Below are 72,089 nucleotides of genomic sequence, written 5' to 3'. Positions count from 1 at the left end.
TTGCCTACACTCTTCAGCTCTCTGCTGTAGCATTGTTGTGAATGTCTGAGAATTCTTAGGTCTTTTAACTCTTATCACACTGCTGCTGCTGCTCTAAGTCGCTTCAGTCGTGTCCGACTCTGTGTGACCCCATAGACGGCAGCCCACCAGGCTCCCCCGTCCCTGGGATTCTCCAGGCAAGAACACTGGAGTGGGTTGCGGTTTCCTTCTCCAATGCATGAAAGTGAAAAGTGAAAGTGAAGTCACTCAGTCGTGTCCGACCCTCAGCGACCCTATGGATTGCAGCCTTCCAGGCTCCTCTGTCCATGGGATTTCCAGGCAAGAGTACTGGAGTGGAGTGTCATTGCCTTCTCCTCTTATCACACAGTTGGACACAAAAGAGTCTGACCACAATTTACAGAACAGCTCTGAGGAACAGCTTGGGGAATTCATTCGCTGGGTGAATTATACAACTACTGGGCTAAAATGATGAAATTTGAGGTTATCCAATGGCAAAATTTTAGCTTATTTTGGTTTTGGCAGATTGGTTTCTACTCTCTATTTGAAGAATTAAAAATAAGTAAACATAATTTCTGGACAAACAGAACTCATGGGGGTTTTACAGACAGTATATTTCCTTCCTTTATTGCATTATATGACTTACATTTGGGAAATTAACACACACATCTTGATATACTTTGATAGTCATGATGTATTGGTTTATTACTTTTTCTTCTCAAAACTTAGATAAGTACTATGAATTCCACAGTGGAAATCAAGGCCATATAGAAATTTAACCAAAGGTAACATCGGAGGTAAAGATTGTGGGTATGGAAATAAAAAGTTGTAGTTGCAAATAGTCTGATTCCTCTTAATTAATATTATAGTCAAAACTATCATGAAAAATAAGGAGGAGCAGAAGATAATGTTGACACAGTGGTTTTGAGAATGCGTAAGAGGGGACCATCATTATCCTCTTCTGCATCAAAAAAGAAGGTTGAAAACTATTTACAAATCATATGCCATAAAAACACAACAGATGAGTAGAGTAGTGAGGGCATTGACAATGCTGAGGGCACTGTTTCTAAGAGAATTGTGCATTCTGTACCCCTTGTAATAGTAAAATTGAGCTTTGACACGCTATAAATAGAAAGGTAGTAGTTAGAAAGAAATAGAAAGCACAGTTATTAAGAACACAAGACCACTGCAGCCAGATGGCCTGGGCAGAATTTGAGCTTCACCACCAAGCAGTTTTATGATTTTGAAGCAAGTTGGTAGATTTCCTTATACCTTAGTTCCCTCATCTATAAAGTGGAGATAAAAATAGAATAAATAAGAGATAAAAAACCTCAAAGGATTGATGATGTTAAAGTATTTAGAACAGAACCCGCCCAGTGTAAGCAGCATATAAGGGATTGTTTTGCTATTTTTTTATTTGATGAATACTGTGAAAAGTTCTGTACATTCTTCTTTAACTACCATAAGTCAGTAGTTATTTGGGTGGAATTAAATCTTACCGTTGAGGTTAAGATAGCTGCTAAGCTTGTTTTACATGTTTGTTGCAGGGAATTGTGTTATACTCATCTTAAATAGATAAATAATATTTGTTGCAATAAACTGAATTTACATGGTGTAAATTATAAAGTACACACTAGCATTACTGTGATTAATTTTCTGTCTGTGCCCTCTAAAACACTCATTTCTATTTGTCACAATATTTTTCTTGTTTGGCAGAAAGCATCACATTATTTTTTCTTCACAATCTTAGTTATATGTCCAGTGGAAAAATAAACTGATTGCAGCCTGCTGCTTCTGCTGCTGCTAAGTCACTTCAGTCATGTTCGACTCTGTGTGACCCCAGAGATGGCAGCCCACCAGGCTCCCCCGTCCCTGGGATGATTGCAGCCTGTTGAATCTTAAAAAAAAAAGAAGCATGTTTTTTCAACATGAAGAAATAAAGATGAATGTACCTAGATTTTTGCCACCAACAAATTTATCTTTAACCTAAGATTTAACCCCTATGACTACTTGTGTTTAGCCATGGCCTTAATAGCAATAAAGGGATCATATATCTCAATTTATACCTGTTTTTTCCAAGCATGATTAATATATTCTTTTCTGCATATTTCAATGGTTTTCAAATGGAAGAGACACCTAGAAGCTTGTATCAACTATAAGCATAAACATAAGCATAGACCACATCCTGTGACTACTTCTACAATGACAATTGTAGAAGTTTGAAAGTAGAAACCCCCAACAAACTGCTATGCTAGAAAAAAATTGCTATGAAGACATTACTAGAATGATTGTTGAAACTGGAATGTGAATTGAAAATTAGATAGAAGTGTATCGACGTTTAAATTTCTGAATTTAATAACTGTACTATGATCACGAGATTATCTTTGTTATTGCAAAATACACATTGAAGTACAGTGGGGTCATAGGGCAAGAGGACCACAACCTACTATCAAAATTTTAAAAATATTTGTATGTTGAGCATCTTTTCATGTGTTTGTTAGCCATCTGTATGTCTTATTTGGAGAAATGTCTATTTAGTTCTTTGGCCCATTTTTTGACTGGGTCATTTATTTTTCTGGAGTTGAGCTGTAGGAGTTGCTTGTATATTTTTGAGATTAGTTGTTTGTCAGTTGCTTCATTTGCTATTATTTTCTCCCATTCTGAAGGCTGTCTTTTCACCTTGCTAATAGTTTCCTTTAATGTGCAGAAGCTTTAAGGTTAATTAGGTCCCATTTGTTTATTTTTGCTTTTATGTCCAATATTCTGGGAGGTGGGTCATAGAGGATCCTGCTGTGATGTATGTCAGAGAGTGTTTTGCCTATGTTCTCCACTAGGAGTTTTATAGTTTCTGGTCTTATGTTTAGATCTTTAATCCATTTTGAGTTTATTTTTGTGTGTGGTGTTAGAAAGTGGTCTAGTTTCATTCTTTTACAAGTGGTTGACCAGATTTCCCAGCACCACTTGTTAAAGAGATTGTCTTTAATCCATTGTATATTCTTGCCTCCTTTGTCAAAGATAAGGTGTCCATATGTGCGTGGATTTATCTCTGGGCTTTCTATTTTGTTCCATTGATCTATATTTCTGTCTTTGTGCCAGTACCATACTGTCTTGATAACTGTGGCTTTGTAGTAGAGCCTGAAGTCAGGTAGGTTGATTCCTCCAGTTCCATTCTTCTTTCTCAAGATCACTTTGGCTATTCAAGGTTTTTTGTATTTCCATACAAATTGTGAAATTATTTGTTCTAGCTCTGTGAAGAATACTGTTGGTAGCTTGATAGGGATTGCATTGAATCTATAAATTGCTTTGGGTAGTATACTCATTTTCACTATATTGATTCTTCCAATCCATGAACATGGTATATTTCTCCATCTATTAGTGTCTTCTTTGATTTCTTTCACCAGTGTTTTATAGTTTTCTATATATAGGTCTTTAGTATCTTTAGGTAGATATATTCCTAAGTATTTTATTCTTTCTGTTGCAATGGTGAAGGGAATTGTTTCCTTAATTTGTCTTCCTGTTTTCTCATTATTAGTGTATAGGAATGCAAGGGATTTCTGTGTGTTGATTTTATATCCTGCAACTTTACTATAGTCATTGATTAGTTCTAGTAATTTTCTAGTGGAGTCTTTAGGGTTTTCTATGTAGAGGATCATGTCATCTGCAAATAGTGAGAGTTTTACTTCTTCTTTTCCAATTTGGATTCCTTTTATTTCTTTTTCTGCTCTGATTGCTGTGGCCAAAACTTCCAAAACTATGTTGAATAGTAATGGTGAAAGTGGGCACCCTTGTCTTGTTCCTGACTTTAGAGGAAATGCTTTCAATTTTTCACCATTGAGGATAATGTTTGCTGTGGGTTTGTCATATATAGCTTTTATTATGTAGAGGTATGTTCCTTCTATTCCTGCTTTCTGGAGAGTTTTTATCATAAATGGGTGTTGAATTTTGTCAAAGGCTTTCTCTGCATCTATTGAGATAATCATATGGTTTTTATTTTTCAATTTGAGAAATGCAAATCAAAACCACTATGAGGTACCATTTCACACCAGTCAGAATGGCTGCGATCCAAAAGTCTACAAATAATAAATGCTGGAGAGGGTGTGGAGAAAAGGGAACCCTCTTACACTGTTGGTGGGAATGCAAACTAGTACAGCCACTATGGAGAACAGTGTGGAGATTCCTTAAAAACTTGGAAATAGAACTGCCTTATGATCCAGCAATCCCACTGCTGGGCATACACACTGAGGAAACCAGAATTGAGAGACACGTGTACCCCAATGTTCATTGCAGCACTGTTTATAATAGCCAGGACATGGAAGCAACCTAGATGTCCATCAGCAGATGAATGGATAAGAAAGCTATGGTACATATACACAACGGAGTATTACTCAGCCATTAAAAAGAAAACATTTGAATCAGTTCTAATGAGGTGGATGAAACTGGAGCCTATTATAAAGAGTGAAGTAAGCCAGAAGGAAAAACACCAATACAGTATACTAACGCATATATATGGAATTTAGAAAGATGGTAACAATAACCCTGTGTACGGGACAGCAAAAGAGGTACTGATGTATAGAACAGTCTTATGGACTCTATGGGAGAGGGAGAGGGTGGGAAGATTTGGGAGAATGGCATTGAAACATGTAAAATATCATGTATGAAATGAGATGCCAGTCCAGGTTCGATGCATGATACTGGATGCTTGGGGCTAGTGCACTGGGATGACCCAGAGGGATGGTATGGGGAGGGAGGAGGGGGGAGGGTTCAGGATGGGGAACACATGTATACCTGAGGCGGATTCATTTTGATATTTGGCAAAACTAATACAATTATGTAAAGTTTAAAAATAAAATAAAATTAAAAAAAAAACAAAAATATTTGTATGTAGAGAGAAACGGAGAAGGCAGTGGCACCCCACTCCAGTACTCTTGCCTGGAAAATCCTATGGATGGAGGAGCCTGGGAGGCTGCAGTCCATGGGGTCGCTGAGGGTCAGACAGGACTGAGTGACTTCACTTTCACTTTTCACTTTCATGCATTGCAGAAGGTAATGGCAATCCACTTCAGTGTTCTTGCCTGGAGAATCCCAGGGACAGGGGAGCCTGGTGGGCTGCCGTCTACGGGTCACAGAGTCGGACACGACTGAAGTGACTTAGCAGCAGCAGAGAGAAAAACAAAGCAAATATGTCAAAATATTAAGAACTGACTGATTTATGTAAAAGGCATATAGGCATTCTTTGAATGACTCTTGCAATTTTTCTGTAAGTTTAAAGTTATATCAAAATACAAAATTAAAATAAAACCTCTGCAAAGGTTTATGTACATGAATATGTGTATATTTGATCTTCATTTATAACTTAGTGTGAACTCATTAGTTATTCTTGTGAATCTTAGCTTTCTATATATCACATGAGGACTGCATTTAATAAATAAACAGAAGATAGAGAAACAGTTCAATCATTTAACAGACAATTAAATTTGGGACAGCTGGATGTTGATCGTAAAGTGGAAATTGTCATTAAAAAGACTAACAGAAGGACTGAACACAGATGGAAGTTGTCAGAATGGGTACATGCTCTCTGTAAAGGTGGGCCAAAGATAAACTAGCAGACCCTGGGATGGAAACAAGGATTAACAGACTAAGTTGACAGCAGACTGTTGACTATACAGTTTTTAGTTAGGCACAGGTTTCAGAGAACATGATCAGAGACAACGACCCAGATATGCAGAATGGTGGTGTTGGAAAACCTAACGTGGGATATGGATAGTTTTCCAGACAGGTGGCAAAACATATGTATAGGGAGTCAGGAAACAGACAGCCTCGAAGGGATCCAGACTACGTTGTAAGTATCATACAAATTTGGAATAAATTAACAGACAGCCAATGGTAACGAAAGCTAAAACAAACAAATGAAACAAAACAAAAAAAGAAAAGGAAAAATAGCCTGCAGTCTTCATAAGTATTGGTTAGAAGAGAGAAGAGTGTTAGGATGTAAGTTAAGTTCAGCTGCTCAGTCATGTTCGACTCTTTGTGACACCATGGACTGCACAATGCCAGGCCTCCCTGTCCATCACTAACTCCCAGGGCTTACTCAAATTCATGTCCATCGAGTTGGTGATGCCATCCAACCATTTCATCCTCTGTTGTCCCCTTCTCCTCCCACCTTCAATCATTTCCAGCATCAGGGTCTTTTCAAATGAGTAAATTCTTTGCATCAGGTGACCAAAGTATTGGAGTTTCAGCTTCAACATCAGTCCTTCCAATGAATATTCAGGACTGATTTTCTTTAGGATGGACTGGTTGTATCTCCTTGCTGTACAGGGACTCTCAAGAGTATTCTCCAACACCACAGTTCAAAAGCATCAATTCATCGGCCCTCAGCTTTCTTTATAGTCCAACTCTCGCATCCATACAAGACTACTGAAAAAACCATGGCTTTGAGTAGATGAACATTTGTTGGCAAAGTAATGTCTCTGCTTTTTAATATGCTGTCTAGGATGGCCGTAACTTAACTAACTCCAAGGAGCAAGCATCTTTTAATTTTATGGCTGCAGTCACCATCAGCAGTGATATTATAGCCCAAAATTATAGTCTGTCACTGTGACCACTGTTTCCCCATCTATTTCCCATGAAGTGATGGACCGGATGCCATGATCTTAGTTTTCTGAATGTTGAGCTTTAAGCTAACATTTTCACTCTCCTCTTTCACTTTCATCAAGAAGCTCTTTAGTTCTTTGCTTTCTGCCATAAGGGTGGTGTCATCTGCCTATGTGAGGTTATTGATATTTCTCCCAGCAATCTTGATTCCAGCTTGTGCTTCATCCAGCCCAGCATTTCTCATGATGTACTCTGCATATAAGTTAAATAAGCAAGGTGACAATATACAGCCTTGACGTACTCCTTTTCCTATTGGGAACCAGTCTGCTGTTCCATGTCCAGTTCTAACTGTTGCTTCTTGACCTGCATACAGATTTCTCAGGAGGTAGGTCAGGTGGTCTGGTGCTCCCATCTCTTTCAGAATTTTCCACAGTTTGTTGTGATCCGCAGAGTCAAAGGTATTGCCATAGTTAATAAAGCAGAAGTAGATGTTTTTCTGAACTCTCTTGCTTTTTCAATGATCCAACAGATGTTTGGCAATTTGATCTCTGGTTCCTCTGCCTTTTCTAAATCCAGTTTGAACATCTGGAAGTTCACGGTTCATGTACTGTTGAAGCCTGGCTTGGAGAATTTTGAGCATTACTTGGCTAGCATATGAAATGAGTGCAATTGTGTGGTAGTTTGAGCATTTTCTGGCATTGCCATTCTTAGGGATTGGAATGAAAACTGACCCTTTCCAGTCCTGTGGCCACTGTTGAGTTCTCCAAATTTGCTGACATATTGAGTGCAACAGTTTCACAACATCATCTTTTACGATTTGAAATAGCTCAACTGGAATTCCATGACCTCCACTGGCTTTATTCATAGTGATACTTCCTAAGGCCCACTTGACTTCACATTCCAGGATGTCTGGCTCTAGGTGAGTGATCACACCATCATCATTTTCTGGGTTGTGAAGATCTTTTTTGTACAGTTCTTCTGTGTATTCTTCCCACCTCCTCTTAATATCTTCTGCGTCTGTTTGGTCCATAGCATTTCTGTCCTTTATTAAGCCCATCTTTGCATGAAATGTTCTCTTGGTATCTCTAATTTTTTTGAAGAGAACTCTAGGCTTTCCCATTCTATTGTTTTCCTCTATTTCTTTGCATTCATCACTCAGGAAGGCTTTCTTATCTCTCCTTACTATTCTTTGGAACTCTGCATTCAGGTGTGTATGTCTTTCCTTTTCTCCTTTGCCTTTCCCTTCTCTTCTTTTCTCGGCTATTTGTAAGGCCTGCTCACACAAACATTTTGCCTTTTTGCATCTCTTTTTCTTGGGTATGGTTTTGATCACTGCCTCCTGTACAATGTCATGAACCTCTGTCCATAGTTTTTCAGGCACTCTGTCTAATAGATCTAATCCCTTGAATCTCTTTGTCACTTCCACTGTATAATCTTAAGGGATTTGATTTAGGTCATACCTGAATGGCCTAGTGGTTTTCCACACTTTCTTCAATTTAAGTCTGAATTTGGCAATAAGGAGTTCATGATCTGAGCCACAGTCAGCTCCTGGTCTTGTTTTTGTTGACTGTATAGAGCATCTCCATCTTTTGCTGCAAAGAATATAATCAGTCTGATTTCGGTGTTGACCATCTGGTGATGTCCATGTGTAGAGTCTTCTCTTGTGTTGTTGGAAGAGGGTGTTTGCTATGACCGGTGCATTTTCTTGGCAAAACTCTATTAGTCTTTGCCCTGCTTCATTCTGTACTCCAAGGCCAAATTTGCCTGTTACTCCAGGTGTTTCTTGACTTCCTACTTTTGCATTCCAGTCCCCTATAATGAAAAAGACATCTTTTTTGGGTGTTAGTTCTAGAAGGTCTTGTAGGTCTTCATAGACCATTCAACTTCAGCTTCTTCAGCATTACAGGTCAGAGCATAGACTTGGATTACCGTGATATTGAATGGTTTGCCTTGGAAATGAACAGAGATCATTCTGTTGTTTTTGAGATTGCATCCGAGCACTGCATTTTGGACTCTTTTGCTGACTATGATGGCTACTCCATTTCTTGTAAGGGATTCCTGCCCACAGTAGTAGATATAATGGTCATCTGAGTTCAATTCACTCATTCCAGTCCATTTTGGAGAAGGCAATGGCAACCCACTCCAGTACTCTTGCCTGGAAAATCCCATGGATGGAGGAGCCTGGTAGGCTGCGGTCCATGGGGTCGCTAAGAGTTAGACACAACTGAGCGTCTTCACTTTCACTTTTCACTTTCATGCATTGGAGAAGGGAATTGCAACCCACTCCAGTGTTCTTGCCTGGAGAATCCCAGGGACGGGGGAGCTGGGATTGCCTTCTATGGGGTTGCACAGAGTCGGACAGGACTGAAGCGACTTAGCAGCAGCAGCAGCAGCAGCAGCAGCAGCAGCAGCCAGTCCATTTTAGTTCACTGTTTCCTAAAATGTTGATGTTCACTCTTGCCATCTCCTGTTTGGCCACTTCTAATTTGCCTTGATTCATGTACCTAACATTCCAGGTTCCTATGCAATATTGCTCTTTAGAGCATCAGACTTACTTCCATCACCAGTCACATCCACAAATGCGTGTTGTTTTTGCTTTGGCTCCGTCTCTTCATTCTTTCTGGAGTTATTTCTCCACTGATCTCTAGTAGCATACTGGGCATCTACCGACCTGGTGAGTTCATCTTTCAATGTCCTATCTTTTTGCTTTTGTATACTGTTCATGGGGTAAGGATACAGAAGTGGTTACCATTCCCTTCTCCAGTGGACCACGTTTTGCCAGAACTCTCCACCATGGCCCTACATGGCATGGCTCATAGTTTCATTGAGTTAAACAAGGCTGTGGTCCATGTGATCAGATTGGTTGGTTTTCTGTGATTGTGGTTTTCATTCATGCCCCTGGAGCGGAGGCTGCATGGCACTGGAGAGACTTTGAGCAGATACCCAACATCCAAAGGCAAAAGAAAAGCCCCAGGAAGATGGTAGGAGGGGCAAAATCACATTTAGCATCAAATCCCATACCTTCCAGAGACACTCAAAGGGTTCAAACAAACCTTGTGCACACCAGGACCCAGAGACCCCACAGAGACTGAGCCAGAACTGTGTTTTGGTGTCTCCTGAGGAGGTATGGGTCAGCAGTGGCCTGCCACAGGGGTAGGGGCTCTGGGTGCAGCAGGCCTGGGTATGGCATAAGCCCTCTTGGAGGAGGTTGCCATTTATCCCACCATAGAGCCATCAGAACTTACACAGGACTGGGAAACAGACTCTTGGAGGGCACAAACAGAGCCTTGTGCACCAGGACCCATGAGAAAGGAGCAGCAACCCCACAAGAGACTGACCCAGACTTGCTGTGAGTGTCCAGGAGTCTCTGGCGGAGGCATGGGTCAGCGGTGGCCTGCGTCAGGGCTGGGGGCACTGAGTATAGCAGTGACTGCATGGGACCTTCTGAAGGAGGTCACTATTGTCTTCATTACCTCCACTGTAGTTTGGCCTCAGGTCAAATAACGGAGAGGAATACATCCCATCCCATCAACAGAAAATTGGATTAAAGATTTACTGAGCATGGCCCTGTCCATCAGAACAAGACCCAGTTTTCCCCTCAGTCAGTGTCTCCCAGCAGGAACCTTCCATAAGCCTCTTATCCTTCTCCATTAGGACCTGGTGACCAATCAACGGGATAGATGGAAAGGAACTTAAGCAGCTCAGTAATTAAGTTTATTGAGATACAGAAACCCAGGAGAATTAATAATATGAAATCCTGAACAGCCAACTGTTGGCCTAGAGCTTTCTAAAAAGTGGTGCCAGGTGCTGAGAAGGGACAGAGCTTGCAGGTGGGAATTAAGTAGTCCCAGCTGCGAAAATTGGAGGGCTTCATGAAGAGAGTGCCAAGCAGTCAGTGCAATTACTTTTTCCAAATTTTTTTTCTGTGGCTGCCAAATTAAAGAGGTGCTAAAGAGGAATGTGGAAGAAACATGCATTTGGGATTCATGTAGATTTGCATTTAAAACGTGTCTCTCCCACTTACTGCTTATGTGTACTTTGATGTCATTGTTGCTAAGTCATATCTGTCTCTTTTGTGAACTCATGGACTGTAGCCTCCCAGGCTCCTCTGCCATGGAATTCTCCAGGCAAGAATACTGGAGTGGGTAGCCATTCCCTTCTCCAGGGGATCTTCCTGACCCAGGGATCAAGCCCACGTCTCCTGCATTGCAGGCGGATTCTTTGCCACTGAGCCACCAGGGGAATTATGTGAACTTTATCAAACCTCATAATAGTATCTAATGAAAAGGACTAATTTTAGAAATAAAATAAGGAAAGCAAATATGTAAGCTTTTGGTCCAATGCTTGAAACACAAATTGCAGTTAGTAAATGATAAATTTAATTATTATGGATGGAACAAGAGGTTGTATAGTATTCTCTCTCTTGCTACCAACTGGTGATAGAAGAGGAAGGTGTACTGATCCCTAGCTTCACTGGGCACAATTGGACAAACAAACACACAAAAACAGCAGGTGAAACAAAACTCTTCTTGTGATATAAAAACTGCTGGTGGTAGCCTGCTTCTGAAGTTTGTTTTCCAGTGAGAGATGGGTCCCATACCTAATGTTGAGTTATAAGATCTACCAGGTGGATTGAGAGTTCAAGTTAGCTGGTGTCCCAACTTTTGTGGGAAAAGTTAAATGCAAATGAGATCTTACATTCTGCAAATTTGAGGCCCACAAGCTACTAGGAGGAAAACATTAAGCTGTATGATAGTGAAACTGTGTTGACGCTTCCAATTTTAAATGCCAAAAAATGTCATTCACATTTACACTGGGCCGAGAATCTCACCCATCTGGGAATCTGACAGAAATAGGAATTATATATAATTGAAATATGTAAACTTTGGACTGAAAATAAGAGAGGAGCAAAATAATTACAAAATTAATTCCATCCCAATTATATCACCATGTAAACAAGGTTTTATTTTTTTTAAATATTAGCATTTTTTCCTTGATGTTCTTCAACTCTTTATTTCCATATTTGTATTTGTATTCAATATTGCATATTTGTATACCATGCATATTTGTAGTTATAAAAAAGGGAATCTATTAAAGCTGGAAAATATTTTTGTGTTGATAATTTACTTTTGTTCACCTTTTTTCATTTGACTTTTGCAGCAACTCTTTGAGTTTTGAAGGGCATATGATATTCCCATTTTATGCTAAAAACCTGAAGTTCAGAGAGTTCTTAAGAATTGTCCAAGTTCACACAGCAGGTAAGTCAAGATCTAGAACTGCAGTTTCTCACTCCAGAAGAAGCAGGGTTTCTGATCCATTATTCTAGCATAGTTTCTAACAGCTCAAGGCCACATCTCTAGAATGACCCTAGTCCCCCTTACAGTGCTTGCCTGAGAAAACTCAAAGCTGTTTGTTTCAGAGGACACTGAAGAAGATAAATCCCCTCTCCCAGTCTCTTTGGCAGAGTGGCAGTCTAACTTAGATAAATGCTATTTAGCACATAGGTTTCACAGGCTCCAACACGCCCTTCCTGCTTTTTGTAATTCTCACTTCCCTGACTTTACTGAAACTCCACTCACCCGCCTCCCCATTCCTTCATCCTTCTTTTACAATGCCCAGTCTTCTCTTTACAAGTTGAAGTTGAGTTCAGTTAACACTGGACAGTTTCTTCCCTGTTGCCATAGTATCTTGTTGATTAAAATCTGTTCTTATATATGCATATATATATATGCTGCTGCTAAGTCACTTCAGTCATGTCTGATTCTGTGCGACCCCACAGACGGCAGCCCACCAGGCTCCCCTGTCCCTGGGATTCTCCAGGCAAGAACACTGGAGTGGGTTGCCATTTCCTTCTCCAATGCATGAAAGTGAAAAGTGAAAGTGAAGTCACTCAGTCGTGTCCAACTCTGTGCGACCCCATGGACTGCAGCCTACCAGGCTCCTCTGTCCATGGGATTTTCCAGGAGAGTACTGGAGTGGGGTGCCATTGCCTTCTCCGGCATATATATATATATAAATATACATAAATCTGTCTCATCACTCTAACTAGTGTTCAATTTGGTTTACCTTTAACAATAACCACTAGTTTGAGAATAATTAAAGCTTTGAATATATAAGCCTACCTGGCTTTGTTGTGCTTGTCTTTATGAAGTTTCAGATACTGATTTTTTTTTTTTCTAACTGAAGGTTTATGACAATCCTGCATCAAACAAGTCTATTGTTGTTATTTTCCCAAGAGCATTTGCTTACTTTGTGTTTGTGTCATATTTGGATAATTCTTACTATATTTTAAATGTTTCATTAATATTATATTTATTATGGTGATCCATGATAAGTAATCTTTGATTTATTACCATGACTTGTTTAAGGTTCAGCAATTTCAGCAGTAAGGTACTTTTTACTTAAGGTAGAAACCAAAAAATTCAAGTGTCTTGTTTTATGGCAGTATTTACTTTATTGCTGTGGTTTGAAACCTGCTGAAATATCTTTCAGTAGGTATGCCTGTATTAGCTGTTGGTAAAGATAGGCACCAGAGAAAACTCTTGTACACTTCTGGCAAGACCATCATTCGTATTATAAATTGGACAGTTTACAACATGTAGTGAAGTTGAAAGTGTCCTTACCCTGCGGCTCAGCATTTCTTCTCTTGTTCTTTTTGGGCTTCCTTACCTGGATAATTACCTACAAAATCACAAACATGCGTCAGGATTCTACATGTGTCAAAAATCTAGTTGCAAGCTAGGTATATAAAGACAAGGGAAGGCACAAAACACCTGCGGTGCGTTCATAATGGTCAGATACACGCGTGCTTAGGCGTGTCTGACTCTTGTGACCCCAGTGATTGTCCCCTGCCACGCTTCTCTGTAAATGGAATTTTCCAGGCAAGAATACTGGAGTGGGTTGCCATTTCTTTCTCTAGGGGATCTTCCTATCCTAGTAATCAAACCCACGTCTCTTGCATCTCCTGCATTGGAAGGTGGATTCTTTATCATTGGGCCACCTGGAAAACCCATAATATTCACACAGTGGAAAGTTTTATAATAATACAGATGAATGAACCATAGCTGCATTTATCAATATTAGTGAATCTCACAAGCATAATATTGCTTTATTTATACAATTCATACAAAATACCATTGGTATAAATTTTAAATTGCTTGCCAAATAATAAAAATAACAATATAAAGTATATAAAGAAAATAGAGAAAGAACAAAAGGGGAAATGGAAAATAATTTTAGGATGCTGGTTCTCTTAGGTCATGAGGAGGAATCCAAGAAGGAAAATATCTTCACCTGGGTGATAGGTACAGCAATCTATTAGAACACTGTTTAAAATAAATTGTATAACTTATGTGTGCTAAAAGTGAAATTGAAGTCATATGTCATAAATTTGATTTTTGAAATTTTAACCTAATATTCAGAAATTATGAAAATTGGTTATTTCTTATACAGTTGAGTTTTTAAACTAAAGTGCATCCCCTTAACGTATCAGTTTTGAGCTCTCAGCAAGTTCACAAAATCTTTGTAGTAAGCAGATTCCTCTCCCTCCACCCACCCATCCTCACTGAAGAGAGAATGTTTATTCTCTGGATAAGTTACACAGGAAAGACTCTGGGCAGGGAGAGGGAATTGTGGTGAAAGCTTTAACAAAACTTAACAAAATGGATACATTCCACCATGGGACTCTAACTCAGAGAACAAGAATGGCTAGGAGTTCGCTGTCTTTCATCCCACCTCCTGACAGGCAGAACTGAAGTTTCATTTAAAGAAAAACTGAAAAGTATAAGAATACACCTTACTAACAAGACCTTTCAGTAAATAAAAAGATCACCAAATGACCCTACAAGAAAGACCACAGAATTTGCAATAGTGACTTACTCTTAAATATGAGGGAAGAGCCAAGTATTTTCAAACCATGGAGAAATTCTCTAACATTAATAAATGAGATTTTATAAAGAAAGAAACCCTAAGCTTCTTCTCATAACAGAAGTTAAGAGGTTGGGCAGAGGGAATGTTGAACTAAGCTTATTTTTTCATAAAATAAAAGAAATAAAAGATTGAACTCTTGCGAACATGTGTATATATATATATATATATATATTTGTTTCAATATTTCTATCTTTTACTCAGGGATTGAAAAATCAGAAGACTTTGACATTTAAAGAGTATTTTAAAAGTTTTATCATTATTTTAAATATATTTATCTTACTGATGAAATTAATTATGTGATTATGTTAGGAAATATTACTACCTTTATATAAAACCAAATTTAGATTTATTTTGGATTTTTTATACCTTAATATCTTTGTTATCCTCCTTGTCATCCAATTACTTTTCACATTTCAAATTTGTATTTGTCTATTACCCTTTAATGAATTTTGATTCCTAATTTGTAAAGGCTATGCCTTCTTGCTTCATAATGATTACTGTTTTGAGGCACATTTTCTTAAGTTTCTTAATAATTAGTAAATAATAAATTATTCACTAATAAATAATCAGTAAATATTTAGTAAATAAATTTCAGGGCTTTCATTTGCTCTGTGTCTCCAAGATGCTGTTTCTTTCTTTACCTTATAGTAATTCTTCCAAGGCCTGTGGTTTATTTTTGGCTCTGTATCTGTTCTTCACAGCCACAGTGAGACAGAGTGGCAGCTAAGCTTGGCATATTCTGTTATTCAGGTTGTTCAGATGAATTTTTGGTCAAGTATTTTTAAATTACTTTTCGCAGTAAGCTTGTTTCATTTCTGTGTAAGACTTGAAGCTGGACAGCATGTTGATACTCACGTGTGACCAAGTAGGACTTAATGTTCCTCTGAGGTTTGGCTAAACTTTAAACAACCTTCTTCCTGACTTGGCTCCTGACCTCCTTTACTTTAGAAAGCTTGTAATTTTAAATTCCCTCTGCCCCTTGGAGATATAATGTTTTAAAGGCCTCATGCCAATTTTACAGCTCACAAATGTATTTTTTAGTAACTTGGGAGCCATCTTTTGAAATGTAATCATCAAGAAAAATACTCAAGGTGCTTCTTGAGAAGTACCTTGTTCATTGTTGGAAAAGTATCTCCTGTCATAAAAACATGAGAGTTCACTTCTCCTTAAAAAGGGAAGTCTGACTCTTTGTGACCCCGTGGACTGTAGCCCACCTGGCTCCTCTGTCCATGGGATTCTCCAGGCAAGAATACTGGAGTGGGTTGCCATTTCCTTCTCCAGGGGAATCTTTCTGACCCAGGGATTGAACCAGATCTCCTGCATTGCAGGCAGACACTTTAACCTCTGAGCCACCAGTTCTCCTTAGGACAAGGCTAATAAGCAAACGTAGATGGCCTACAATTCCCCTGCCCCCACCCATCTAAAAATCACACCAGCCCTTGGTTACACTGGATTGAGCTCAGACCTCACTCCTTTATAGCAATAATTACTTTGGTGTAGTTTTCGCTTTGACAGGTGTTATGACTCACTTATGTGTAGAAAGATTATGCTGACTTCAGATGAGATGGTCACTTACTATTAATCTAACTATACTAGGTGGCACAGTGTTTAAAAAAAAAAAAAACCACCTGCTAATGCAGGAGACACAAGAGACATGGGTTTGATCCTTGGGTCAGGAAGATACCCTGGAGGAGGACATGGCAACCCACTCTAGCATTCTTGCCTGGGAAATGCCATAGACAGTGGAGTTTGGTGGGTTACGGCCCCTGAGATTGCAAAGAGCTGGACATGTGAGGACACACACAGAGCTACAAATCCAACTTGCTGCTGTTACTCAGTTACTGAGTTGCGTCCGAGTTTTTGTGACCCCCATGAACTGCAGCACACTGGGCCTCCTTGTCCTCTATCTCTTGGAGTTTGCTCAAACTCATGTCCAGTGAGTCTGTGATGTCATACAACCATCTTGTCCTCTGTCACCCTCTTCTCCTCCTGCCATTAATCTTTCCCAGCATCAGGGTCTTTTCCAATGAGGCAGTTCTTTGCATCAAGTGGCCAAAGTATTGTAGCTTCAACTTTAGCATCAGTCCTTCCAGTGAATATTCAGGGTTGATCTCCTTTAGGATGGACTTGTTGGATCTCCTTGCAGTCCAAGGGGCTCTCAAGAGTCTTCTATAGCATCACACTTTGAAAGCATCAATTCTTTGGTGCTCAGCCTACTTTATGGTCCAACTCTCACATCCATACATGACTACTAGAAAAACCATAGCTTCAACTATATAGACCTTTGTCAACAAAGTGATGTCTCGGCTTTTTAATTCGTTATCTAATTTGTCATAGCAAGAAGTATGTGAAAAAACTCCAGTAGACAGTGCCCTCAGGCTTTTATTTCTTGTCTCATTTTCCTCTCTTGTTTCTTTTAATTTTGGGCTGTTTATTCAGCCAAAATGTATAAATAAATGAAATACAGCACTCCATCCTTTTCTCCCTTGTTATATAATCTCTGAGTAGATGCAGAAGGAAGTATTAAATTCGGGGGAGAAAAATTCTGTAACTTCCTACTAAGCCTTTATCTATGTAGTAAAGGGACCAAAAAAAAATCTCAATTTTCTTTTCTTCCTTTTTCCTTTAAAAGTTTTTTATAAAGCATCCTTAAACAAAGGAAGAGTTTCATATGCTTAGTCTCTAGGATATTCAAACATGGAGATGAACACATAACAAGTTATTCTCTGTCCTTGTAAGCATGCAGGTCACTGCTTACAAATTATTAGAGCTGAAAATGCTCTTGAGAGGTCCAACCGACTTACACTTACATTTAAATCAAAGCGAACTGGAATATTTCAAAGAAGGAAGCAGTATAGTAGTGGTTTCTGAGTAGGATCAGGAGATCATTTCAGATACCATTATAATTATGTGGTGAGATAATAAAGGCTTTAACTAAAGACTGGAAACGTGGCTGAATAAAATAAGATAGACTCATGAGGCATTTGGAAGTAGATTTGGCATGAATCTGTGATTAAGTTTGGTAGATAAGAAAGGAGGAAGCAATAATTATGTCTAAAGTTTCTAGCTTGGGTCATGGTAGATAATCATGAGCAAAACAGAAGTCAGTATGTGGTATATTGGAAAGATAATTTGCTTCTGATCTTGGATCTGCCTCAACAAATCATATGACCTTATAAAAGTCTATTAAAAGCTAGAGTCTGAATCACTATGTCGTGTCCAACTCTTTGTGCCCCTACAGACTGTAGCCTGCCAGGCTCCTCTGTGCATGGGGTTTCCCAGGCAAGAATACTGGAGTGGGTTGTCATTTCCTCTTCCAAGGGATCTTCCTGACCCAGGGATCGAACCCACATCTCCTGCCTTGCAGGCAGTTTTTTCACCACTGAGCTACCTGGGAAGACCTCAAGAGGTTTTTATCAAGTACCTACTGTGATTGCTATAACTCTAAGAATTAAGTGAGACGCAGAGTACAGATGGTATGTGTTTAAAGGTGATGCAAGATGACTTGCACAATGCATTTATAAAATAATAAATCTATATTATTTAAATTGCAGTATTTGTTATAAGAAGGTCAATACTACGAAAGTAGTTCTTTATTAATTTTCACTGCAGAAAATTAATAAAGGACTAATCTTGTATATAAAAATTACCTCATAACACACAAAAAAACTGATTCATAGGTGCCCATTCCAAAGAGATTATTTAAGAACTGAGATATACAGAACAATCATAAGAAATTTTCTAAGTTTAGTGACTGCTACAGAGAAGACCGAGTTTTACTTCAGACATGTCTGGTTTCAAAACTCAGGCTCTTCAAACTGTATCCTTGCTAAACCTTAGCATTACCTAACCTACATCGAAGAGATTGTTGCTTTCTTACTTGAAGCATAAAAATACCTTGGCCTTAATATAAAAACAATGTTCAATTGCATGCAACAAATATTTCAGACTAACTAATATATTACCTCAAGATAGTGTCTTGTAATTAAAGTCTTTGAAATAAATACTAGAGAAGAAAAAAAGATGTATAAGAATTGAGTTATGCTGCCATCTAGTGGTCATATGGTTGCTGACATTCATCAAGTACCAAAAAAGTACTTGAAGGGAATTAATGATTTATGTATATACAGAAAGTAGTTAACAAAGATAATAAATAGGCTGCTGTGGATTTATGTGGTAAATTCCACATAAGTTGAGATTAGGGCAAAAATATAAAATAATAAAAAATACTAATGAAAAGTTTTAGTTTTATAAAATATTTTCTTCTTGAAGGCAGAATTATCATCAGTTTACATAGAAAATTAAGTCCCTTAGTAGAGCTTCCAGATCACTGCAGATGGTGAATGCAGCCATGAAATTAAAAGGCACTTGCTCTTTTGAAGAAAATCTATGACCAATGTAGCATATTAAAAAGCAGAGACATTATTTGCCAACTATATCCATCTAGTAAAAGCTATGGCTTTTTCCAGTATGTATGGATGTGAGAGTTGGACCATAAAGAAGGCTGAGCACCAAAGAATTGAGCTTTTGAACTGCGGAGTATGAGAAGACTCTTGAGAGTCCCTTGGACTGCAGGGAGATCAAACCAGTCCATCCTAAAGGAAATCAGTCCTGAATATTCATTGGAAAGACTGATGCTGAAGCTGAAGCTGAAACTCTATTACTCTGGCCACCTCGTGCGAAGAGTTGACTCATTGGAAAAGACCCCGATGCTGGGAAAGATTGAAGACAGGAGGAGAAGGGAACGACAGAGGATGAGATGGTTGGATGGCATCACCGACTCAATGGGCATGAGTTTGAGTAAGCTCCGGGAGTTGGTGATGAACAGGGAGGCCTGGTGTGCTGCAGTCCATGGGGTCACAAAGAGTCAGACACGACTGAGTGACTGAACTGAACTGTAGAGCTTCCACACATTTTTAGTTTCTAGATTATAGCTTTTTGTCTTATTATTTAAAATACATATTCTTCATAACTTACATGTTATATTTAGGGACTGACATATCTTTCCATCTAATCGGGAATAAGAGCTGAAGACAATTAAATGGAGAAAGGTGATCTCAGGAAGCTTATGGGAAGAAGCAGCAGCATAGAAAGTGGAAAACAGAAAAGATTTGTTCCTCATATCAGCTGAGCTCAGTATTTTTTGGAGTTCAATAATTGCTGAGGAAACGAACACATTCAGTGTTTACTAAGTAGCAGAGGTATCAAAGCATTGTCCATTTTTATTTTACACAAAATAAATGCACAGGGGTTTAACTCCAAGTAATCATATCTGAAAAAAATTTAGGCATATTATATATCGATTCTCATTTATATATGACTCCTACATAAAGGTTCAGAGGCCTAAAGGCTTCAGGGTGAAGAGTATTAACAACAGGAGAAAAAAAAGGTTTCTACAGTTCTAAAATTCATTCATTTTCTTGTTCAGAGAGTTGAAAATGGACTTAGGTAACCTATGAGATGCTAGACCATGCATTACATACTATTGTTTAGTCACTAATTTGTGTCTGACTCATTGCAACCCCATGGACTATATAGCCCGCCTCTGTCCATGGGATTTTTTCAGGCAAGAATACTGGAGTGGGTTGTCATTCCACTCTCCAGGAGTCTTCCTGACCCAGGCATTAAACCCAAGTCTCCTGCATTAGCAAGCAGATTCTTTACCACTGAGGCCAGGGAAGCCTTTGCTATGTACTGTTATATACTAGACTCTGTCCACCCTTAAAGAATGTATAGTTAAGTGGCAGAGATATACACTTATAAATGAGTGAACATGCTCGCCGTGGAGCGCATGAGTAGAGGACAACTCTACTGCATCTCTCTTCTCAATTCCTTAAGGACATTTTTGGCAAATCACGACTCTCTGGTAATATGGGGATATTAGAATAGCTTCATTGTTAGGTTTAAAATTTTACCTCAAGATATAAATTGATTGATGATTTAGTTGCTAAGTCATGTCCTACTTTTGCAAACCCATGAACTGTAGCCCACCCGGCTCCTCTGTCCGGGGGGTTCTCCAGGCAAGAATCCTGGGGTGGGTTGTCATTTTCTTCTCCAAAGGATCTTCATGACCCAGGGATCAAAGCCACATTTTCATTGTAGGCAGTCTCTGGCATTGCAAGAGGATTCTTTACTGCTGAGCCACCAGGGAAGTCCAAGATATAAGCTACTTGAGGTTAAAACCTTACTCTCTCACTTTGTTCAATGTTTCTTCCCTAAGATTAGCTCAGCCTCTAAGTGGCACTAGAGTCAACAGAGGGACAGAGGACAGAGCTTACAATTTTTTGGCTGACCTTACTTGATTTCCTTTCCTGTCATCTCTTCTCCTGCTGCTTTCTTCAGAAGAGCACCAGGAGAAGGGATAACAGAAGTTTAAGAGAAATGTCTCTTCAATTGACTTGTGCCGTGTGTTCTGTCTGTTGTGATAAACACTCAGAGACACCGCACGCCACATTCTGTGATGTGCAAGAGTGCCTTTTCCCTTTGTGACTTTAAGCATTTAATATCACTCACCCTGTTGGCTGTAAGTGTAGGGAATATGCTATGCACAGACCTGTACTATAATTAAGAGGGCCTCTTTGAAAAATAAAAATGACTTTCTCATTACCCCCTGGCGAAGGGCTGGGAGTAGTAAAAAGTACATCGTGGAAAGACATCTTGAAAACAAGATGTTGAAGTACTGATGTGACTGATGGAAAACCATCAGTGCCTGTTCCCATAACCAGAGCCTTGAAGGAGTTGCTGAGAAAGGGCATCATTAGCCGGAGGGACAAACAAAGTCATGAAAGGCCTGAAAGTTTGACAGTGAGGACTGTACATTGTATATCTTTATCCCAGATCTGAGATTGTAAAGAACAGATATTTCTAGAGCACGAATAAGGAAGTAGAAGTTAACAATAAAAGGCATGCAAGGATTAGGATCTGGGCTTTTGCTTGAGAATGAAATCAGCACCCCTCCCCCGACCCCCATCCCCACTTTATTTCTGAGTCTTATTTTTCCTTATTCTTCTGTGGCACCGCTCCCTTAGGTCAGTTCCTGGTTGGGGTGGTACCAACAATAAGCTCTTGGAGGGCAGAGATAGAACATTCTGTCATTGATAAATGTTGAGCATTAATGCTCATGTCTATGTTTGAACATTCTAAGAATCAGAGAATCATGCAACTTTGTACGACAAAAGGGTTCTTAAAGCAAAAAAAAAAAAAAAAAAACAACAATGAAAAATGGACTCTAATTGAGGTGTAAGCAAACTGGGCATGGTTTGACTAGAAAACGTGAAATACACGCTCATTTTCATCACACGCACGGTTACAGATTTATGCTTGTCTGTACCGACTTTGATATGCTAATTGGTCACGTCTGAGACCTGTCTCCATCTCTGGAGCTTCACCCGCAAAATGTTCCTGGAAGGTGAAAAAGTATCAGTTCAGTTCAGCCGCTCAGTCGTGTTCGACTTTTTGCGACCCCATGAATCGCAGCACGCCAGGCCTCCCTGTCCATCATCAACTCCTGGAGTTCACTCACACTCATGTCCATCGAGTCAGTGATGCCATCCAGCTATCTCATCCTCTGTTGTCCCCTTCTCCTCCTGCCCCCAATCCTACCCAGCATCACAGTCTTTTCCAATGAGTCATCTCTTTGCATGAGGTGGCTAAAGTACTGGAGTTTCAGCTTTAGCATCATTCCTTCCAAAGAAATCCCAGGGCTCATCTCCTTCAGAATGGACTGGTTGGATCTCCTTGCAGTGCAAGGGACTCTCAAGAGTCTTCTCCAACACCACAGTGCAAAAGCATCAATTCTTTGGCGCTCAGCCTTCTTCACAGTCCAACTCTCACATCCATACATGACCACAGGAAAAACCAAAGCCTTGATCAGACGGACCTTTGTTGGCAAAGTAATGTCTCTGCTTTTCAATATGCTATCTAGGTTGGACATAACTTTCCTTCCAAGGAGTAAGCGTCTTTTAATTTCATGGCTGCAGTCACCATCTGCAGTGATTTTGGAGCCCAGAAAAATAAAGTCTGAAATTGTTTCCACTGATTCCCCATCTTTTTCCCATGAAGTGATGGGACCAGATGCCATGATCTTCATTTTCTGAATGTTGAGCTTTAAGCCAACTTTTCCACTCTCCACTTTCACTTTCATCAAGAGGCTTTTGAGTTCCTGTACACTTTCTGCCATAAGGGTGGTGTCATCTGCATATCTGAGGTTATTGATATTTCTCTCAGCAATCTTGATTCCAGCTTGTGTTTCTTCCAGTCCAGCGTTTCTCATGATGTACTCTGCATATAAGTTAAATAAGCAAGGTGACAATATACAGCCTTGATGAACTCTTTTTTCCTATTTGGAACCAGTCTGTTGTTCCAAGTCCAGTTCTAACTGTTGCTTCCTGACCTGCATACAGATTTCTCAAGAGGCAGGTCAGGTGGTCTGGTATTCCCATCTCTTTCAGAATTTTCCACAGTTTATTTTGATCCACACAGTCAAAGGCTTTGGCATAGTCAATAAAGCAGAAATAGATGTTTTTCTGGAACTCTCTTGCTTTTTCCATGATCCAGTGGATATTGGCAATTTGATCTCTGGTTCCTCTACCTTTTCTAAATCAAGCTTGAACATCAGGAAGTTCACGGTTCACATATTGCTGAAGCCTGGCTTGGAGAATTTTGAGCATTACTTTACTAGCGTGTGAGATGAGTGCAATTGTGTGGTAGTTTGAGCATTCTTTGGCATTGCCTTTCTTTGGGATCAGAATGAAAACTGACCTTTTCCAGTCCTGTGGCCACTGCTGAGTTTTCCAAATGTGCTGGAATATTGAGTGCAGCACTTTAATGGCATCATCTTTCAGGATTTGGAATAACTGAACTGGAATTCCATCACCCCCACTAGCTTTGTTCGTAGTGATGCTTTCTAAGGCCCACTTCACTTCACATTCCAGGATGTCTGGCTCTAGGTGAGTGATCACACCATCGTGATTATCTGCGTCGTGAAGATCTTTTTTGTACAGTTCTTCTGTGTATTCTTGCCACCTCTTCTTAATATCTTCTGCTTCTGTTAGGTCCATACCATTTCTGTCCTTTATCGAGCCCAATCTTTGAATGAAATGTTCCCTTGGTATGTCTAATTTTCTTGAAGAGATCTCTAGTCTTTCCCATTCTGTTGTTTTCCTCTATTTCTTTCCATTGGTTGCTGAGGAAGGCTTTCGTATCTCTTCTTGCTATTCTTTGGAACTCTGCATTCAGATGTTTATATCTTTCCTTTTCTCCTTTGCTTTTCACTTCTCTTCTTTTCACAACTATTTGTAAGGCCTCCCCAGACAGCCATTTTGCTTTTTTGCATTTCTTTTCCATGGGAATGGTCTTGATCCCTGTCTCCTGTACAGTGTCACGAACCTCATTCCATAGTTCATCAGGCACTCTATCTATCAGATCTAGGCCCTTAAACCTATTTCTCACTTCCATTGTATAATCATAAGGGATTTGGTTTAGGTCATACCTGAATGGTCTAGTGATTTTCCCTACTTTCTTCAATTTAAGTCTGAATTTGGTAATAAGGAGTTCATGATCTGAGCCACAGTCAGCTCCTGGTCCTATTTTTATTGACTGTCTAGAGCTTCTCCATCTTTGGCTGCAAAGAATATAATAAATCTGATTTGATGTTGACCATCTGGTGACGTCCATGTGTAGACTCTTCTCTTGTGTTGTTGGAAGAGGGTGTTTGCTATGACCAGTACATTTTCTTGGCAAAACTCTATTAGTCTTTGCCCTGCTTCATTCTGTACTCCAAGGCCAAATTTGCCTGTTACTCCAGGTGTTTCTTGACTTCCTACTTTTGCATTCCAGTCCCCTATAATGAAAAGGACATCTTTTTTGGATGTTTGTTCTAAAAGGTCTTGTAGGTCTTCATAGAACCGTTCAACTTCAGCTTCTTCAGTGTTACTGGTTGGGGCATAATGGTTTGCCTTGGAAACGAACAGAGATCGTTCTGTCGTTTTTGAGATTGCATCCAAGTACTGCTTTTCGGACTCTTTTGTTGACCATGATGGCTACTCCATTTCTTCTGAGGGGTTCCTGCCCACAGTAGTAGATATAATGGTCATCTGAGTTAAATTCACCCATTCCAGTCCATTTTAGGTCACTGATTCCTAGAATGTCAACATTCACTCTTGCCATCTCTTGTTTGACCACTTCCAATTTGCCTTAATTCATGGACCTGACATACCAGGTTCCTATGCAATATTGCTCTTTACAGCATCAGACCTTGCTTCTATCACCAGTCACATCCACAGCTGGTTATTGTTTTTGCTTTCGCTCCATCCCTTCATTCTTTCTGAGTTTATTTCTCCACTGATCTCCAGTAGCATATCGGGCCCCTACTGACCTGGGGACTTCCTCTTTCATTATCCTATCATTTTGCCTTTTTATACTGTTCATGGGGTTCTCAAGGCAAGAATACTGAAGTGGTTTGTCATTCCCTTCTCCAGTGGACCACATTCTGTCAGATCTCTCCACCATGACCCGCCCGTCTTGGGTTGCCCCATGGGCATGGCTTAGTTTCATTGAGTTAGACAAGGCTGTGGTCCTAGTGTGATTAGATTGACTAGTTTTCTGTGAGTATGCTTTCCATGTGTCTGCCCTCTGATTCCCTCTTGCAACACCTACCATCTTACCTGGGTTTCCCTTACCTTGGGCATGGGGTATCTCTTCACGGCTGCTACAGCAAAGCACAGCTGTTGTTCCTTACCTTGGACGAGGGGTATCTCCTCACTGCCGCCCTTCCTGACCTTAATCGTGGGATAGCTTCTCTAGGCCCTCCTGAATGGCTTCCCATAAAAAAACAAGGTGATCTTCTACGGTGGCCCCAGGAAAAATAATCTCAAATCAAACTCAGGTTAGAATTCAGCTTGTCATTTAGAAACTCTTGGGAGGGACAGGAGGGCATTTGTTTGGTAAGGTCTCATTTTGACTCATTTTGTTCGGAACATTACATGAAATTATGGCATTTAAAAAAAATTAACCACTTCCAACTGATTTTACCTATAGGAATTGCAAGAAAATATATTCAAAAAGAGGAAATCTTTGGAGAAGAGAGATTGGCCTCTGCTCCACTGAACAGGTCTCTGAGGTCTAGTCCAGCAGCCAGAAGACCCAGGTGGCTGCTAAGCATTAGAATGTGGCTCCTCTGAACTGCCAAAAAACTAAGATCATGGCATACTGCCTCATCACTTCATGGCAAACAGATGGGGACACAAGGAAACAGTGACAGACTTTATTTTTGGAGGCTCCAAAGTCACTGCAGATGGTGAATGCAACCATGAGATTAAAAGAAGCTTGCTCCTTGGAAGAAAATCTATGATCAACCTAGACAGCATATTAAAAAGCAGGGACATTACTTTACCAACAAAGGTCCATCTAGTCAAACCTATGGTTTTTCCAGTAGTCATGTATGGATGTGAGAGCTGTACCATAAAGGAAACTGAGCACTGAAGAATTGATGCTTTCAAACTGTTCTGTTGGAGAAGACCCTTGAGAGTCCCTTGGATTGTAAGGAGATCAAACCAGTTCATCCTAAAGGAGATCAGTCCTGAATATTCATTAGAAGGACTGATGTTGAAGCTGAAACTCCAATACTTTGGCCATTGTGATGCAAAGAACTAACTCATTGGAAAAGACCCTGATGCTGGGAAAGACTGAAGCCAGGACGATAAGGGGATGACAGAGGATAAGGTGGTTGGATGGCATCACTGACTCAATGGACATGAGTTTGAGCAAGCTCCAGGAGTTGGTGATAGACAGGGACGCCTGGCGTGCTATAGTCCATGGGGTCGCAAAGAGTCAAATGCGACTGACTGAACTAAACAGATGAGTATAAAATACACATTGGATTTTGTACAAAAAGGAAAATATTTCTGCAACGTTATTTGTAAAGATTATAGATTGAAATAAGAGTATTATATATATAACATTCTCATTTCAAACTATATGTATCAGATCAGATCAGATCAGTCGCTCAGTTGTGTCCGACTTTTTGCAACCCCATGAATCGCAGCACACCAGGCCTCCCTGTCCATCTCCAACTCCCAGAGTTCACTCAGATTCACGTTCATCAAGTCAGTGATGCCATCCAACCATCTCATCCTCTGTCGTCCCCTTCTCCTCTTGCCCCCAATCCCTCCCAGCAGGGAGGGATATATATATATATATATATATATATATATATATATATATGTATATATATTTCCAGCAAATTTGGAAAATTCAGCAGTGGCCACAGGACTGGAAAAGGTCAGATTTCATTCCAGTTTTCAGTTCATTTCAATCCTTTCCATTGGATTTCATTCCAATCCCAAAGAAAGGCAATGCCAAAGAATGCTCAAACTACCGCACAATTGCACTCATCTCACATGCTAGTAAAGTAATGCTCAAAATTCTCCAAGCCAGGCTTCAGCAATATGTGAACCGTGAACTTCCTGATGTTCAAGCTGGTTTTAGAAAAGGCAGAGGAACCAGAGACCAAATTGCCAACATCCGCTGGATCATGGAAAAAGCAAGAGAGTTCCAGAAAAACATCTATTTCTGCTTTATTGACTATGCCAAAGCCTTTGACTGTGTGGATCACAATAAACTGTGGAAAATCCTGAAAGAGATGGGAATACCAGACCACCTGACCTGCCTCTTGAGAAATTTGTATGCAGGTCAGGAAGCAACAGTTAGAACTGGACTTGGAACAACAGACTGGTTCCAAATAGGAAAAAACAGTTTGTCGAGGCTGTATATTTTCACCCTGTTTATTTAACTTATATGCAGAGTACATCATGAGAAACGCTGGACTGGAAGAAACACAAGCTGGAATCAAGATTGCTGAGAGAAATATCAATAACCTCAGATATGCAGATGACACCACCCTTATGGCAGAAAGTGTACAGGAACTCAAAAGCCTCTTGATGAAAGTGAAAGTGGAGAGTGGAAAAGTTGGCTTAAAGCTCAACATTCAGAAAACGAAGATCATGGCATCTGGTCCCATCACTTCATGGGAAAAAGATGGGGAAACAGTGGAAACTGTGTCAGACTTTATTTTTCTGGGCTCCAAAATCACTGCAGATGGTGACTGCAGCCATGAAATTAAAAGACGCTTACTCCTTGGAAGGAAAGTTATGTCCAACCTAGATAGCATATTCAAAAGCAAAGACATTACTTTGCCAACAAAGGTACGTCTAGTCAAGGCTATGGTTTTTCCTGTGGTCATGTATGGATGTGAGAGTTGGACTGTGAAGAAGTCTGAGTGCCGAAGAATTTATGCTTTTGCACTGTGGTGTTGGAGAAGACTCTTGACAGTCCCTTGCACTGCAAGGAGATCCAACCAGTCCATTCTGAAGGAGATGAGCCCTGGGATTTCTTTGGAAGGAATGATGCTAAAGCTGAAACTCCAGTACTTTAGCCACCTCATGCGAAGAGTTGACTCATTGGAAAAGTCACTGATGCTGGGAGGGATTGGGAGTGAGAGGAGAAGGGGACGACAGAGGATGAGATGGCTGGATGGCATCACTGACCTGATGGACGTGAGTCTGAGTGAACTCCAGGAGTTGGTGATGGACAGGGAGGCCTGGCGTGCTGCGATTCATGGAGTTGCAAAGAGTCGGACACGACTGAGCGACTGATCTGACCTGATATAAAAATATATATTATATATAATATATCATATATTATATAACATATAGTATATAATATTTAATATATGATATATCTTAATATATATTATGTATATTAATATATTGTGTATCTTAACATATATATTATATTATATATTCTTATGAAATAAGAATATGTATAAGATTATTTCAAACAATAGTGTATAATATATATTATATCATATATATTATATGAAACAATATATGATGTGTATAACTATATATTAGATATAACTATATATAATATATATAACTCTATGTATATTATATATAACTATATATAATATACAACTATATATATAATATATATGTAATATATATTATAGACTATAATTTGAAATAAGAATATATAATATGATATATATAAGACATACAATATATTAATATATATAGAATATATATTAAGATATAATATATTAAATGTTATATAATATATATAATATGTATTATATATCATATTATGTATAATATATATTTGTAAATAAATACATGTATATTTATATTTAAATATTATTATTTACATAACATATATGACAATATTATGCATGATATAATAATAATATAATTTATTACATAATATAATAATATATTATAATATATAATAATGAAATATAATAAATTATAATACTATATAGTATTTTTATTATAAGATTAGCATTATATTATATATAATATGTATATTATTAAATATATATAATATATAATATAATACAATCAAACAATAATATAATAATATAATATTATATAATAATATTATGTAATATATATGATATATTATATAATATCTATTATATTACATTATATATTATATATCTTAATATGTATATTATATACTATTATAATATAATAAAATATATAACATATAAATACTATAATAATATTATTTTATATTAATATATTATAGTATATGTTTTATATATTATATTAATATCTTAATATATTATATATCTAAATATATATATTATATATCATAATATATTTTATGTCTTAATATATATATATTATATATATTCTAATTTCATAACAATTTATATAATATATATATTATATTATACTATATTATATATATTGTTTGAAATAAGTATATTATATATATTCTAATTTCATAAGAATATATATAATATACTTATTTCAAACTATAATCTATATTATATTATATATTTTATACATAGTTTCAAATGAGAATGTTATATATATCATATTTTTATTTCAGTCTATAATCTTTACAAATAACATTGCAGAAATATTTTACTTTTTTGTACAAAATCCAATGTGTATTTTATACTCATCAGTTTAGTTCAGTCAGTCGTATCTGACTCTTTGTGACCCCATGGACTATAGCTACATGGTATATATATAATATATAATATATATAAATGTATATATTATATATATAATTATATATATATACACCTCATCCAGGATAAGAAATATATATACATAATAATTATATATATATATTGTATGTATTATAAATCTATATTATACGTATAAATGTATATTATATATAATATATATTTATAAATACATGTATTTATATATAAAAATATTTCATATTTATAAGTAAAAATATATATTATATATAAATGTAAGTATTAAGTTTTATTGTATATAATTTATAATATGTATCATATTTAATGTAATATAAATTTTAATTTATTTAATATACATTGTTCATTATATATTTTGAATATTATTATAGTAATATATTTTATTTAATATATATATTATATTTAACATGCACATATTATATTATATTATATAAATTATAGTATATATATTAATTATATTTTTATATTTTATAATATAAATTATGTTATATATATTAAATATATATTATTTATATTACACAATATTATATAATATTAATATATTACATTATATTATATGTAATAATATATATATAATTTTAATGAGTTTCATCCTAATGATATATATTATATATTATATCAAATAATATATTATATATAATATAAATTATAAATATATTTCATCATATATATAATATAAATATATAAATCATATTTATATAAATTCATATATATATATAAATTTATATATAAAAATATTTTATATTTATAAGTATAAATATATATATATATGATTTATATATTTATATAAATAAATATGAGTATAAATATATATATTTGAATATATAAATTTATATATAAAAATATAATATATTCATAAATATAAATATATATTATATTTAATTAATTATACATAATATATAAATATAAGTATTAAGTTTTATTACATATAATTTATAATATATATCATATTTAATGTAATATAAATTTTAATTTATTCAATATATATTGCTAATTATACATTTTAATATTATTATAGTAATGTATTTTAATTTATTTTGTATATATTATATTTAATATACACATATTATATTATGTTATATAAATTATAGTATATATTATATATATTTTTATATTATATAATATTAATCATATATATATATTAAATATGTATTATTTATATTATATCATAGTATATAATATTATTATATTACATTACATTATATGTAATAATATATAGATCATTTTAATGAGTTCTAGCATAATGATATATATATTATATTATATCAAATAATATATAATATATATAATATATATTATATTTTAAATCAAATAATATATTATATATATAATATAAATTATAAATATATTTCATCATATATATAACATATATATAAATCATATTTATATAAATTTATATATAAATTTTTGTATAATTTATATGTAATGTATATAATATATATAATCATGTAAATTTATATATCATTTTACATGATTTTATAAATTTATATGTATTACATATATACATTATATTTATATACTTAAATATATATATTTATATATAAATTAATATATAAATTTATATATGTAAATATATATAATATGTACTTCAATCTATATAATTTATATACATAATATAATATAATATAATATGATATAAATTAATATATTAATTCAATATTAATATATTATATATATAATATAAATATATGCCATATAATATATCAATATTATATATTAATATCATAATTTATTATTTATATAACAATTTTATATAAATAATATATAATATAATATATTAATATATTATATATAATATAATATATGTAATATTCTTATTCAGACTATATATATATATATATATACAGTGAAAATATATTATTAAGTTAGTTTTACCTATCTCTTTTTGCTTTTATTTATGTGGCTACTTGAAAATATAAATCAACATGTATTATATTTTTATTGGGTAGTACTGGTCTATATAATTGTTTCCTGGCTTGAAAGAGCCAGCATTTCCGGCTTTTAGAGAAGAATTGTTTCCTGTCTTCTGGGGATTTCTCTGCTCTAGTGAAATACTGGTGGCTCTCTGTGTTTTCCCTCCCTTTCTTTAATTCCTCTGCTTTTTATCTCCCTCACATTCACTCTAAATAATTTCTCCTCAAGCCAGGCTGCATACAGTTATGTTTGGAATGTGTATTTTGACTTTAAACTATTAAAGAAGTGCTTCTAACATGTGGACATCTGTGTTTCTCAATGTTTTTAATTCCTGCCTCTGGAAAAGAGATTATAGGAGGTTCAGGGGAGTCTTCACATGTTAACCTTTTCCATTCTTGATGTTAATGGAACTTACACCTACCTGAGACCAATTGAATGGAGTTTAGCTTTTCAAGCATTACTTATAAGAATTCTGACCATTTGCTATACTTCCTATACTAGATATATTTTTATATCGCATTCCTTGGTAATGTTTTACTTGTAAATGATAGTAAAAGCTCTATCTAGTTGAAGTATAATATAAGTTATAAGGATGTTCAGATTCTATAGAACAACAAAGTTGTGTATAAGACAGGCATATAGCAAAACCTCAGGAAGAATTAGAAGACTTGAAAATTCACTAAGTCTCCTCAGTTTTAATATTTAATTCTCTCTCTCTTATCTGTTTTTCTCTCTCTCTTGACTGATTTTCTCTAAATGGCAGAAAACTTGACAGCTAAGTCTTATGGGGAAAATTTATTTTGGCTCAGTATTCTTGTATTATTCACCCAGTTTCAAAACGTCATATTTATCTCTAAATCATATAAGAGTGCCCAGAGATAAACCCATGTACGTATATATATATATACAATCTTTGACAGGCTAAGAATATACAATAAGGAACAGATAGTTCCTTCACTAAATGGCACTAGGAAAACTGGACATACATATACAAAAGAATAAAATTGGACTCTTATCTTAAAACATGCACAAAAATTACCTCAAAATATATTAAATATTTGAATTTAAGTTATGAAACCATGAAATTCAAGAAAAAAAAAAAACACTGGAGGAAAGCTTTTCGACATTCACCTTGGCAATGATTTCTTGGATTTGACACCAAAAGCTGAGACAACAAAAGCAAATATATACAAATGGAATGCTATCAAACAAAACAATCTTCTGCACAGCAAATAAAAAAAAAAAACAAAACAAAAACAAAAAGGTGACCTACAGAATAGAAGAAAATATTCATAAACTGTATATCTGATAAAAGACCAGTATTCAAAATATATAAGAAATTCTTGCAACTGAATAACAGAAAAATCTGATTTAAAAATGCACGATGCTGGATGCTTGGGGCTGGTGCACTGGGACGGCCCAGAGGGATGGTATGGGGAGGGAGAAGGGAGGAGGGTTCGGGATGGGGAACACATGTATACCTGTGGCGGATTCATTTTGATATTTGGCAAAACTTATACAATTATGTAAAGTTTAAAAATAAAATAAAATTAGAAAAAAAAATGGACAAGGAACTGAATAGAAATTTCTGAATAGAAAGAAGACATATAAATGTCCAGCAGATATATGAAAAAATACTCAACATTACTAATCACCAGAGAACTGCAAATCAAAATCACAATTATTACCTTGGGACTTCCCTGGTGGTCCGGTGGTTAAGACTCAGTGCTTCCAGCACAGAGGACCCTGGTTTGATCTCTGGTGAGGGAAATAAGATCCCGTGTGCACAGTAAGTTTAAAAAAATTTTAATTAAAAAAATGTTTAAAAAAGAACTATGACTCACACAATTAGCATATCACAAGCACACACATACCAGATAACACATGTTGTTAAGGTTGTAGAGAAAAGAGAACTCTTGTACACTACATGGGCGTGTAAAATGGTGTAGCTACTATTAAAAGCTGTAAAGAAGTTCTTCAAAAAATTCAATGTAGAACTACTATATGATCCATGGTGTAGCTACTATTAAAAGCTGTAAAGAAGTTCTTCAAAAAATTCAAAGTAGAACTACTATATGATCCAGCAATCAGAATGTAGGTATACATACATGCAATGTAACTGAGATCAGGACTTTGGAGAGATATCTGCACTCCCATGTCCATATTCTCAACAGCCGCATGGAAGCAACCTAAATGTCCATCAACAGGTAAATGGATAAAGAAAATGTGTTACATACACGCAGTGGAATAGCACTTAGCCTTTAAAAAAAAAAAAAAAAGATGTATGACAGTGTGAGGGAACCTAAAGAACTTTACACTGAGTAAAATAAGCCATGATTCTTCCTGCATGAATCCACTTTTTTGAGGTACCTAAAACAGTCAAATTCAGAAAGGCGGCTGCCAACAGCTGGTGAGAGGAGAAAACGGGCAGTTATACATCTACAGCTGGAAAATATCCCGGTCATGTGGGATGAATGAATCCTAGAGATCTCTGTACAGCATAGTGTTCATAATCAAAAACTGTTCTTGTTGTTTTTCAGTCACTAAGTCGTGTCCGACTTTTTGCAATCCCAAGGACTGTAGCACTCCAGGCCTTCCTGTCCCTCACCACCTCCCGAAGTTTGCCCAAGTTCATGTCCATTGCATCAGTGATGCCATCCAGCCATCTCATCCTCTGATGCCCTCTTGTAAATATGTGTTAAGAGTGTGGACCTATGTTAATAGTCTTATCACAAAATAAACTATAATAATACACAAATAAATATACAAATGTAATAATAATAGTAAGAGTAAAGATAGAGTGGGCAGACAGAAATTTGGAAAGGATAGATATGTGTTTTGCAAAGATAGTGGTGATGATTTCGTGAATGTATGGTGGTGGTGGTAGTTTAGTCACTAAATCGTGTCCAACTCTTGTGACCCCATGGACTATAACCTGCCAGGCTCCTCTGTCCATGGGAATCTCTAGGCAAGAATATTGGAGTGGGTTGCCATTTCCTTCTCCAGGGGATCTTCCCAACCCAGGAACCAAACCCGGGTTTCCTGCGTTGTAGGCAGATTCTTTACCAGTTGAGCTTTAAGGGAAGCCCCATGAATGTATAGTTATCTTTAAACTCATTCCACTGAATACATTAAATGCAAATATCTTTTTGTGTACCAATTATACCTCAATAAAGTGGTTAATAAAAATATAAAATAAAAATATAAACAAGTCACTGAAAGAAAAAAAATGTTGACTTTTGCAAAAGAAAAAGCAAGAAGCAATATTTTATGTTTGAGTTATATGAGTTTCATTATAAATGAAGTCAGCATTAACATAATCTAAAGAAAAATGTTGTATTTAAAGTCAGTTGATTTCAGAATAAAATTTCCATAAGGATAAAGGCAAAGTACTATTGAGTCTAAGGCAAGCCTTTATTTATAAATACAACTTCAAATATGTTTTCATCCAATCTATTTGCAACTCTGGGAGGTTGTTTGGTGACCTATGTATGTGCTTGAAAAGCTAATGGAAAAGTGGAACCAGAACTCCTTTTTAAAAAGCTGCTAAAAATGATATAAATACACAGGAAAAAGGAACCAATGGTTTACTTTATCTAAAGGTTAAACTACCACTCTGGAGATAATAACAAGTTTTGTTAGTATTGGTAATATTTTTCATCATATGTTCCATGCATGATTTACACTCCTTATTTTCCTTCAATGAGGTGAATTGCTTTTCTGATGAGGGGTCGTTAGGTAACACTTGCACAGGTTATCATAAAATATAAATCCAATGATTAGAACTACTGTGCCAGCTGAATATAGTCAATATAAGCAGACATTATTAGCTGAAAAGAGAAAATGGCTTGACAGTCTAGCTGCCTTTTGTATGATCTATAGCATCATGAGAATCTGCTTAAAATGTAAAGCAGAGGTCTTTGACAGAGTTTAGTTTTAGGTTTAGAAGAGAGCAAATGCCTGTTCCATCACTTCCTAGAAGGTGATCTGGATGGGAAGATATTTGCTCTGGGAGATACATGGCCATCCATCAGCTCAAATCAGGGAACAGGTTAGTTTGGAGCAAGATGATAGATATGATTTGGAGATTGATTTTAGAAGGATATGCTGTTCTTTTTTTTTTTTTTTGGATATGTTGTTCTTAAGAGAAGGGGTCAAATTGTGTTCACCTTTCTTTTTTCATATACCCAATCTTTGTCATTCAGATATATTTATTTTTATATAAATTAGTATAAAATCCCTGTATCACTCACTTGATACAGTAAAGGCTTTTGGAATAACTAATAATCATTATTATTCTGAGAGATTTGATGTGGAAGAAGTTTGGTGTGAATTATTAGTATGAGCAATTTGATTGTGAGGATTATTATACTAGTAGATTTTTGTGGTGGACATCTTATTAAATTTCTAACCACTTAACCTTTGATCCTCTGATTCTCTCTGGAGAGTTCCTTACTTTAAAAATACTGGTAAAGGGGAAAAAATACCCGCCTTCTATAGACACTAAAAATGCTAGCTATTCGACATCTAACCACCCCGACTGCTGACATGGACTCAGAAACTTGTAAACAAGCAGTTCCCTTTCTTAGCGACTGAAAACATCAGTAAATTGACGCTTTACCGTCTGAGCCACCAGGGAAGTCCAAATTATGGTAGGCAACACTTAAGAAAACAGAAATGTCTATACCTAAAGGAATGTTCTTCAGTGTACCAGTTCTGCAGTTGTGGTCTCATGCATTTTTCCTGGCAACTAATTTGGTAATTGGTTCTTTGGCCTTTTGATAAAGTCATTTTCTTCCTTTTTAGATAGAACTAGCTTCTGTGAAATGAATTGAAAACCTGATTCGTTCCATTGCATATTTCCATTTCACTGTGACTGCCCTTCCTTTGGAATTTGTAGAGGATATGACCTGTATGCATATTTGTTTCTCTGTTTAATTATAAACTGCTTGTTCATGGAGCCCTTGTTTTGTATATTCTTTGTATCATTTGTAGTATTTGACAAAATGACATCTTGTGTATACAGGAATGAACATGAGAATACATAGCAAAAGCATATACCTGAGAAACACTGAAAACACACATTACTCTGCTAAAATCTTACCTTGTCTAAGCCACGGTATATCCCTTGATCACAGATTCTTCACATATAAAATAAAACATCCAGATAAGTTTTATTGTTCCAAAAATTCATTTTGTATATTTTGTGTCTTAGCATGCTGTGTTCAATAGCTCTAGAAGTTAAGGTCCCTTTACTATGACGCTCCTTTATAAAATTTCAGGAGCAGGTATGCCTAACATAGACACATGGCCCAAATTTAATTCATGTTTCTTTTCATTTTTCTACCCATAAACAGAGGATTGACTACACATGTACCAAAATAGGGGAAAAGAGTTAATTGGAGTAAGAACTACTTTCATTGTCACCTCCCTTTTTTATCTGCATTTCTCCAGTTTCTCCTGAGGCTAAGAAACTCAACAGTTATAGCAGCTTAGTATCCTCCAGATCGTACTTTCCCATAATTATTTTCTGTCTCCAAGCCCCAGTTACCATTCCCTAGCTGCTTCTTTCTTCTTGTCTCTGCTTGGGGGTGAAGTGAGTGACAGGCATATCCAGACTCCGCCTGTCAGGATCTCAGCATCTGTCACTAATGAATCGCATCTCTCTTTCTCGCTGAGCCTGCATGCGTTTGGCCAATCTTCAGAACACCACTCCAGGAAGTCAATACCAATTAGAGCTGGCGCAGTTTGGTGCAGCCACTTTATATTAACTCACTCACCACTCATGTCAATGCATTTGGGGCTTACTTTCTTGAACAACAGAGGCTGGCAACCCACAAGCTGCTTTTTCCAAATATCCTTTTAACTAACATGCAGGCATGGGAATTAGGATCTGCCGAGCAGATGAGCCTGCATGAAACATTGGTGAGGAAATAAATGAAGCAGCTGTTGCATGAGAGTCTCCTGGGGCAACACAGGTAGTGTTTCTATTTTCTACTGTGGAGGCAATGGCATGTTTTCCCACTGTAATATCCTCTCCGTATTCCTATAGTCTCTGTATTCTGTGTAATCTCTGTATTCCTCACGGTGTGATTGGCACTTTTCCTGGATATGTGGTCTTTTGTGTATATCTCCCAAAAATGAGGGGCCCCGACTGAAAGGCCATCCAATTCTATGTGATTTCCACTAATCAACGTTTAATGAATAAGCCAGTTAGATTAGTTTCACTTGTCTAAGATTAAGAACTATGACCTATAAAAAGTGTAAATTTACTTTTTGTCTCTGTCAGTTAGTAATGTATTTGTAACAGAACCCAAAAAAACCCCATGATTTAAACATGGAGCTTATTTTGCACATGGTAGTCAAGGATGTCACCCAGAAACTATCTTCAGCATGTAATTTTTGACTGCATTGTTACAAGATGGATCCCTGCCTTGTCTGCAGGCCAGGTAGGAGGGGAGGGCTGATCAAAATTTTCTTTTGGCATTCTTTCATTTGAGAAATGATGTCATATCCTGGGGCTACTGTTAACATTTCAGTGGCTAGACCTGTGTGACATACCCTCCCGAAAGCATAGAGGCTGGTGTTGCGTCATCCAATCCTTATAACAGAGACGGGCTGGAAGCAGAGATCAGAAGCTGCGTTGAGTGAAACACCCTTCAGTGTTTGCCACATCGTCACTGCCTTAGGAGCTGTTGTCATCTAGGACTCCTCTGGTAAGCTCCCACCAAAGCTCCCACACACATTTAGATGAAATATTCAGCTTTTGACTTGATGGGATTAAGCATACCAAAAGACCCATCTGTTCAAAAGTGACTTCCCCCAAAACTTCTAATTTAAATTTTCTTCTTTTGGAGTCACATACCTGGATTAAGATATTTTCCATCCAGAGGATATATGCTAGACCTTCTATGTCAGTAATAGCAACTCAAAAACCTATCACCACTCATTATCTTGTTACTACAGATAAGATTATTAAATGGGAAGGTATATCTTCCTGCAGAATAGAGCAGCATGGAAGCTTTGTGATGAAGGGAGGCCTGGGTGGACCATCCGGCAGCCTGAGCAATTGGACCACAGGAATAATGACACGAACTAGAGAGGAAAACAAGTCTAACTAAGCTTTCTTTCAACTGCAGCTTCAAGCGTGTCAATGTTAATTAGGAATGAATATTAAATGATTGTTTCGTATAGAATTTTAGGAGGTTAAAACATAGCATCTTTCTTGTCTCTATTTGAGATTAAAACAAAGCAAGAAATTGATAGATGGATGAACATTTCAATATCAACTTTTTTCATCACAATCTCTGTATTCCATGAGTAAGTTTTTGTCCAAGTACGGTTGTAACCTTTGACCCCTGAATTCCACTCCTGAACTTAAGCTATTGCTGGTACAGCTAGACAACACCAGACCACGCATACCCACACCCAGCAGCAACCCCTTTTATTACAGGCGAGAAGACTGAGGAGGAACCCAGATCTCCACTGATGATTCCTCAGAGATAAGGCAGAGAGCTAGGGAAAAGAGAGATTTAGCCATCTCAGACAATAATACCATCACTGTTAGTATTTCATCATCCTAAGTTATTTTGTAAAGGACTGTTGGCTTTTTACATCAGATCTCTGAAGAGTATGCTTTCTCCTACACAGATCTGATGAGACTGACATCTTTCTGTTCACTTCTTCTATCTGAAATCCATAGGAGCAGCATCACACAGCCATTCTGAAGCAGACCCAGAGACGGGCTACTCTGAGTATGAAGGACCAAAGTCCCACCTCCTAAACTCTCTCGTTATGTCTTAATATTCTTGAGTTCTGGCTGAAGTTTAAGTTTGATATTCCAATTCTATAAGTCTGTGGTGTTTGCTACCCATTTGTGTGCATGCTCAGTCATTCAGTCATGTCCAACTCTTTGCAGGCCCATGAGCCTGCCAGGTTCCTCTGTCCACGGGATTCTCCAGGCAAGAATACTGGAGCAGGTTGCCATCCCCTTCTGCAGTGGATCTTCCCATCCCAGGGATTGATCCTGGGTCTCCTGCACTGCAGGTAGATGCTTTACTCTGAGCCACTGGGGAAGTTGTTACTTATTTAGAGATATGAGTAAAAATGTAGACCTACAAACATCTGTAAGAAATTTCTACAGAGAAAATATTAACATTTATTAGGGAAATATTGACTTCAAGTTTTATTTTTCTGAAGATTTACAATTTTACTAGAACCAAATTGGATGATGTGTGGTGTTTATTCATATAAATCAACATGTAATCCACTTCCTCATTTAGCAATGCCAAATAAATGATAAAATTGATATCTGTCAACTTAAATCATTGCTAGAACCAAGTATTTATTTGAACTTGTTTTTTTTTTCTCATTCATTCATGCACAATTAATCATTCTTCAAATTGCTCAGTCTTAGAGGTTTGACAAATGCACATAGAAAACAGCTTTGTTTTCCAAATTGCATTTTCTGTGTTTCTCTTTTTATTACTAAGAATATTTGCATAAAAATAGTATCAAATTAAATAAGTTGCCAATTTCCTTTTAGTGGATCTGAAGTCCTCCTGAAATCGTTACAAGTAAACTTGCTGGCTTTAGCATACGTGTGTTGAAGAGCAACAACATCAAATTTCTGCCCAGCAGTATCTCTGATAAAATACTGCTCTGTTCTACGGCTCTGTAAAAGAACCATAAAATATTGCCCCAAAACTACCTCAACTGACTAAGTTAGTTTCTTCAAGTGCAAAACAGAAGCATTTGGTTTCATGAAGATTAAAGTGAACTTCTAGTAGATTCAGGCCACACCATCTCTCTGAGCATCACTGTGCAAAATCATTTTCAGGTTAAGGATAAGCATTACAAAGAATAGTCACATGAAAACATGTTAAGAATGTAAACAGGGTTGTTTTTATAGCTTCCATTTTTAAAATTTCTTTGGTCCTGTAATTTTTCATTTAGTTTTCACATAGCCTCTATTTACAACACCTCAGAATGGTCTCTGAACAATGCTTATTTATTCTTGTTAATATGTTATCATCTATTTCTTTATCTGCTTTGGCTGATAGAGACTTAAATATGCTGGGAAATTATTTTTCTCAATTTGCTTATGAGGTCAACTTTTACGTTTGATAGTATTATCAGAGAAGGCAATGGCACCCCACTCCAGCACTCTTGCCTGGAAAATCCCATGGATGGAGGAGCCTGGTAGGCTGTAGTCCATGGGGTTGCTAAGAGCTGGACACGACTGAGCGACTTCCCTTCACTTTTCCCTTTCATGCATTGGAGAAGGAAATGGCAGCCCGCTCCAGTGTTCTTGCCTGGAGAATCCCAAGGACGGGGGAGCCTGGTGGGCTTCCGTCTCTGGGGTCGCACAGAGTTGGACACAACTGAAGTGACTTAGCAGCAGCAGTATTATATCACAATTTTTCCACTTTTACTATCATTCTTATTAAAATAGATACCAGTACTGTAGTAGCAATGACAGAATGCATAACTTTAGGCTTTTTTATGGAGAAATAAAATCTTAGTTACAATATATTCTTGAAGTCCTGACTTCTGATTTCATCCATGGCCATCATCCCTGCTTTAGTCATCTACAGCCTGGGTTTGGCAGTATCCTTTCTGCTTCTTTTAAAGCTTCCAATTTCTCTTCTTTCCAAGAGGATCTGCACTGTTTACAAAGTTATCTTATTAAAAATAGTTCTGTTACCTTGAAAAAAATCTATAAAAATCCTAATTATTTCCTAAAGTAGTTTCCCTGGAATGTATGTGCCTGTGAGTATTTTCCCTAAGATGTTGATCTGACCTGGATTTGTTGGTGAATCCTTGTTTTCTTTCTTTCTTTTCTTTTTTTACTCCTCTGTATCTTTTATTTTCATTTTTCAAGGTCAGAAACATTATATCACAATGTTGTCTTGATTCTGAAAAATCTTCAATATCTTGCCCATTCATTTATTCCTCTCACAGGACAGGATTTCTCAAAGTAAGTATTTCTAGTTTTAGGAAACAGACACTGCTTTTCCATGCTTTTCAGCTTTATTAAGATATAATTGACATATAACGTCGTATAAGTTCAAGGTGTACAATAGAACAACTTCATACTGTATGTATTGCACATGTTTACCACAATAAGATTGCTTAACACAGCCTTCACCTCACATATTACCATTTTGGCATCGATGTCCTTGTGGTGAAAACATTAACATTCTATTCTCCTAGTAACTTTTGAGTGTGCAGGATTATTAACTAAAGCTGCCATGTTGTACTAGAACTTACTGATCTTAGAAAGTCTGTACCCTGACCAGCATCTCCCTAAGCTCCCCCACCTTCAGTCCCTGGCAACCACCATTTTAACTTTGTCTCTATGAGTTCAATGTTTTTAGATTCCACATACACATAAGATTATATGGGATATGTCTTTCTGTATTTGACCTAATTCACTGAGCATAATGTCTTCAAGATGCATCTGTGTTGTCATAAATAGCAGATTTACTTCTTTATTATGGCTAAATAGAGATAATGCTATAGTTAATGATAATGGTAAGGACGAATTATAGGTAGATATAAATACAGGCCACATTTTCTTTTATCCTTTGAAAGACACAACTTGTTTTCAGTCTTGGCTATTGTGAATAATGCTGCAATGAACATGGGAATGCAGATATCTCTTTGAGATAGTGATTTCATTTGCTTTGGCTATATACTTAGAAACAGGATTACTGGATCATATGGTAGTTCCATTTTTAGTTTTTTGAGGAAACTGCATATTGTTTTCCATATTGTCTGTACCAGTTCACATTCCTACCAACAGTGCATGAGGGTTCCCTTTTCTCCATATCCTTACGAACACTATTTGCTGTCTTTTTGATAATTGCCATTTAACAGGGCTGAAGTGATACTTCATTGTGGTTTTGATTTGTGGTTTCCCTGATGATTAGTGGTATTGAGCACCTTTTTCATGTATTACTTGGCCATTTATATATCTTCTTTGAAGAAATGTCTATTTAGATCCTCTGTCAATTTTTTAATCAAATTGTTTACATTTTTGCTGTTGAGTTGTTATGAGTTTTGTTTATAGTTTGGATATTAACTCTTTATGAGACACATGGTTTGCAAAAATTTTCTCCCATTCCACAGGTTGCATTTTCATTTTGTTGATTTTTCTCCTTCGTTGTGCAAAAAACACGTTAGCTTGCTGTAGTCTCGTGTAGAATTTTGCTTTTGATGCTTTGGCCTTTGTTTATATAGCTGCAACATTGCTGCTAAGACCAATGTCCAGGAGACTTTTACAACATTTGCTTCTAGGCAGTTTCAGGTTTAAGTTTTTAACCTATTTAGAGTTAATTTTTATGAGTGGTGTAAGATAAGGTTCCAATTTCATTCTTTTGCATGTGAATATCCAGTATTTCTAACACCACTGTTGAAGCAGATGTCTTTTCCCTGCTGAGTGTTTTTGGCTGCTTGTCAAATATTAGGTGACCATACATGTGTGGATTTAATCCTGGGCTCTCGATTCTGTTCCGTTGGTGTAGGTGTCGGGAAGTGTACTTTGACTCTGGATCCAGTGATACGGGGGCCTGAGGCAGTCTCAGTCCAGGGGCCCAGATGTCAGGTCACAGCACTGGGGCCCACAGCATTGACGTGCATGGTCTTCTGTGAGCACTGTGAGTGGCCCCACACGGGCTGCTATGGCTGTTGGGCTCCTCAGCAGCACCTCACGATCTAGGAGCTAGGGACACAGCAGGCAGAGGTTGTGGCCAGAACTAGTGGTATGTACATACTTGGCTGCAGAGACAGCTCTGGATACCTTTGTAGTTGCAGAGGCTTGTAGCAGACAGACACGAAGTAGTGGGGTCAAAGGCAACTGCAGGGGTGCTAAGGGTCCATCTATGGATGAATGGATAAAGCGAATGTGGTATATATATATATATATATATATGCATAAATTCTGTATAATATTATTATTCTGAGCATTATTCAGTCATTTTGGGGTAAAACAATGTCAGAATACAGAAAAATGTCATTCTAATCTTTGATATTTTAATATGTATGCTGTATGCCTTATTTATAAGAATAGAATGCTACATTGTTTGGAAGAGTGTGAACTATGGAGCCTGACAAGTTATGATAAAATCCTTTATCTGTCATTTATTATTAGTAGTATCACCCTGGGCAAGTGACCTCTTCCCTTGGTATTTCAGTCCTCTCTATGGTAATCAGGGTTAGTTACACTGCCTATTCAAAGTGCCTATTCATCAGATACATACAAAGTCTACAGAATAGTGACTTGTATACCAATGTGCTATGCTGAAGGGCAGCTATTTATTATTATGATTCTCATCATCATCATCAGTGGGTTGAAGTTTTCCTGTCCTATGTGATGCTATAGCATTTGAAGAGAACGATGCAGTACTTCTTCCCCTTGCCTTGGTGATTAAGGAAGCAAGCGCTTTTGTGAGCCCACGGAGCCGTCTCAGAGGAGAACTGCCACAGAGCATCTTCCAGATCTGTGGCATGGACTGTGTATGAACAATCGACTCATTCTTTTAGGTACTAAGATATGGAAGCTGTTCCTACTCTATCATAACTTTGCATTTCTGACTAATAGATGACCCTGTTGGCAAGTCAGTATAGCTTGTTAAAAATTGGCCATGTGCCTTGTGTGCTAAGTTGCTTCAGTCATGTCCAACTCTGCAACCCTATGGACTATAGCCCACCAGGCTTCCCTGTCCATGTGGTTCTCCAGACAAGAATACTGGAGTGAGTTACGATTTCCTACTCCAAGGGATCTTCCTGACCCAGGGATCAAACATGTGTCTCTTATATCTCCCTCACTGACAGGTGATTTCTTTACCACTAGTGCCACCTGAGAAGCCAAAAATTGGCTACAGTCTCCACCAATTTCTAGCTATGTGGTCTTGGAAACTTACTGTAAAGAATTATTGTAAGAGTAGAGAAATAAAAACTTTGTTAATAGCTTCACACATATTTTAAAATTTGCAATTATATATATAGTCTATATATAATATATATTAGGTGGGTTTTTATAATGGGTTAATATTATTGAGATTCTAGTTAAAACTCTTTTAGATATACTGTCTTATCTGTAGCTGGTGGAAGTTGGTGGGGCTGTAAAGTGTAATAGTAGTTTCCATAGAGCAAAATTAGACAATATTTTTTCAGAATTAAAAATAATCATACCTGGTAACCCAGCATTTCTACTTGTAGATATTCGTTTTCCACATAAACACACATGTGTGTGAGAATGCCTGTATAGTACATAGATACTTGCTGAAATATTATTTGTGATAGCAAAAGAAGGAAAAATAAACCTGACTATTGGGCAATAAGGAATTGGTTAAGTAAAGAAAAATAAATTCATACTCTGAAATGCTATCAGGAATTTTTAAAATGAGGTCATCCATAATATAAAAATATCTCTAAGATATACTGTTCAGTAAAAAGTGTAAGGTGTGGAGAAAGTTTAATGTGTTTCTATTCATATCAACAAAAGATTTACATGTACAGAATAGGGAGAATGGAAGGATGAACAAAGCTATCTCTGGGAAAAACAGTTATATTTGGGGAGAAATAGTTGAATAAAGGATCTGTTTTCCATTGTGTTTCCTAAGTGTTTTTTTTTTTTTCAGTTTTGCAATGTAAATAATATAAAATAGATAAACGCAAAGATGATATACCAGGCATACTTTTGTCATTATACTGTTGTTGATGAGTCTCTAAAGACATATCCAACTCTCTTGCAAATCCATGAACTGTAGCCTGCCAGGCTCCTCTATCCGTGGGATGTTTAGGCAAGAATACTGGAATGGGGTGGCATTTCCTTCTCCAGGGGTTCTTCCCGACCCAAGGATCAAACCTGTGTCTCCTGTATTGGCAGGTGGTTTCTTTACCACTGAGCCATTGGGGAAACCCTCATTATACTGCTAGTAAAGGGTCATTTATGAATAAATGAATTGAGTGACATTGAAATTGGGTGTTTTTTTTTTTTAGTACACTTAAGGATATTTTATATACAGAAAAGGCAATTTAGAAAAATTATTTTAAAGACTAAATACCAAAGTTAAAATATATTTTCCCTTGTGCTTTAGTTTATTTTACAAATTTTAATTCTATTTATAAGTTTATTGGATTCTGATGATTATCTCTAAGGAGGCTTTAAATAACGAGCACTCAACTCTAAATTTAATCATGCATCCTTGAACTTTAAAAAATCTTCTATTATTATATTAGATTTCTTTCTCAAATATTTGTTGTCTATATTAAAATATTTCTTAAATGTTTAAAACATTCTTTTATGTCTAATAAATTAAACTTGTATCACTAATTTAAAAATTTAGTAAGCCTTCAACTTAAAGTCACTAATCCAAGTCAATTACTCAATTATCTATTTTTTAAAATTGTCTTTTAAAAGACTGTCACTCTAATAGCCAAATCTTTTAAAACAATATGAATGCAAGAATACTAATGATTGCATGAGGTAGAATCTTGAGTAAGGTGAGTATTGACTTTACATATGCAGAGCAGTTAAGAATTTGACTAAATTCCTATAACTAGAAAATAGTAAAATAGGATCAAGATTTGTCTAACTCCAATTTCCTTAACACTATATCACCTACTTTACCACGTGCTGGAGACTAACAAAATTTTATTAACACATGTATTTAAAAGTTCAAGCGGTAGGGCTAGCTTCTAATATAGTTGGATATGGGGGCTCAGAAGATATCTTCATTTTCGGTACTTTTTTAAATTCCTCATACTCCTTCATCTTTGTTTTTGTGTGTGTGTGTTAGCTCCATTTTTAGCTGCAGAAACAAGCCTTATATTTACCTACCATCTGATCAAATGCTGGTATTTCATTTTTCTGAAATTCTCCAGCAAAGACCTCATCACCTTCTATTTCTCTGTTTTCACAATATTCATATTCCTGAAATATAATAACTAGCCAGGGAAGTAAGATACACTGATTCATTTCGATAAATCAAGATCAAATTTTGGTCTATGAGGTTCTATTTTACCAACTCATGTGGATCGAGAGTGGCGAACAAGTGTATCTACATTAGAAATACTGGGGCTGTAGAGGCACAGGTGAGGAGGAAATCTGTGAATGTAAAAGACAATTCTGAAGTGAATCCTTCCCTCTCTGCATATACTATGCTTGTTATTTGAAGACTTTTATAATACTAGAATCATCCAGTAAAATTGAAATATCTGCTTTCAACTTAATTACCCAATACATTTAGTGTGACCTAGGGGGAGTAGGAGACAATGGCCTATTTTTTGGCAACACAAGCTTTCCAGAGTAAATGGCAGTGAGTTGGCAGATAGCTGGTATGAAGAGAGATAGGACAAAGGATATAATAAAAAGTGAGATTTCCCTTAGCAGGCATCAGAGCCCCAGTTAAGCTGGCAGGTATTGGGCTGCCAGGTTCAAGGACAGGAGACTTAGATACTACTAAGAGGAAGTTGCTACACCTGTGTAAGAGAAATTGGACCATGTGACACGCTGTTAAGATAGACAGTAAGGGCAAGGTTCTGAGTACCAGAATTCTGTGAGGCAATGACTAAGACTTGGCTGGACACCAGTATAGGAGTCATAGCTAGAGTAGAGACGGCAGATTTCATAACAAGCAAGAACTTTTGCTTTTCATTTTGCCCAAGGTCAGAATTAGTTCTGATAAAAAGGCTCCTGGAAAGTGGCCTTAGACTTGGAGAAATGCATTTGGGGTGGTGGCACCTGAAAGCTTCCAATCAAGGTACCACATGTCCTCAGGACCCTTTTTCAGATTCCTTCTTCTAGAGCACAGCTTCCCTTCCTTTGCCCAAAACACCATCATGTATTCCACTTTTTGTCCTGAGGACTTTTTCCAGCTTAACTGAGATACAATTAGCAGAAAAATATTGTATAAATGTAAGATGTATGCTATGATAACTGATATATTGTGAAATGATCAGCAGCTACTCAGGGTAGCCGAGCCATCTGTCACCTGACACAGTTACAATTTTTACGTGGTGAGAATATTAAAGATTTACCCTCTTAGCAAATGTCAAGTATCCAACGCAAAGTTGTATTTAATGACAGCTACCATGCTGTCCATTAAAGCCTCAGAGCTCAATCATCATATAATAGAAAGTTTGTACTTTTGACCAACATCTCCATATTTCTCTCACCTCTAGCCCCCTCTGGCAACCACTAATCTACTCTTTGTTTCTGTGATTTTGGCTTTTTTAGGTTACACATGTAAGGGAGCTCATACAGTATTTGTCTTGCTTTGTCTGACTTATTTCACTTAAATCTAATGCCCTAAAGAAGATTCATCCATGCTGTCACAAATAGCAAGATTTCCTGCCTTTTGTGATTGAATACTATTCCATTAGATATGTAATTCATAAATATTGTTTCGCAGATATTTATTTATAGATAAGCTTATCTTCATTTAAATAATGCACTACTTACATATACATATATGATGTGCATGCTAAAGAAAATGGATCTGAGATGTACATTAGCATCTGGTAAGGGAGTTTATGTGCTAGCAACTTCACTGGAAAACTAGATTATACATGTTATTTTAGATGGGACTTTTTGATTGTGATCTATGGTATAAAAAAAGTCTCTCTAGGTGTCTTCATTATAAAAATGTCTCTTCAAGTCCTTTGCCTGTCCTAAGAATTTAAATAATCAATTGAATATATAGGTTTGTGTTAATGAGTTTTTGTGTAAACTACCCTTGTTAAGGATTAGTTTAAGCAACCATAAATCAATGAAATAATATTGATGTTAAATAGTTAATTGTCAAACTATTAGAAATGTTGATATATAACCTAAATACTAGAAAATCCTTGGTCATACACAAATTAGTTTAAAAAGTAATTTAGATACCTATCCGTTACTGAAGATAATGAAGCTAACTCTATTATTTTATTTTTTAAATATTGCTCAAATTTTCAGAAGGAGCCTGGAGCATCTCATCATGGCAGGAAGTGATGAAGAAATAATGCAAGGGGGAAAAAAAACCCCACAATGATACTCATGGGATATATCAGAGTCACAGGAATCAGTTTTATAGAGCTCCTGATAGCAAACTTGGAATAATTCAAACAAAGAATACAGACATAAGACAAAAATGCAACTAGGTATATTGAAAATATTAGACTTCTAATTTGACAGTGCAGTTATGGTCTTAATCGCTACTTCATAAAGCATAAGTACTTCTTTACCTCTCAAAGACTTTCATACATGATTCACATTAAAAGTGGCCTCTTTGCCATTGCACTGGTTTGCATAAAACAGGTCCTTTCCTCTAAACACTCCTAGCCTCTTGTCCTGCTCTTACTTCTTGTGGCAGTGTTTCTTTGGTAGGTAATAGTCTTTAATTTATGATTCTTGGTTGAATGGGGATAATCATGAACAGTATGAAAAGGGAAAATGATAGGATACTGAAAGGGGAACTCCCCAGGTCGGTAGGTGCCCAATATGCTACTGGAGATCAGTGGAGAAATAACTCCAGAAAGAATGAAGGGAAGGAGCCAAAGCAAAAACAATACCCAGTTGTGGATGTGACTGGTGATAGAAGCAAGGTCCGATGCTGTAAAGAGCAATATTGCATAGGAACCTGAAATGTCAGGTCCGTGAATTGGAAGTGGTCAAACAGGAGATGGCAAGAGTGAACAATGACATTCTAGAAATCAGCGAACTAAAATGGACTGGAATGGGTGAATTTAACTCAGATGACCATTATATCTACTACTGCAGGCAGGAATCCCTTAGAAGAAATCGAGTAGCCATCATGGTGAACAAAAGAGTCCGAAATGCAGTACTTGGATGCAATCTCAAAAACGACAGAATGATCTCTGTTCATTTCCAAGGCAAACCATTCAATATCACAGTAATCCAAGTCTATGCCCCAACCAGTAATGCTGAAGAAGCTGAGTTGAACGGTCTATGAAGACCTCCAAGACCTTTTAGAACTAACACCCAAAAAAGATGTCCTTTTCATTATAGGGGACTGGAATGCAAAAGTCAGAAGTCAAGAAACACCTGGCTGCTGCTGCTAAGTCGCTTCAGTCGTGTCCGACTCTGTGCGACCCCATAGACGGCAGCCCACCAGGCTCCCCCATCCCTGGGATTCTCCAGGCAAAAACACTGGAGTGCGTTGCCATTTCCTTCTCCAATGCATGAAAGTGAAAAGTGAAAGTGAAGTTGCTCAGTCGTGTCCGACTCTTCACGACCCCATGGACTGCAGCCTACCAGGCTCCTCCATCCATGGGATTTTCCAGGCAAGAGTACTGGAGTGGGGTGCCATTGCCTTCTCCGAGAAACACCTGGAGTAACAGGCAAATTTGGCCATGGAGTACAGAATGAAGCAGGGCAAAGACTAATAGAGTTTTGCCAAGAGAACGCACTGGTCATGGCAAACACCCTCTTCCAACAATACAAGAGAAGACTCTACACATGGACATCACCAGATGGTCAACACCTAAATCAGATTGATTATATTCTTTGCAGCAAAAGATGGAGAAGCTCTATACAATCAACAAAAACAGGACCTGGATCTGACCGTGGCTCAGATCATGAACTCCTTATTGCCAAATTCAGACTTAAATTGAAGAAAGTGGGAAAAACCACTAGACCATTCAGGGATGACCTAAATCAAATCCATTATGTTTATACAGTGGAAGTGACAAATAGATTTAAGGGACTAGATCTGATAGACAGAGTGCCTGATGAACTATGGATGGAGGTTCGTGACATTGTACAGGAGACAGGGATCAAGACCATCCCCATGGAAAAGAAATGCAAAAAAGCAAAATGGCTGTCTGGGGAGGCCTTGCAAATAGCTGTGAAAGAAGAGAAGTGAAAAGCAAAGGAGAAAAGGAAAGATATAAGCATCTGAATGCAGAGATCCAAAGAATAGCAAGAAGAGATAAGAAAGCTTTCTTCAGTGATCAATGCAAAGAAATAGGGGAAAACAACAGAATGGGAAAGACTAGAGATCTCTTCAAGAAAATTAGACATACCAAGGGAACATTTCATGCAAAGATGGGCTCGATAAAGGACAGAAATGGTATGGACCTAACAGAAGCAGAAGATATTAAGAAGAGGTGGCAAGAATACACAGAAGAACTGTACAAAAAAGATCTTCATGACCCAGATAATCATGATGGTATGATCACTGACCTAGAGCCAGACATCCTGGAATGTGAAGTCAAGTGGGCCTTAGGAAGCATCACTACGAACAAAGCTAGTGGAGGTAATGGAATTCCAGTTGAGCTATTTCAAACCTTGAAAGATGATGCTGTGAAAGTGCTGCACTCAGTATGCCAGCAAATTTGGAAAATTCAGCAGTGGCCACAGGACTAGAAAAGGTTAGTTTTCATTCCAATTTCAAAGAAAGGCAATGCCAAAGAATGCTCAAACTACCGCACAATTGCACTCATCTCACATGCTAGTAAAGTAATGCTCAAAATTCTCCAAGCCAGGCTTCAGCAGTATGTGAACCGTGAACTTCCAGATGTTCAAGCTGGTTTTAGAAAAGGCAGAGGAACCAGAGATCAAATTGACAACATCTGCTGGATCATTGAAAAAGCAAGAGAGTTCCAGAAAAACATCCATTTCTGCTTTATTGACTATGCCAAAGTCTTTGACTGTGTGGATCACAATAAAATGGAAAATTCTGAAAGAGATGGGAATACCAGACCACCTGACCTGCCTCATGAGAAACCTATATGCAGGTCAGGAAGCAACAGTTAGAACTGGACATGGAGCAACAGACTGGTTCCAAATAGGAAAAGGAGTATGTCAAGGCTGTATATTGTGACCCTATTTATTTAACTTATATGCAGAGTACATCATGAGAAACGCTGGGCTGGAAGAAGCACAAGCTGGAATCAAGATTGCCGGGAGAAATCTCAATCACCTCAGATATGCAGATGACACCACCCTTATGGCAGAAAGTGAAGAGGAACTCAAAAGCCTCTTGATGAAATTGAAAGAGGTGAGTGAAAAAGTTGGCTTAAAGCTCAACATTTAGAAATTGAAGATCATGGCATCTGGTCCCATCACTTCACAGGAAATAGATGGGGAAACAGTGGAAACAGTGGCTGACTTTATTTTTGGGGGGCTCCAAAATCACTGCAGATGGTGACTGCAGCCATGAAATTAAAAGACGCATACTCCTTGGAAGGAAAGTTATGACCAACCTAGATAGTGTATTGAAAAGCAGAGATATTACTTTGCCAACAAAGTCTAGTCAAGTCAAGTCTAGTCAAGACTCTGGTTTTTCCTGTTGTCATGTATGGATGTGAGAGTTGGACTGTGGAGAAAGCTGAGTGCCAAAGAGTTGATGCTTTTGAACTGTGGTGTTGGAGAAGACTCTTGAGAGTCCCTTGGACTGCAAGGAGGTCCAACCAGTCCATCCTAAAGGAGATCAGTCCTGGGTGTTCATTGGAAGGACTGATGCTGAAGCTGAAACTCCAATACTTTGGCCACCTCATGTGAAGAGTTGACTCATTGGAAAAGACTCTGATTCTGGTAGGGATTGGGGGCAGGAGGAGAAGGGGACGGCAGAGGTTGAGATGGCCAGATGGCATCACTGACTCGATGGACATGAGTTTGAGTGAACTCCGGGAGTTGGTGATGGACAAGGAGGCCTGGCGTGCTGCGATTCATGGGGTCGCAAAGAGTCAGACACGACTGAGTGACTGAACTGAACTGAACCTAAAAATGGTTATAAATAGAAGGCATTTGTTATGCTATCCTTTGCTTTCTACTCTGGACCAATGTGAAACAGCTGAACAACAACTGAAGCATTTGCTATTTGGACAACATGTTCTCTTGGGATTCAGTATTTATCTATCTTCTCTGTTGTTTTTCAGTGGCTACGTCATGTCCAGCTCTTTGTAACCCCACGGCTTGCAGCTTGTCAGGATTCCCTGTCCTTCACTATCTCTTAGATTTGCTCAGATTCATGTCCTTTGAGTCCGTGACTTTGCTTAAAGACTCACCAGCATGCTATATGTACTTCAGGTTCTACCTTCTTATTCCTGAGAAAATAAGTTCTTTCAATTTTGTAAACTCTCTGGAAGAGATGTATTGTCTGATTTGATTCTTCTACAACCAGCCAGGAAGTGAATAGTATCATTCGGGTTTCACAATATGTCCTGCATACTAGTTTCTAATCAAACATACACGAGATGCTTTGATATACCTTCTGCTTTTGACTTATTGCTCAATTCGTTTCTAACTTAGATGGGAAAGGGAAGTGTTATTTGCTGAGACTCTTAAATCAACCTCAGCATTTAATAAAACCCCCCCAAAAATCATTTATGCTCTGATAACTTGAAAATAACAAATCATCATATAAATTTAACTTGTTTTCATAGTAAAATGGAAGCTTTTGAAACTAACAGCCATAAGTATTCCACACCTATGTAAAATTATTGAATTGTTACAATATCTGATACTATCCAAAATAAAAAGGAAATTCTCAACTTGTTTAAAGTTTGGAGTAGTCTTGCTTAGCTTTATTGAGTGGACTCTTACACATTCTTAATTGCCAATTATTTCCCTCTCTTTTTGCCTTGTACACATTCAATATATAACTATGCTTTTAATTAACTTCTGCTCAGTAAATAGGTATTCAGATGCACATTTTGTGCTTCAGAACCACAATTAAAGCTGTAGGGTTAGTTTTTGCAGCGTTATTCTAATTAAAATACTTTTAGCTGTATTTGGTATGCATTAAAATGTCAAATAATTGACAGCCCATAAGTGAAAAATTGATCCAATTATCAAACCAGCTAGAACTTTTTTCTTCTTTCAACTGAAAAGATTCATTATGGCCATTAGAATTACAGATGTTTATATGTTTGCTTTAAGTAATTGGAATTCATTTAACTTTGCCATGCCGTTGGTGTTGTTTCTGCTCTTCATCGGGATAGACAATTCCTCAGCCTTTGAAGTGCACATTTAGAAAAAGCCTCCCAATTCCCTCTTCACACGGAGGGGATAATCATCCTTTCATTGGAGTTTGGGGAATAGATTTTTCTTTTCGTGTCTCCAGATGGTCCTTTTGGTAATGAATCAAAGTAACACAGTTTATCCTAAGATATAGCCTCTCTACAACATCTTATTTTTTAAATTAATAATATAAATCTTTAACAAATTACTTAATTTAAGGCATGCAAATGGAATAACACAAAAGAAAGTATAATAAATGTTAACTTCTCATTGCAGCTATCTGGGTAATCTCTGCTGTAAAGTAATAAAAATATTTAATCCTCTCAATAAAAGTCAGCCCCAAACCCTCTAAAATATCAATTCTATATAGGCATGAAAAGTGTTTAATTTAGAATGATTACTAATAAAACAGAAAAGGAAAAGATGGAGAGGTTTAATATTTACTCAATTAATTATATTAAGTTATTGGATTAGTACTGTGGGAAAGCAATACATATTATTTATCAAGAATCTTCATCAATAAATATTAGCCAACTAGGAAAAAATACAGTCACTTTAGAATATAGATTGTAGGTATTAAATTTAATTGGTACCTGGATCTAATAGCTATGACCAAAATAAGTAACATACTGATTTATTTGTTATGGGTGCCATAGATATGTAATTCCACTGACGGCACTTTAAGTAGTGTTAATAGATATATCTAAAGCCTAAACAAGATTTTCCTTACCCAAAACTTCATAATAACATTTGCCTCTTTAAGGTAAATGCCAAGTTCTCAGCTTAGGACTCAGTATCTCTCATCACTAGGCCGTGGTACCTCCACTCATTTCACCGCCTTCCTGAGGATCCTGATCTAGGCCACCCAGTAATATCCAGCACATCATGACCAGCCTCATTTCCTTTCTGTTTCCTCTCCTATCTTATTCCCCAGTAATCTTCACCTGTCTATCCCGAAGTTCCAAGACCAGGCTAAAACTTACTTTTACAAAGACCATATCTCTTTGAACCTATCCCAGAAATAATTTTTTTTTCTAATTCTAAATTATACAGTAGTCTTACAATATGGGCTTCAGTATAAGAAATGTGTTTAGGAACTTCCTTGTGGCTAAGAATCTGCGCTCCCAATGCAAGGGACCTGGGTTCAATCCCTCATCAGGGAAGTGGATTCCACATGCCTCAACTAAGGACCCTGCACGCTGCGACCACAAAGATCTCTAGTGCCGCAACTAAGACTTGGTACAGTCAAAATAAAAGAAGAGAGAGAGAGAGAAGAAATGTCTTTAGAGTCAGTTCTCACTTCATGGCACTTGCATTCTGTGAAGTCACTGCAAACACTGAATCATTGCTTCTTGGTGAATGAAGGTGAGTGAAGAGCACCTCAGGAAGCCCCTAGCCATAACATTTTTCTTAACTGAGCAACAGATAATTTTGCTTTATATGTGCTTCTACTTTAGGACACCTTATCTAAAACATTGATTCATTAATGTTGAACTCCTGGAAGACAACACGATACCTCATGAATGAATGAAACTTAATTAACATACCTATTTCTCATAAGACATAGTGCAGCCTCCTAGCAGCCAGAAACACTGGACAGAACTTCAGCACTGGGCTTTGGGGTCATTTTAAATGGAAAAATTGCCAAGAAAAAGAAAAAAAAGAAATGTGGAAAATGTGGCACTAAATAGAGCATGAAAAGAACACATTTTACAGTATGAAAGATGAAACAAGATGTCAGAGAGAAACCTTATTTGACCTCAGCTGAGAACATGTTCATGAGGCAAATAAATCACTTTTTTTGCTACGTTGAGCATGCACATGTCCATGAATGGAATGACTGTGAAAGCTCTGCTGCTGCTGCTGCTGCTAAGTCGCTTCAGTCGTGTCCGACTCTGTGTGACCCCATAGACGGCAGCCCTCCAGGCTCCCCATCCCTGGGACTCTCCAGGCAAGAACCCTGGAGTGGGTTGCCATTTCCTTCTCCAATGCATGAAAGTGAAGTCGCTCAGTCATGTCCGACTCTTCTCGACTCCATTGACTACAGCCTACCAGGCTCCCCCATCCATGGGATTTTCCAGGCAAGAGTACTGGAGTGGGGTGCCATTGCCTTCTGTAGCGAAAGCCCTAGAATATTGATTTTTGGGTCACAAATAAATTTAAGATGCGAACTCATGACAATGGAATCACAGAATTCATAAATAATGAGGATCAACTACATACTACTTACATGCTTTTACCATCTTGTCTTATCTTCATAATTACATCCTCCCCCCAGTATTGATGAATCCATTATAATACCTTTAATAATACTTGTTGAAGGTGAAAATAAATGTTACTTGATACAAATTGTATCATAAATGTGGCTACTGCTATGCATTTAATTTAACTATGTAATCTCTGGCCTTACCTGGAAACATGGATTTAAAGGTCTCTGAGCAATTTTTTTTAAAGAACTTTAAAATGTAAATATGAAGGAATACACTTAATTATATAAAGTGATAGCTTTATAGGCAAATATAATGACAGAGCTCTATTTCAGTCTTGATAACACACTTCTAAAATAGCTCTTAGAACAGAGGCTGCAATAACAATAAGGAGACTATTGAAAAGCTCTACTTTTGAGATGATGTGGGAGGTTGGATTAGGGCAGGTGCAATACAAAAGAGGGCCATTTGAAATTTGTATTTTGTAAAATTTGATTTTAAGCTTTTTCATAAGACACTGTCTTCAGATGTCAATTGCAAATAAAAATAATTTCTATTCCAGTCTCTGCATATCATATGACAGAACTTAAAAAGGAAGTAGAAGAAAAGATTATTATGTGAATATAGTAAAATAGGATGAACCAAGACAACCCAAGATGATAACTGCGAAGTTGACGTTTATTACTAGTGAAAAACCAGGATAATATTTAACAGATTTAATTCCCATTTTAAAAATTCAGAAGACTGAGGTTTCCTTAAAGGAAAATGAATCACATTCAAAATGTTTTTTAAGCATTTTACTGAATTTCTTAAATTTCTGCTTATAAGTATGTCCTTAGGTAGTATAAATGGAACTAGCAGATGTTAGTAAAAATGACTATGACTTACCAAATTTCTCATACAGAAAAACCACTGAGTTCCCAGGTCCATAATAGTTGCTTATTTCTGTGAAAAAAGATTCTGAATCACACGTGCATCCTCCTCCCAACTCTCTCTGAGCTAAAATGATCCTTTGTAGACACTAAAAGTTCAAGAGGCTGACAAATTGAAAAAAGGAATGATTTTTTGCTTTAATTTTCCCATGATTTGTGGGATTTTGGTTTTGTTTGTGCATAAACCAATGGACAAATTTAATGAGACTGCTCTCTATGTCTGCATCTTCATTGCTGCCCTGCAAATAGGTTCATTGGTACCATTTTCTATATTATTTTAAGAACTTAATATATAGTACAATGTAAGGACCCTAGTAGACTGTTCCCTGACTTCCCAGTTGATAGTTGATGTTAGCTGGTTTATTTTATAACAGGTATGAAAATGAAGCTGATCACTCTTCAATTGCTCCTCTCTCCACTGGGAGGAGCCGTTGCCCTTCAGGAAGGGAAAGTGGCGTTACAAAGAAAATTGTCACTTTCATCTGGTATCTGGTCTTTGTGGCTCTGGATCAAATTTTACTCTAGGAAACATGGGTGTTTCATTAGTGCCTATATTATTTATAATTCTGTTCATAATAAACAACTCCACAAAGCTGTGGAGTTGCTTTTTCAGTGGAGGATGCCTAACACAGCACATGTACAGTTTAACGGCTTCAGAAATAAAAAAAGCTACATTGATTTAGGTGGGTTTGGCTTTGTTTTTTGTTTACTTATTTTTTTTGATAACAAAGTAAAATGTATACTGGAAAACAATAGAAAAAATTGGTCTTTAAGCTATATGTAACTCTTTCTCAGATTTCAGATAGTTCTTCACATTTATAAATATTGAAGCAGTAAAGATACATTGAATATATTCTCCTCTAGAAGAAAATTTTTTTAAAAAGACCTTTAAATATTTGCTTGGTAACAAGGATTTAACTGAGGAAAAAAAAAGGATTATTTGAGAATCAATCATATACTTAATGAGTGCGCAAAATCTGAAAATACTGAATCTAGTTTGAAGTACTGAAATACCATACAATTAGAAATTTTGCCGTCTCCAGAAGACAAGGTAATAGAGTAGTTGATGAAGAATTCAATGGGAAGTAATATAAAAATTACAGTTCTGGTTCCTAGACTGGCAAGTAAGGATCTTGGAAACCATCACGCCCATCCTCACAAAAAAAGAAGCCTGATCAAAATGAAAGTCTACAGTTTCTCTTAGATCTAGAGAACTGAAGTCATAGGCACACAGCTGTCTTAAATTATAGTCGAGTGACTACCTAAACAAAAGCCGTGGGGCATAAACCACTTCTAGAGCCAGTACTGGGGTAATGAAACAAGCTATAATTGACAATTTGCTAGAGGCTCAGGGCAGGTAAGTGTGAGACTTAAAAACACGGAGAGGTAATCCAATCTTAAAATGTGCTGCTACAGTCTCATGAATTTTATCTCCAGATATCTTACCGGGTTCTCACGGTGAAAAATTCTCACAGAGAATGTTCTCATTCTTCTGGAATAGGAGGGAAATGTTGCTATTTTGAGATAGATTCATAACATTATATTTTCTTAGCCAAGTCTTAATCAGCACAGGCTCATTAGACGACCTAATGGTAGGAACACTCGCTCTCTCCACACAGCAAACCAGCATATCAACAAGGGTTCGATTATAGGGGAAAGATCCACCACACACCTCAGGCCTATGTTAGAAGTATCTAAAGAAGTCCAAAAAGGCAAAAGTAAGGGCGCCAGAGGAAACTATCCTCTGACACTACAGTCACAGAGAAAATAAAACACAGCCTCTTAGCCAGATAAACATAAAATCTCATATTAAGGGCTTGTTTACTTCAGTTCCTTTTACCCCAGTATATCATAACCAGCTTTCAAAAAATGTTTACAAAGCATGTTAGAAGACAAAAAACAAAGGAGCACTTTCCTTCCCCACACATTGATGGTGGTTCCTATGGATAGGTCAGTATCTTTGTAAAACTCTTGGTCTAATTTTCCTAGCTTATATTTATCCAACAGGAAGCCATACACTCGGGTCTCTGAGTAGCCACCATACACATTGAGAACTGTCCGGTCTGTTAACTGGCCTGGTTGATAGACTCCAGGGGGGCCATACTTAGGTAGCTTTCTCCTCTGGAGAAACAATGACATAGCATCTCTTCCTGAGTTATGTGGCAAGACTTCTTTGATCTCGATGGTATCATCAGACAGAAAGTAATGCAGGATAAGTTCTCTACGATCCCCAAACACTGAGACTGAGTGCTCCTTTGTGACTGTAATGATTTCACGAAAACTTATTATAGGACTAAATATGGAATTGAGAACTTTACCTCGATTCCATGTAAGGCCCCATCTCCTCCAAAAATAGAAAGGAAATTTCCACCTTATACCGGCTTCGGTTCTGAAGAGGATTCTCTTCACTCCTGCATAGGCCTTATGCCCATACCTCATCAGAGGAACTTCAAGAAGTTCATTGAATTTGACAGCTATGGCAACATAAGCAGTACACTCCGGTTTTTTGCAAAACTAATCACACATAAATGTGCTGATGTGGAAAGGATGTTTGTTATTTCATATTTTCTCAGTGATGACACAATTTCAGTGTTTGAACCCATAGAGAGGAATTCAGGGTATACTGGAGGGATGTTCTTAAAAAGAGTTCGTGTTAAGAAGCCTGGACAAGAAGTCTTTAAAAGTGAATTCGCGGAATATATCAAGGCTGAGGAGCTGTATGTTGGAGCCAAAGTGAACGTGAATGGCTACCTCTTTTTTTTGGTCAATGCTGATGAGTATACCTTGAACTACATGGAGAGGAATTCAGATAAGTTTCCCCTGAGCAACATTGAACTTGTCATACAAAAGTTAAAAGAAGAAGAATGCAAATCCAGAGAGCTCAAGCAGGTGTTTACAGCTGCTGATTGTATGCACACAAAGATGGTGGATTTTAATACATTCAGAGAAATAATGATGAATCTAACTGTCGGGAAACTCACAGACCAAGAAGTTATAACCACTGCACGTCGTTACCGGGTGCCTGAGGACCCCTGTCCACATAGGAATGTCCTAGTTGCACAGGCCCATGAACAACTCAAGAAAAATGCTTTTGAGAATTTTGAAAGACTCATTGCTATGTGTGTATACAAAGATCAGGAAAAGAAAAAAGTGTTACCCAGCAAAGACATCAAAAGGCTGTGCAAGTCCTCCAGATTACCTTTGAATGAAGATCTTCTAGGATCCTTACTGTCCGGGTTTGAAGACAGTGAAAAACAAATAAATTATGAGTCATTTTTCTGTGCCCTGAACTGGAGAGTGAATCCAGTGCCTGAATTGGAAGTGGCATCGTACATTAAAGAGAGATGTGAAGATGAGTGGCTTGGGATGCCATCACCTATTCCTGTGAAATACATTTACTATTCAAACCTTTTAAAGGATGTGTTTGGCGTAGATGAGTAGTAACCATGCAGTTTTGGTTAACTTTCTTTGATTTTCTAATTTCCTGCTTTAATTTTTGCCAAGTTTATTTCAGTAGATATAATTCCATTAAACAAAAGAGACAAGGTTCATATTGAATTAAAATCCATATTAATTAATTATCTCCTTAATTTGTCTCCAAATTAATCTCCTTTTGTCATTTCAGGTTTTCAGAACCCCATATTGCTGATGTACCTGCACTATTAAAAATGCCATTTAAAGAAAAAAAAAAAGAAGGAAAAAAACACACAATTTGCTAGAGACTCAGGGCAGGTAAGTGTGACATTAAATTAAAAAAGAAGTTTGAAGAGACAGATGAAGCATTAGAACCAGATTTAGATATGGCAGAAGTATCCAGCAGGACCAGACTCATAATTACTAGAAGAGGAATTTCAAACAACTATGATTAGTCTGCTAATAGTTGTAATGGAAAAGGTGGATGGCATATAAAAATGGATGGGTAATACGAACAGAGAAATGAAAATGCTAAATATGGATCAAAAGTAATGCTAGAAATAAAAAATACTGTGAAAGAAATGAAGAATATCTTTGATGAACTTCCCAAAAGATTGACACAGTTGAGAAAGGAATCAGTGAATGAAGAAATGTCAACAGGACTGTCTAAAATTGAAATGCAAACATTAAAAAAAAAGGTGAAAAATATGGAACAGAGTATTGAAGAACTGTGGGACAATTACAAAAGACAGAACATTAAAAAGGAAGAAAGATCTAAAATCATTAATATAAACTTCCATCTATAAAGAAGAGGTCACAAAGGAATCTTTCTCAGCAAAACAAAATGCACTAATAACCCAGAATATACATTTAGAAGTTTTGAATTTTAGTTCTTAGTTAATGCTGCTGCTGTTAAGTCACTTCAGTTGTGTCCAACTCTGTGCGACCCCATAGACGGCAGCCCACCAGGCTCTCCCGTCCCTGGGATTCTCCAGGCAAGAACACTGGAGTGGGTTGCCATTTCCTTCTCCAATGCATGAAAGTGAAAAGTGAAAGGGAAGTTGGTCAGTCGTGTCCGACTCTTAGAGACCCCATGGGCTGTAGCCCACCAGGCCCCTCCATCCATGGGATTTTCCAGGCAAGAGTACTGGAGTGGGGTGCCATTGCCTGCTCCTGTTCTTAGTTAATACCCTGGGCTTAATAATCTTGTGCATATATTATTGAACACTTTTGATTAAAGTATACATTTATATTTAAGGTTTATAATGTATAGTGTAACCAGGGATTCAAGAAGTAACACTGATATTACATAAAGATGCTGATTTCTTTGCACTCATGTTAAAACAAAACACTTATTCTTTTATCAGTTGTCAATAAACACTATTATAAAATTTTATTTTTCTGCAGAATAAGCAATCTAATTATAAATCACATATATATGGACAGTACCAATTTAAGCTTCTAGAATAATATTTAAAATCTAATTCATTGTCACTCAAATGTAGTTCACAGACTAGACCAGCAGCGTTAGTGTCATTTAGGAGCTAGAGAGAATGCAAATGCAGGTACTCCATCCCATATCTGTGCAACCAGAGTCTCTGGAGGAAAAGTCAGAATCTGTATTTTACTTTGTTTTCATGTTCATTCTGGAGAAGGCAATGGCAAGCCACTCCAGTACTCTTGCCTGGAAAATCCCATGGACGGAGGAGCCTGGTGCGCTGCAGTCCATGGGGTTGCGAAGAGTTGGACACAACTGAACGACTTCACTTTCACTTTTCACTTGCATGCATTGGAGAAGGAAACGGCAACCCACTCCAGTGTTCTTGCCTGGAGAATCCCAGGGACTGGGGAGCTTGGTGGGCTGCCGTCTATGGGGTCACACAGGGTCGGACACAACTGAAGCGACTTAGCAGCAGCAGCAGCATGTTCATTCATTTTGAGAAGCATCCATTTGCACTTTGTACCTCAAGCAGTCTTACACTTAAAAACTTAATATGAAATTTTCAAGCCTTTTCTCTTTTGTCCTAAAGAATCTAGTGTCATACAGTAAATATCTGGTCTGAATGATTTTCATTCCCTTCTCAGTCTTTGTTTTACCCCCATACACTGATACATGTAACTTCACTTCTTTTTGTATATTAAACATTTAGCTTAGGTGTTCAAGTGTATTTTTCACTATATGTCTGGAAATCTGTCAATATTTTCATCTATGTTTTAATTTCTTAGTTTTCTTCAATTGTGCCTTTGCTTATAATCATTTTAAATATTTGGGTTTCTGTGTAAGTGATATCTAATGTGCTTAGATTCTTATGCTTTATTTTACATATGTTCTTTTTTTCCAAATGATGGGTTACATTTGTATTTAGCTCCATCTAATATTTTAATGAATTTTTCTTTATTATATCACATGTAAATTTTACATATGGCTTTCAATTTGGAGTTTTCTGCTTCCTTTGTCATTTCATGTATCCCTATTTGTATCTGTTATATTAAAACTGTTTATAGCAATTAATTCCTTTATGTCAGAATAATTTTATTAAATGAAGTTTTCTGATTCATTATTTTTGTTTTGTATTTCATTATTTTTATTGGTCTTTTCAGTTATTAATAATAAATTTTAAAATAACAAAAGAAGAATCTTTTACAAACATCCAAATAAGGAGTCTGCAATTTCTCATTATTGTATTATTGAAGCTTTCAAAATAGTTTTTACAGATGGCAGTTAAAATTGAGTATTACAAACTCTTAACAGGAGCCTAAAAATATCTCTAGTCACTTCAATGTCAGCTTTCTGAGAGAGAAGTCGGAGTGAAAAGATGTAATGATCTTAACCACTTGCAGTTAAAATAACCACTTTTGAAAGTTTCACAATAATGCTTTGTCTCATGAATACATTGTTAGGGACCTTCCCATTGTCTTCAGTAATAACCATACAAGTGAGGAGCACAGGATTTTAAGCTTCAGTTCAATTTTAAATTTACTTTCAATCAAGATTGTTTAACGTACCTGATTGTGTCATTTAATTGTTTTGCCCATAGATTGTTGTAGTTTCATAAAGCTTATGTAAGATCTTTCTATGTGCTTAACTTTTTAAGAATGTTACAGGAAAGAACTGCTAACTCTAGCTCCATTTCTTCCTCTCCCACCCAGCCCCAGGGAGCTTTCCTATACGATCAGAAATTAAAACCTTTCCGTGGCTACAGGCTCTACTTCCATAGTATAGGTGAAAAGTGAAAAATGAAGGACAGAAAATTAGCTCTACTAGCACTTGGCAAACACATAGAAATAAACTTCATCATATGAAAGAATTATATTATTGATGCTATAGCTGTTTCGGAAACAAATGCCTCTCAATAGTCATTTATGATCCATCTGGTACGATTTTTCTCTCACACTCTCACTGTATTTATCTATCTTTTCAACTTCCTTTCTCTCTAATATCTCCTTGAATTATTACTAAAGACTTTTTGAAGATGACAATTATGGGACGACAGCGCTCAGTAAAAATATGCAATTTATTGTAAAAGTCTCTATGTAAGGAACTGTCAAGAATACAATTCTGACGTGATCCTCCAGTACCTAACCAAAGACTTAGTGTCAACTCAGTGCAATCCTAGCACACAATCTGCAGTTGCAATGTTGAAGACAAATAATTTCAACTCAAACCCTCAAGTTGTTTTTGCTGTAACAAGGAATCTGAAACCATTCTCAGCTATCTCCTTATAATGCTTAAGAAAGAGGTGCTAATTTTTCTATTCACATATATATTAAAAACAAAAACAAATCATAGTGAGCTCAGTTTAGGTACATAAACCAAATTAAACTTCTGTGTAGCTCAGCAAAACCAAGACGTATTGAAGTTTGAACACTTTTATATTAGAAAGGTGTCCTCTCTCAGGCCACCATTTCTAATTGTTTACTAACTGTTGTGCTCAGGCACTCAGGCGTGTCAGACTGTTTGTGACCTCACAGAATGTAGCCCGCCAGGCTCCTCCGTCCACGGGATTGTCCAGACAAGAATCCTGGAGTGGGGTGCCATTTCCTTCTCCAGGGGATCTTCCCAACGCAGGGATTGAACCTGTGTCTCCTAATTCTCCTGCACTGGCAGGTGGATTCTTTACCACCAGTGTCATCTGGGACCTTCCCTACTAATTGTTAATATATATTTTTTTAAATGACACCTCTATTTGCCTAGCCCCAAACATATTTCTCTGAAAGTAATCTGCAATTTCTTTTCCACAAAGATGACTTTTTTCCTATTTCTAATCCCTCTTCCTTTGTATCCATTGTTCAAACTTCTGCCAAATTAATATATCTAGACAATTATAATATTACCTTATAAATAAAAAAATGTTCAGTCATTTTCTGTTTCTACTTTGCAAATGCCAATTTCATGTTGCTAAAAATTTAGGCTTTAACCTGTAATTACCATCGGATATGCGAATCTGTTCTTATATATGAGACAGATAATATATCTGTATATGTCCAACATCAATTCAGTAGATATCTAATTTGGTCTTTCTCCAAAATAATTCACTCACTTCTTGTAGCCAGACCCCAGCTTTTATTTGGAGAGTTGCCACCTCACAGTCTATGTGTTTCTAACATACCTCACCCTAGTCCTGATTTCATTATTGTGATCGCAACTTGACTTTCTGAGCCACAGTCCCTTTCTCCAAAGCAGGGATGAATATGCTAGTTAGAATTCAAGGTGAGTGTCAGGCTTGTGAAAGACCTATCAATTATTTTTGCTTTTTGTTTGTTGGAAAGAGGTTTTCCTATTAAGATAGTCAAGCCAATATAGTCGATAAGCTACCACTGGATAAGAACCAATAGAAAATAAGGCCACAGAAAGGATGGGTAATTGCAGAATCAGTCACTTTGGGGTAGAATTTTGCTCAATCTCATTTGAAATTCAAAGGGCAAGTTACACTGGCTCACACATAAATTATGCCTATTGTGTCTCAATGCTTCCATTCATTGATTCTCAGTCGTATCTGACTCTTGCAGCCCCTGTGGCTGTAGTTTGCCATGGTCCTCTGTCTATGGGATTTGCCAGGCAAGACCATTGAAGTGGGTTGCCGATTCCTCCTCAAGAGGATCTTCCTGACCCAAGATGAGCACCTGCGTTTCCTGCATCTCCTGTATTGGCAGGTGGGTTCTTTACCACTGGGTCACCTGCGAAGCTCTCCATCTATCTATATGTTACCTCAAACTTACTTTATCAGATCCTTTCAACCCATTTATATATGTCTATTACTTATCCATATTGGAAGAACTTAACTCAGATTCATCTCTTCTGTAAGTCGTCCACGACTTCTTTAACTTCATTCATGCCCCTCTTCTCTTCCTCCACAGTATTTTACATGTATGTGTCTTGTTTCACTTTTAGCATCCTGCCATGCGTTATGATTATTTTTTCTGCCCTTTATAGCACAGTGAAAATAGCACTTCTTGTGGCATTTTCTGTAAGTTGGAATTTAGGTTATTTTCATTGCTTAATTGTGCAACCCTGGATACAATACCTAATTTCTCTGAACTTCAGTTTTATGGTGATTAAATGAATATAAGAAAATATTTAATTCTAGAACTATAATAGGTACACATAGGTACACATTGGTACACAATTTTTTATTCAATAATTTAATAACTATTTGCTAAATATTTATTGATGACTCAGTGATAAAGAATCTACCTGCCAATGCAGAAGACATGAGCCCCATGCCTGGGTTGGGAAGATCCCCTAGAGAAGGAAATGGCACCCCACTCCAGTAGTCTAGCCTGGAAAACCCCATGGACAGAGGAGCCTGGTGGGCTACAGTCCATGGGATTGTAGAGTTGGGCATGACTTAGCAACTAAACAACAATTATTTATTATGTACAAAGCATTGAGTTAAGTACATCATTGTGACTAACATATAATATGTTCTATCCAATCAAGGTTTTTAAAAGGGCACTTTTTATGCCCCCAGTTAGAATGAAAGTACTAGAAGTAAGGGTTCATAACTTATTTCCTCCATCAAAATACTTACTACATTGCTCTTATCATATTCAATGATATTTTAATAAAATTTTAGAATATAATTAGAGGTGAAATATTTAGTCAGAAAAATTGCCATCCAGTTAACTGTGCAAAAAGAAAGGCAAATAAGTACCAGATTTCTTTCTATACTGCTTGATGTAAAGAATTGTTTTAATGTACATATCACTAATAAGGTCTTCCCGGGTGGCTCAGTGGTTAAAGAATTTGCCTGCCAATGCAGGAGACTTGGGTTCGATCCCTGGGTTGAGAAGATCCCCTGGTATAGGAAATGGCAACCCACTCCAATATTCTTGCCTGGGAAATCCCATGGACAGAGGAGCCTGGCAGGCTACAGTTTACGGGGTGGCAAACAGTCGGACATGACTGAGCAACTGGGCTAGAGCTAGATGACTAATAAAGAAAGTGAATCTTTAGGGAATGGCTACACAATGCCAAAATATCTATGAGAAATTGCCATTTACCTTCTGTTTAGAGGAATTGGGTTTAAAAAAGTATATTGTTTCAACAAATTTCATCAGAAATATTTCTTTCTATATAATGTTCCTATATGGCAGTTTTAAATTTTATATCAATAGAACATCTCTTGAACCACTAGAGTTTTAGAAAAACATCTTCATTAGACTTCTCATTTCTCTACCATTAAGAATGCTCATGGCAACAATTGTCAACAGCTTTGACTTTGTTAAAAAAAAGAATAAGTGATCCAAAGGGTGACTTTCATTTCCTGGAAACATTGCAAATAAATGGAAGGAGAGGGGAGGGGAGCAGGTTGTTGTAAATACAGAATGCTGTATATTCACAGGGCACTTTTGTAATGACCACGGTCATTTCTGAAGATATTTTCAGGATAATAGATTATTTTCTCCAAAAGTTATGCCTTTTATCTTTTAGGTATCTGGTATTCTAAGGTATAAATATCTCTAGCATCACTTACATTATTGAATTATTTTAAAACATACTTCAAAGTGTATTTTAATTATTAATATTTTTACCTCTCATATTATTGAAAACAGATATGTATTATCTCTATGAAAACATTATTTCATAAAAGTACCACCATAAATTCAATGTCATTACTTAAACAAACAGACTTATATCTATATAAATTTTGATATATAAACAATAGGAAGTCTAAAGCAATATGTCCATGTACATATACATATATTGTGATATAAACAAAATATACATATTATAGTATTTATAATATTTATTATTATTTATATCATATAGTATGTGTATAGTGCACACTACATATATGAACTAATTATTTATTTTACAATATATATGTGTATATATAAATATATATGTACATATGACACACATATACCTGCACACACAAAGTTTAGGTTACTGGCATACTCTTCCCTGAGAAACACAATTCTGATCCTATAAGTTAAAATTAATGAAAAAAAGTTTCTCAAATACTTTTCGTATATTCTGTGGTCAAGCATATCAGTATGATTGAGAGTTAGAGTCACCTGAAGGTTTAAACTGCATAACATTTGTAGGACAGTTTCAGAAGTACTCTAGATAGAGCCATTTGAAAAGGTCATGGTGTTTTTAATGTACTCCACTGCAGAAGTCAAGACCACATTATAGATTTAAAATGAAATTTGGCTAATAGCTCCTTATATAGCTCTGCTCAACATTCCAAATTCATTAAAATTTAGGCAGACTTTAAATATCTAGGTAGATTTAAAGCAATAGAACTCATGATACCAAATGCTATTAGCCAATTGAAAGCAGCTATCTGGAAGAACTTTCATTCATTACTGCACAGAAAGTCTTGACCATGATACATACTTGGCTAAGCATTTCACCATAGAATATTCAGACTATTTATTATAAAATCAATACCACCTAACTACACATAGGCAATTATTTCACTAATAGTCTATCATCAGTTATTTGACTTATAGAATCAGCATTTGTAATAAATATAATTTGTGCAATCATCTTTCTATTCTAAGTAAAAAAACACAAGAGTATCAGTTTCCTTTAGTCCAAAGCTCTATTTTGTACATGGGAAGGGACAATTCTCAGAGAATAAATACGCATAACCTAGTTGATAGGTAGTCAAGAATGTTCTTGAAAGTGAACAGTAAAAAAGTAAAGTACTAGAGACAGGAAGATGAAAAATCTGCAGTTGCAACATTTCTATAACATATAAATTTTATATACTAGCTTGGGTCAGAGTTCCCAATTAACAGAAAGTTGTAATTGAACAAACCCCCCAAACAAAGGTAAATGCTTTTTATTGGCAACACTGAAATGGACAAATTAAAAAAAAATCAAAGAATTAAAGAAAAAAGAAAGAAGTGCTTTTGAGAAAATACTGTGGAGTGAGGGAATGAGGGGGAAAAAACAAACAACCAAGAAAAGAAAAGGAGGCGCATAGCTATGAAAATAATCTACTGCAAAATCTAGAAGGAAATGTCAGAGACATTTTTATTTGTATCCTGAAAAGAATTTAGAATGGCTTGACCTCTCTATAACAAGGACAAGCAGCATTAGGACAGAAAACATTAAGAGATTCTTTAAGATGAGTTGAAAAGTCAACAGGATGCTTTACAATGAGTCAGAAAAGGAATTTGATCTGGTTAAGAAAGGTTGCAAGAATATCACCAAACATAGTGGCAAAATTAAATCCTCCCCAAATCAATACATTACCATGTGTAAAATAGATAGCTAGTGGGAAGTTGCTATATGACACAGGGAGCTCAGCCCGATGTTCTGTAACTGCCTGGAGGGATGAGGTGGAAGGAAGGGCGGCCCAAAACAGAGGGGATGTAAGTATAGTTATAGCTGATTCACGTTGTTGTATGGAAGAAACCAACACAACATTGTAAATCAGTTATCCTCCAATTAAAAATAAAAATTAAAAACATTTAAATAGCATTTACAGTAAACATTTAAAGTAACATTTACATTGAGAAAAATCAAATCACCTATAGGTCAAACTTCAAAAGTCCTTCAAGATTGCAAAGGAAGAGGACAAAGAGACAAAGTGAGAGAGGGCATTAAACACAGGAAAAAAGAGACAGAAAAGAAAAAAATTCTTAGAAGAAATAAAATGAATAAACAATAAAATCTAGGTTACATGAACTCAACAGTTTTGAAATTAAATAGGATCTGTGTATTCAGACTGATGTTTAACCTTATTTAGAACGAAGTCAAAGAAAAATATTATGGAATGTTTTTGAATGATAAACATAATAAACAAAACTTTAAAAGGAAACTCTCATTTACTTTTTTTAAGTTTTCCTATGTAGCAATAAATTTCAGATTGGTTTAGGGTACTTACTTGAAGAAGACAAAAGGGAAACAACTGAGGAAGAAAGATTCTCAGATAAAATTTTTATTCAGGGCAGAAATATACCCTCAGAATTGGAGGAAAAAAAAACAAAACAAAACCTGTACATCCTTCAATTCATCCAACAGCTAAATTGAGACCAAATTAACAATATAGACATTTTCAGAAGAACTTCTCTTTGACTTCTTTCACCAGAGTTCTATATTTCTTCTCATGTAGATCTTGTTCATATTTTGTTAGATTTATACCTAAGTATTTCAATTGAGAGTAAGTTATAACAGAGCTCTTTTAAAAGTATATGAACAAGATGGGAATTTGTCCATCTTCCTGACAGGAAGCATGCCAGGCTCCCCTGTCCTTCACTATATCCCTGAGTTTGCTCAAATTCACGTCCATTGAGTCAGTGATGCTATCTAACCATCTGATCCTCTGCGCCCTCTTCTCTGCATAGAGAAAACTAAAGAAGGGAAAGGAGGGAGGGATGGAAGGAAGAGGGATAGAATTGTGGTGAATAGGAGGCAAAAATGAGTTCACCATGGACATGTTAAAGGGAAAAGTAATAACCAAGTTCTCATAGCTGCCCACTCCTTTACATTCCCTTTTTAACAGAACGCATAAGCTTACACTTGGAATAATAGCTTACTATATTACCGTTAAAATTTTCTTAATTTCTTTTCCCTTCTTCCTCAAGTAGTCTCGCTTGATACCTTCAAATTCAGCATAAAATTTCTTAAGTTATTCCCTTATACAAGCATACACATCATCTGCACTGATTTTGAAAAGTAAATTTCTTCAAAAGTAAATATCCTTAGCGTCGTATTCATCCTGCACCACTATAGGATTAAAATGGGGGATTGATGTAATTGATTAGGAGGATTTATCCCCAGAATATCTTTGAGATCTTTATACTGATTTTAAAATATAATTGAAAAATATTAGAGAGCAACGTCAACAAACTGACCAATTCTAAGAACGTTTCAAGTTTTGGGGAAAACTTGAAAGAGTAAGAGAGTCAGAAATGAGAGCTGTAGGAATGAAAAATGGGAGAAAGCACATGAAAAACTAAGCTTCTAAACATTTTTCATGTTTTTAGATATGAGAATTTTAAAAATCTTAAATGACACTGATTCTTGTGTACATTCAACATATATCAATTTGCAACAGTGTAGAAACTAGATTTATTTTCCTATAAATTTAACTGTGGCTCAGAACTGAACATATATTAGTGCACCATGAGAATAACTTACTTAATGTAAGTGCTCATTTCTTTTAAATGCATTCACTGAAGTAAACTTACATGAGTTTATGAAATATTAAATTATATGCTTTTCTTTTAGCTATATATATATTTTAAAAGGGTAGAAAACTCTTAGGAAATGTGTCTTAATTGGACATTTTTCTTTATAATAGTTCATGAATGAAAGGAGCACAGCTCTTAGCAGTGAAGAATACTGATGTATTAGCCCCTGATAGTTTGTGAAAACTATTTCAAACAAAGTGTATTGATAAATATGTAAACTTTTTCTTTTCATTGAGATAATTTCTCATGAGTTACACTTGTAAGTGAAAAAGAATAAGACACAATGATCTTTTTGGCTGTTTTGGAGGGGAAAATTTTTTCTCTCTCCACCAACTGCACCTCCACCTGCAGCCCTCACTCAATTGCTTAACTGAATGGTCATCATTCTGAACTCTTAAGGTGTTGTCATTCAGTCGTGTCCAACTCTTTGTGAACCCATGGACTGCAGCACTCCAGGCTCTTCCTTCCTCCACTCTCTCTCAGGGGTTCCTCAAATTCATGTCCTTTGAATTGATGACCATCTCAACTATTGCTCCTTCTGCTGCCCCCTTCTCCTTTTGCCTTCAATCTAAGTTACACAACTAGTTAATTACATCACAACTGACCTACTGGTCAGTTCTCCATTTGCACTTACCAACCTGCAGCAGTAATTTTCTACTAGCAGACAATTTGCATTTTGTGCTTCTTCACTGTGATGCAGGGAAAAAAAAAAAAAAAAAAAGAAAAAGCTAGAGACCCAAATGTTACAGATGATTCTAGTAAACACACATTTTATGAGAAATCTTGACAAACTCCAAGTGTGAGAAACCAAAGGAGGGCTCATGCAGAGAACTTAGAAATAGGATTCTAAGGGGGGGTCTGATAAATGACATTCTACTCATGAGACAAGACACGAATGAAGTGAGAGGGCACTGCTTACAATACCCTCTAAAGAAGTCAGTGCATTCAGGCTGGATAATGCTTTGATAAGTAACTAAATCCATAGCAAGAAGCAGAGTTCTACTTCAGAGTTTCACTAAGTGGATACTCTTGAATATTAAGTTTCATATTTTTAAGTAATACTCTTCTATGATTGTAAGGAAATGTCTGGTGGCTCAGCAGTGAAGAATCTGCTGGCAGTGCAGGAGGCTTGCAGGAGATGCAGGTTTGACCCTTGGATTGGGAAAATCCCCTGCAGTAGGAAATGACATGGAGAAGGCAATGGCACCCCACTCCAGTACTCTTGCCTTGAAAATCCCATGGATGGAGGAGACTGGAAGGCTGCAGTCCATGGGGTCACTAACATTCGGACATGAATGAGCGACTTCACTTTTGCTTTTCACTTTCATGCATTGGAAAAGGAAATGGCAACCCACTCCAGTGTTCTTGCCTGGAGAATCCCAGGAACGGGGGAGCCTGGTGGGCTGCCGTCTATGGGGTCGTACAGAATTGGACACGACTGAAGCAACTTAACAGCA

General features: G+C 36.7%; 1 protein-coding gene across 1 annotated transcript; it reads left to right on the top strand.

Moving 5' to 3' along the window:
* Positions 1-36,704: 36,704 nt before the first annotated feature.
* Positions 36,705-60,124, top strand: LOC523590 (EF-hand domain-containing family member C2-like). Its single transcript, XM_002687156.4, has 3 exons — positions 36,705-36,735; positions 42,976-43,107; positions 58,811-60,124. The coding sequence occupies exons 1-3, from the start codon at positions 36,705-36,707 to the stop codon at positions 60,001-60,003; spliced, it is 1,356 nt and encodes a 451-aa protein (XP_002687202.1). The 3' UTR covers positions 60,004-60,124.
* The last annotated feature ends 11,965 nt before the right edge of the window (positions 60,125-72,089 follow it).

Source organism: Bos taurus, chromosome 5, assembly GCF_002263795.3.
Source record: "Bos taurus isolate L1 Dominette 01449 registration number 42190680 breed Hereford chromosome 5, ARS-UCD2.0, whole genome shotgun sequence".
Lineage (NCBI taxonomy): Eukaryota > Metazoa > Chordata > Mammalia > Artiodactyla > Bovidae > Bos > Bos taurus.
Note: the sequence above shows the minus strand (reverse complement) of the source record. Positions and strands in the feature narration are given on the sequence as shown.

What these genes read in the sequence shown, in the direction of transcription:
- LOC523590 (XM_002687156.4), top strand. Translation starts at nt 36,705, where the DNA reads ATGACGCTCCTTTATAAAATTTCAGGAGCAG. An exon ending in TTATAAAATTTCAGGAGCAG is followed by an intron (nt 36,736 to 42,975) that starts GTATGCCTAACA and finishes CCGTTGGTGTAG; the next exon opens with GTGTCGGGAAGTGTACTTTG. An exon ending in CATGGTCTTCTGTGAGCACT is followed by an intron (nt 43,108 to 58,810) that starts GTGAGTGGCCCC and finishes ACTGAGACTGAG; the next exon opens with TGCTCCTTTGTGACTGTAAT.